This window comes from Osmerus mordax, chromosome 8 (genome assembly GCF_038355195.1).
Source record: "Osmerus mordax isolate fOsmMor3 chromosome 8, fOsmMor3.pri, whole genome shotgun sequence".
Lineage (NCBI taxonomy): Eukaryota > Metazoa > Chordata > Actinopteri > Osmeriformes > Osmeridae > Osmerus > Osmerus mordax.
In genome coordinates, this window is record NC_090057.1 from 7,623,150 (window position 1) to 7,695,238 (window position 72,089).

General features: G+C 48.8%; 1 protein-coding gene across 1 annotated transcript; it reads right to left on the reverse strand.

Annotated features, from left to right (window-relative positions):
- Positions 1-46,630: 46,630 nt before the first annotated feature.
- On the reverse strand, positions 46,631-52,453 carry mycn (MYCN proto-oncogene, bHLH transcription factor). Its single transcript, XM_067241568.1, has 3 exons — positions 52,360-52,453; positions 51,286-51,946; positions 46,631-48,721 (listed from the first exon to the last, which is right to left on the reverse strand). Exons 2-3 carry the CDS (start codon positions 51,935-51,937, stop codon positions 47,952-47,954), a joined length of 1,422 nt encoding a protein of 473 aa, XP_067097669.1. The 5' UTR covers positions 51,938-51,946; positions 52,360-52,453; the 3' UTR covers positions 46,631-47,951.
- Between the last annotated feature and the right edge of the window lie 19,636 nt (positions 52,454-72,089).

Here is a 72,089-nt window from a genome sequence, read left to right on the forward strand (position 1 = left end):
GTCCTGGGGAGGCCAGCCAGGGTGTTGTTGGGACTCCCCAGGGTGGGTCAAATTTTTAGGGATTGGTCTGTAAATTGGTTCAGAAATCCCTGATTACACATTGCTAATCTGGGTCTGAGTTCCTGCCTGGTGCAGATTAGCTGTCCCACCACTGACTGGGGGCGGGGGGGGGGGGGAGGTAAAGAACAGAAGAGGAAAGAAAAAGAGAGGAGAAGTGAGGGGCAGGCAGAGTATGGAGGGAGACAGAGAGAGAAAGATGTGGAAAGATGCATGCTATGTACCCTGTAATAATATTAAAGATCCTGTAAAGTGGAATTAAAATTGAGTTTTAAGTTCATCACACCACAGAAGAATGTGTTGTTAGCTACCCATCCAAATTCGAATGAAAAAAAAACACAGACAAGTATGTTAAATTAGGCTTTGAAATCGTGAGAAAATCAGCAGTCTTCTCTGCTTGAGACTGGGCGGGCGTGTCGCCTGAAGGACCTGAATCTCCGCCCCCTCGAATTTATTGAATTAGCACAACAGCAACATTAGCTAAATAAATTGCAGATATCAGAACAGACCTACCTGCAGTCTCTGAAGGTTTTATATATTAATTACTTTGTCTTTGCATCGTACCAGCTGAGTAACAGAATGCAACCGTCTGTGATCTGATGTAGATAGGTAGCTGTGAGGTAAATGGGTTGGTTTTTTGCCCCACCTATACAAAAACCTGACCTGAAAACGGAAGAGAAACTGTTCAACGTCTAATTCCACATTTCAGTGAGACAACGTTTTCGCGCCTTTGCACATGCTTTCAAAAACTTCACACGTATATAATGTACGTAGAAGCAAATCATGGAATTTTCTTTACGGATCTTAACACCTTTAGCAAACAAGGATGATCACAATTATGATCTTGTGAGGATGTCACTGCACCGATCAGCTCTGGAAGTGTCATGATAATGTAAACCAGAGTTGAATTCCAGAAAAACCGTGTGGATGTGTGCAGCCCGGTCTGGCCTAGGTCCAGCGGGTGGGATGGTCAGCCATTCTGCTGATGCTGACAGTAATCAATACCCTCCAGCCAGCTGACCCAGCAGAACAGGAGCCAGACAGGGAATCGATCGGACCTTTAATGAGATCAGAACTGATCACCACCGTCTCCAAGGTTAGAGGAGATGACACCAGGGAGTGATCCAACACCATCAGTCAGGGTTAGAGACGTGTGTTTATGTGGACAACAGTCAGGGTCAGAAAGGTACGTTTGTGTGCGTATGAATCAGGATTCAAGATAGGATGGTGTTGGTTCTAAAGAGTTTGTTCCTGTGTGAATGATGTGTACAGGATAATGTGAGAGAGAGAGAGAGAGAGAGAGAGAGAGAGAGAGAGAGAGAGAGAGAGAGAGAGAGAGAGAGAGAGAGAGAGAGAGAGAGAGAGAGAATGAGAAATATAGAGAAAGAGAAAGAGAGAGACATAAAGGGAGAGATAGAGAGCAACAGAATGACAGACTGAGAGACAGACAGGCCACACACACACACCACTGCCAGGACCAGTTGAAGCCATAGAATGTGGATGTTGCCCTCGTCAGTTAATGATGCGTTAAACACTAAAGTTACTGATGCTGGCGTTAACGCGTGATTGGTTAATCAATGGAAAAGAGGGTCCTCTCCTTGAAGAGTGGGCGTGGCGAGTGTGTGTGTGTGTGTGTGTGTGTGTGTGTGTGTGTGTGTGTGTGAATGGAATTGAGCCTTGACAGGGTCCAGGACCAACTGGCCTTGTGGCCGTCAGACAAGAGTGGCTGAATCACCCAGGGTTACGGCCAGAGGGGTCAGGGTCATGGGTCAGGGTCAAGGCCTTGTCCACCCCCTTCCCCCCTGTTCTTCAGACACTCATAAATCACAGCTTCTTTGCCCTTGTGCCACCATAGAGATCAGTTGTGCATGTGTCCCTGTATGTGTGTCCAAGTGTGTGTCCATGTGTGTGTGTGTGTGTCCCCGTGTGTGTGTGTGTTTGTATGCATTTGTCCGGATGTGTCTGTCTGATTGACTGTGCAGTTTGCTGCTATAGATAAAATGTCCCAAACTAATTCAACCTGCACCTGGGTGTGCGAGAGGGTGGCATGATTGTCAGAAGGGAGGGTGGCTCAGTGGTTACAACCCTTGCCTGCTGACGAAGAGGTGACAGATAAATAAATATTATTATACTTTTTTCTCATGATTACATTGTTGTGAATAGATGCATGCGTGTGTTTGTGTATATTCTTTTGTCGGCAGATTCTGTATTGAACTGGAGATTTCTTATCTGAAGCGGGGAGGGAGGTGCGGGGAAGGGGTGCGGGGGTGTGTGTGCATGCATGAACGGGAGTGTTATATTTCTTAGAAAAAACAAGACAGAGAAGAAATTAGAATCTCAATTCAATTCAATTCAATAGGAATTAGAATCTCTGGCTTCATCGCCGCCTCCTCTCTCTCTGTCCCCCCTCCCCCTCCCCCCCCCCCCCCCCCTCTCTCTCTCTCTCTCTCTCTCTCTCTCTGTCTCCCCTCCCCCTCTCTCTCTCTCTCTCTCTCTCTCTATCTATCTCGGTATATCAGAGCAGCAGAGTAAACCTCATCAAATCTAAGAATTCTAATGAACCCAGTAAGACAACACAGCAGGATAGCAGCTCAGCACCTGTTCAACTCTCCACTCAGGACTGCATACACTCTGGCTCTCTCTCCTTCTCTCTCTCTCTCTCTCTCTCTCTCTCTCTCTCCTCCCTTCCTCCCTTTAGCTTTATCTCTCCCTCATGAATATATCTTTCCCTCTCATTTATCCATCTCTTTTTCTGAACATGTACTCTCTCTGCCTTTGTCTCTCTTTCTCTCTTTCTCTCTTTCTCCTCTCTTCTCCTCTCTTCTCTCTTCTTTCTTCCTCTCTTCCTTCCTTCCTTCCTTCCTTCCTTCCTTCCTTCCTTCCTTCCTTCCTTCCTTCCTTCCTTCCTTCCTTCCTTCCTTCCTTCTTCCTTCCTTCCTTCCTTCCTTCCTTCCTCCCTCCCTCCCTCCCTCCCTCCCTCCCTCCCTCCCTCCCTCCACTCTTCCTTTTGTAAACAAGGCAGACTACCTTCATGATTATGTTTTTCAGATGAGCAACGAGTCATCTTCAAACTGATGCCCCGAGAGAAAAAATGATAATAAAGGGAGTGATGAAGAAAGGACTGGTGACTGTGGAGCGAGAAAACAGGAGGGGGGGGTCAGATGTGAGTCGGGCGGGTTTATTGGTGTCACAAGGGAGGAATCAATAAACAAAGGTGAAAAAAAAACGCCTCCTCGGTTTAAGGGCCCAATCACCAGGCAATGAAACCAGCTTCAAAGCTTCCGTCTAATCAGCGGTTTAAACGATAGGAGAGGCTCTACTACTGCAATCAACACCTCCCCTCTGCACTCTGTGGCCCCGGAAAGTGTTTGTGTGTGTGCTTTCATGTGTGTTTTGTAAGTGTGTGTGTCAGCAGAGATTTGTGTTTGTGTGTGTAGATGTGTAGATGTGTTAGTGTATGTGTGTGCAGGTGTTTTAGTGTGTGTGTTTGCAGTGTGTAGTTGCATGTTTTCTAACAGCTTGGAGCTGTCACACGTGTTACGGCTTGTGTATGTGTCTTCATATGTATGTATGTTTGTGTGTGGTATTAACGCAGCGCCCCAGCTAGCTAGAAAGTCAACAGTCCTGTCTCCACAGATCCTTCAGGACTCCTTAGGACCTGTGGACACAGTGTGTGTGTGTGTGTGTGTGTGTGGACACAGGACACTTCAAGCAAAGACTCCAGTCTGAAGAGTTTGCTCTGAGCACACAGAAGCCTGAGAATGTTGGTGCAACATTAAACTTGGCTAGAGGTATGGCCTTCACCTTAGTTTCTTGGAAATACACACACACACACACACCAACACACCTACAAATCACACTCACAGATACATCTTTGGTTTAGATTTCAGATTTCCCTATTCATACAAATCCCTCCCTCCCTTCATCCCCCCACAAACCCATGGTTGAGAATGCTCATTATGGCAGCATTAGTGACAGAGATGAGCAGGGCGATGTGTTCTCTGGTCCCTGGAGGAGATGTTACTATTGTTTGGGGAGGACACCAGACCTGACACCAGGGGTCAAAGGTCACACACACACCACTCCAAGCAATGTCACTCCGATTCACCGCCTACATAGGTCCCTGTCACTGGAGCTGGACACTGCTGTCAGTCACACACACACACACACATACACACACACACACATCACCGCCACTGAGACTAAGTCAATCGAGTGAATGGTAGTACATTCAGTCAATGGGACCCAAATCAAAATGAAGATTCTTCTCTGAAGATATAAGAGAGAGTTCTAAAGTAAGGGCATGTGAGAGAGAGACCAAGAGAGAGAGAGATAGAAAGACAGAAAAAAAGAGAGAGAGAGTTTCCTCTCCCACCCCTCACCCTATGACCTAGTTAAGACCCACTTAAGCAACTGCTGCCCACATTCCCACCACCCCAAATGGGTTCTTCACCTAATGATTAACACACAAATGGACTATGAGAGTATGTGTGTGTGTGCGTGTGATTCTGTGTGTGTGTGCGTTCTGCTATAGACATAATAGGCTAAGTCCCACTTAGAGTGCAGACTAAATTTAGCCACACAGATATCCACCACCTTCCAAGAGTCATTGAGTCAAAGTGTTGTGTGCTTGTCTGCATGTGTGTGTCAATGTGTGTGCGTGTGTGTCTGAATAATCTTGCATAACCAGAACCTGAACAAAGGTCACCTCCATAAAAATGTGACATTTCTTTTTCAACGGTAAGTGTTTGATCTATTCCGTTTGTGTGAGAGCAAAAGAAAGAGAGAGAGAGAGACAGAGAGAGAAAGAGACAGAGAGAAGGAGTGAACAGAAAGAGAGGAGGCGGCGATGAAGCCAGAGCACCGGAGCGAGGGAGGGCACGTGTGAAACAAGGAAAGACAAAGAGAAGAGAGAACGAGAAGAAGAGGGTGATGTTCCAGCCGTCTCCTGGCCTGGTCATCAAGCTCCTCCCATGGGGCTGAACCCAGGAGCTCCCTGTGTCCGGATCACCTCAGAGGAGCACAAAGGCAGGGGCCAGCCCTCTGCCTTCAGCTAGGCTCAGCACTAGGACCCTTCTCCTACAACCCTCTGGCTTCTCTATGAAGAAGAGAGGGATGGGGAGAGAAAAGAAAACAGGAGCGATGGAAAGATGAAAAGAGAAGTGAAAGTGCAGCTCAACAGTATCGGGTGTTTAAGTGTGTGTGGGTGTGTGTGTGGGGGTGTGTTGGTTTGTGTGGGTGTGTGTGTGTGTGGGTGTGTGTGTTTGTACGTGAAGGTCATAGGACTCTCATGTCTTCCCTCGAGTGGATATACTCACATCTGGCAGCAGGTGGGTTGTTTCCATGGTAGCAACACACGTGGATGATGGATCTGATCTGGTCTAATGAAGCCCAGAGGTCAGGCGTCAGAAATCAGGGGTGAAGGCCAAGGCCTGCCAGCCAGGATCAGCTGAGGGACATGCAGGGGTCAGGTGTCTCTGTCTCACTCTCTGTACCCCTCTCTCGTTCTCTACCTGAAACCCTCCCCTTCTCTCTCTCTTCTCTCTCTCTCTCTCTCTCTCTCTCTCTCTCTCTCTCTCTCTCTCCTCTCTCTCTCCTCTCTCTCTCTCTCTCTCTCTCTCTCTCTCTGCATCTCTTCTCCTGTCCTTACTACTCTTATCATGTGTGTTTGTGTCTGGTCATGGTGTATGTGTTTGAAACTAGTTATGGTGTGTGTGTGTGTTGGGTGTTGTCATGGTGTGTGTTGCTGTAGTTCCTTTAGGGACTTCCTACAGAAGGGTGGTCCGGGCAGCTTAGTGCTGGGAGAGCACCTAGACAGCTAAGGAGAGGTAGGGATTAACATAATCCACCCAAACCATCCCTCTGGAAGCCAGCCAGACACACACACATTTACATGCTCAGCAGGTTATACATACAAAGTTGACAGCCCATGCACACATACATCCCTGCACACAGGTACTCTCATCAGCATATACACACACACACACACACACACACACACATGCAACACACACGCCCTGCACACAAATCATCTCTTTAAAGATCCTACAAGACGTGCTCTGACATGATGATTGTGAGATCCTCCCTCCTCTTCAGAGGTGTGATGAATCATTCACTTTCCTCTGTAAGCAACTGAGCACCATGGACACACCCTGAACACAACTGAACAACCTTGAACACACCATGGACACAGCTGAACAACCTTGAACACACCATGGACACAGCTGAACAACCTTGAACACACCATGGACACAGCTGAACAACCTTGAACACACCATGGACACAGCTGAACACAACTGAACAACCTTGAACACACCATGGACACAGCTGAACAACCTTGAACACACCATGGACACAGCTGAACAACCTTGAACACACCATGGACACAGCTGAACACAACTGAACAACCTTGAACACACCATGGACACAGCTGAACAACCTTGAACACACCATGGACACAGCCTGAACAACCTTGAACACACCATGGACACAGCTGAACACAACTGAACAACCTTGAACACACCATGGACACAGCTGAACAACCTTGAACACACCATGGACACAGCTGAACACACCTGGGTAGTTAAACACCGCAGATGGCAGCTGAACACCACACACCACCACTTCCTTGAACACACCTGAGCCCAGCTGAACAGCATGCACACTCACACAAACACTTTTGATCCAACCAAAGGCTGTTACCCACCATGTAAATGATAACACATTGGGATTCATGCATGGAACCAGCCAGTATACAGGTATTTCCCTCTGTTCAAGATAAATCATTGAAGCCTGTGTGTGTGTCTGTGTATATATGGAGAGAGCAGGGATCAACTTGACATAGTTAGTTTTTATAGCTCTGGGACTGGGAATGAGCAACAGGAAATACGCCTTTTAGAACCCAATTATGGTGTGTGTGTGTGTGTGTGTGTGGAGAGAGAGAGAGAGGTACACATCTCTCTACATCAATGCCTGGTTCTGTTTGGGTGACTCAAAGCCCACAAGCCATGACACATCCTATATTTATATAAGTCATCTCTCCTTCCAGGATCTGAAGAAGCCTCTCCAGTAGCCACCGACACTAGGATTTTTCTTGGTCATGTGACTAATCTTTAGCTTTGATCCAACCCGGATGGTTTCTACAAGTGAAGTTGATCTGGTCTGGTCTGGTTCTGGCCTAGTTCTGGTCTAAGTTCTAGTTCTGGGCTAGAGTCTAGGCTGAGGTTCTGGGTCTGATCTGGTCTGGTTCTGGTCTGTGGTCCGTGGTCTGGTCTGGTCTGGTCTGTGGTCTGGTCTGGTTCTGTTCTGTGGCCCATGGTCTGTGGTCTGGTCACTTCTGGTCTGTGGCCTGGTGTCTTCTGGTCTGGTCTGGTCTGGTCTGTGGTCTGGTCTGGTTCTGTTCTGTGGCCCATGGTCCGTGGTCTGGTCTCTTCTGGTCTGGTCTGCTCTCACCAGTACACAGCACGGCAGGCCTCCACAGCTGGACACTAACGAGACACTCAGAAGTGACCTCTCCCGTCCCTCAAATTAGATTGAAATTGTGCCTGATTTTTACAGGCGTCCTAACGCAGTCCAGATCTCCATGTTTCACATTGCCCTGCGGTGTGTGTATGTATGTGTGTATGCATGCGTGTGTGTGTTTGTGGTGAGTGTGTGTAGGGGGGGGGTGGCGGTTTAGGTCAGCGCCGTGAGAACGTCTGGCTCCCTAACGACATTTGGAGTGGTGGATGAGAGGGGTCATGGGTAATAGTGACCTCACTGGCCCACACTTCACTTCCTCCCAATTAGAGCACTGGGCAGATCAAAGGAGCCAACCGCATCGCAGCGGGAGGGCCACCAAGGGTGGGGGGAGGGGCCAAAGGGGGGACATGGGCTGTGATTGGTGGAAGAGAGGAAATGGGAATTTCTATGTAATGGGGCAGGGTGAGGTTCGGGTATTTCCAGGGGCTGTTGGGGGGGTTGAACGTTTTTAATAAGTTATTGAGGTCAGTAGGGTGCTGGGTTGAATTGAACCCCAAAGTGTATAGGTATGGAGCCCATTCTCTCCCAGTTAAAAGGGTCATAAAGGAGAGAAAGGGTCTTGAAGGGAGAAAGGGAGAGAGAAAGAGGGAGGAAGATAGAGAGAGAAAGAGGGAGGAAGAGAGAGAGAGAAAGAGGGAGGGAGGAAGAGAGAGAAAGAGAAGTGGTAGCAAAGTAGGGATTAAGGAAAAGTTTAGGAAGAAGGAGTGAAAAAGAGAGAAAGACATGAATTACATGAAAGACTAAAGGAAATGGAAGTGAAAGATCCAGGATAGGGACAGAAAGGGAAGGAGACGGAGAAGGGATAGGGAGAGAGATGATTTCCTGGTCTGGATATTGTTGGACCACAGCTGTAGATGGGTCACCGGGTCACACAGGAAGTGATGCATTTAGCACTTCCTTTTCCTTACCAAGGCCTAGGTATGACACACACACACACATACACACAAACGTGCATCTCCTGTTAGGAAACATGGAATAGGCAGAATTTATAACCACAATAGCAAGCACAAAAGTGCATGATTGTCAGGGTGACTAATGAAAACCAGCCTTCAATTACACAGGAATATTCAGAGAAGGGAACACAGTTCCCTTCTCTGAATGTGAGATGTAGGTGTTGTGTTCTGCAGAACCATATGTCATGGTTTTAGAACACGGTACAACCCTGTGTTCCTACAAACCCGGGGTTCTAGAATGCGGTAGAATTCTGTGTTCCTTTGCAGCCATGGTAAGTTGCCCCCGTAAGCCTTGCAACCAATCAGATGGCCTTAATCAAGTCTGGACTGGGACTGAAAAACGGCTCGGGGACTTTGAAACGCAGACCGGCCCACGACCGTGTATTATTATTATTTTATTTTTTGCATTATGCCGCGGCAGTTTGACCGGCCGTTCGGGAAATCTCCCGACTCTCCTGACAGCCAGTCCGACCCTGGCCTGAACTATTTGAATTCAAGGTTCCACTCTGGGTTACTGTATGACAGTATCTCTTTATCTATCCCTTTTTCGCTCGCTGGCACTCCCTTTCTGTCTGAAGTATAACCAAACAATTGACATCTAATATTGTTGCAAAGCCAGCTAATGTATCCTTGGTCCTAGCGAATCAAAGCTTAAACCATTAAGCCATGTAAACACCTCTCTCTCGGTCGCTCTCTCTCCCTCACTCTCTGTCAATGTCTCTCTCTCTATCTCTCGTGTAAAGGGTTGGCAGGGAGGATAGGGAGACTCATAACTGGGAAGCCCCGTGTGGGGCTTGGCACAGGGTAAGCCAGTGGGAAGTTCATGGTGCTTTGATGGGGTCAGTGTTCCTGGCTTCCTGTAATTGCAGGGATAAGGCGGTGTCATCCCCATCACTCACCTGGACTTATCAGCAGGATATCTGGGAATGAGACGGCATTTCCAACCCCCTCCTCCTGCTCCACCTTCTGCTCCTCCTCCATCTGCTTCCATCTCTCTCCTCCCTTCCTCCTCCTAACTCCTCCCTCACTTCTTTCCCTCTGTGAGCTCAGACAGATGAACCAGGGGAGCAAAACAGAAGCTTCCAAAGCAAGATCTAAATCCATTTTTGGGTGAAGTTATTACCATGTAACCACTATGAACTGAATGTGTGTACACCTTATCCAACACACTGACAAATAAACACACTCATGCACACTGCACACACGCCCCTTGCTTCCCCTTGCAGTACCCCTCGGGGGTAACCAGCCCTGTGTGTGACCCGCTACCGGTCATTGTTGACATGTTCAGTGACCTATTCTGTCAACACACACACACACACACAGTCATCCTTCCATCATCTGCTTAATCTTTGATAGGGTCTGATATGACTCCTGCTGGGGGTCACCAACCCCCATCCTCCCCCGTCAACCCCACCACCCCTGGCCCCAGCATGGTTCTCCTTTTGGGCTCACGGACCCTGGAGGAAGACCCTTCTCCATGACCCCCCCCCCCGCCCATCCCAACCTACTGCCAGTGGGGGAGAGGTTCAGTAGGGCCCATGGCCTGTAAGATCTGACTCATTCAGACTGATTTTATCAGTGAGCTGAGGGGTTAGTCCAAGTAATGGACGAATTGGAAACATGGATGCAAATACAAATACCCACATCCTCTCTCGTACTTGTTACCTCTCTCTCTCTCTCTCTCTCTCTCTCTCTCTCTCTCTCTCTCTCTCTCTCTCTCTCTCTCTCTCTCTCACTCACTCTCTCTATCTCTCTCTTTCTCTCTTTCTCTCTCTCTCTCTCTCTCTCTCTCTCTCTCTCTCTCTCTCTCTCTCTCTCTCTCTCTCACTCACTCATACTCACACACACACACACACACACACAAACAAATATAAACACAAGTGGCCATCCACACCGTCTCATTATGGTAATTATTACTGGGCAGTAATAGTTATAGTTGCCCTCCCTCCCTCCCTCCCTCCCTCCCTCCCTCCCTCCCTCCCTCCCTCCCTCCCTCCCTCCCTCCCTCCCCTCCTCCCTCCCTCCCTCCCTCCCTCCCTCCCTCCCTCCCTCCCTCCCTCCCCCTTCAAATTACAACCCAGTAACTGAAGCTTCATTGTCTGAGCTGTGGCAGAATACCTCTGTCTGTGGTCCAACCCTAACACAGCATTTTAGGTTTTGACCCCTGACCTCTGCCCCCTCCTCTTCCCCCCTAATACTTCCTGTCGCCATTATCCGGGTGCAGGGGTTTCTCTGAGTAAAGGTCAGGGTTGAAAGGTCAGCTTGTCACTCAAACAGGCTCAAAATAGTCATTCTGTGATTTTAAGCACAGAAGAGCTGCAAGCTACTGTCAGGCCGCCAACATGACTTATGTCTCTTTGTCTGGGTGTGTGTGTGTGGGAGGGGGGGTGTGAGGGAATATATGTGCAAGGAGGTGAGGGTGGATGTGGAGTGTGTGTTGGTTTGTGCAGTGTGTATGTGTGTGTGTGTGTGTGTGTGGGGGGGGGGGTTGGATGTGCAAGTGTGTGTGTGTTTCTGTATGCGTGTTTGAGTGTCTCTCGGGTCAATACCATGCAACACAGACAGCATCTTTGGAGTAACCTAAAGGCCGAATTATAATTCTCCAACTCCGTTACGGACAGATGGACAGAGTTGGACGGATTGGTTGAATTTATAGTACTCCGAAGGCTGTGGGTGCTGAAACAATTCACCGCCAGAAGAGTAGGTGGCGCAACGGTTTTTTGTAAGTCGTCGTTGAGTGTTTATTTACCTAGGTTATCGAGAAGTCAGAGCAAATGTACAAATTAGCCGTTCCATCATAAAATACGCACATTTTCAGCATCTACACTGCCCATTTCTTGTCACATTTTAATTCAGATGCTGATTTACATGTACTGTTTAGCTGAAATATGAATTGTAAAAACTTACAGCAATGGCGGTCAAAGGATTCTGTTCGTCCTGTTTATCACGGCAACCCCGCCCCCGCCCCTGACGCAAGCGGTTCTTAATACGGATCAATCACAGCCAAGGGGTATCCGTAAAATGACGGACGGACAGACGGATAGTCAGGAAAATCAGGAGGTGCACGAAGAGCTCTCCGAGGGGCTTCCTGTGTCCGTCTCCGTAAAAACGGAGAAGTATAAATCGGCCTTAAGAGTCTCTTTACAGTAATAGTCATTTTACTTACATACCTTCATGCATAACACAACACAAATGCAACCTAACTGGTGAGTGAAGTTGTTTTAAAACGGCTTGCAGGTATCCAGTGTTAGTAGTTCTGAGGAGTGGCAGGAACTATTATAAAATCCTCAAGGGTACACAGTATAATGGGTGTTTCTGCTCACTGTTAGTGTGTTAGAAATGTCAACTGGTGTGTTATGAGGAGGTTGTTTGTTACCATGCTAATCATGCTATGTGAATTGTAGCTGCAGTGCTCATGCTACTGGAGCTGGTTTTCTAGCAGTGCTGTGTAAATCATGTGTTTGCTGTCACATTGAATAGACCTGCATCACACATCACATTCCATCCTCTGTCTCACCTGCCGAGTGTGGTGACAGGCTTGTTGTGAAATAGTGACACTAACACATAGGAGAAAAAAAAAAATATATCACTGTACATAGGTTGTGTTCTCTTCAGATCAGAGTGACCCAGATCCTTCTGCATCTATGCTCTACATCTGGCTCTGGGAGGTGATTTAAAACTCTGAGTGGAGAAAGAGATGGTTGCTTCATGAGAGTATGAAGAAAGCTCTGTAAAGTTCTCTGAGTCAGCAATTGGCAGGCTCAGTGTTCATTCTGTCTTTTAAGAGTTTTTGCAACTTGCCCAAGTGCTCACAAACAATGCACAGCCAGTTTTTTGTCATGACGCAGCATTCTCTACGTACTGTTGGTTGCTCTGTCGCTGTGTGTTGGTATATACTGGGTGGGCTTGATTGCTTGTTGACGTGTGCTTTTACCCAAAGCAACGCACAGTACGGTACTGCAAACCTTGATCTCCAGTCAAACGCTCTGACCACTGAGCTATCCCCTCCACTACTCCACTAGCTAGATGGTGTGTTTGTTAATGTGTGTACGAGTGTGTAGTTTGCAATCATTAAAATGTGGCACACACAGACACGCACACACACACGCACACCAGGTGGCCTGGCCTCGTAACCATCACGGCATCCTAACAGTGGATGAACACGTCTTGGGGAGCAGGAAAAACAAATCTACCAATTGATCTCAGGCTTCTAGAAGAATCCGCATCTCAGTTCTTCTGAGGGCTTCACCCTGGGAAGCGGACGGGGTACCAGCTCACTGAATATCTCCGGGGGAACAGAAGCTGTGGCCAACATGTACCGACAGCCTTTGAGATGATTAGAAATATCCTGTTAGAGGTAGAAATGATGATAAATCCTGTGTTGTGAGGCTGTCGTCCTCAGGGCTGGAGGAGATGAGAGGGCAGAGCGAGGCCTGCGTCTGCCACATAAAGACGCCCGCCCCTGACCCACCTCAGCAGGCCTGTGGTAGGAGGAGACGTGTCACGTGATTGATGGCCTCGTGCTCGAGAGGAGCTGTGAAGGCGATGGGCCACGGCTTGCCAACGCATGGGATGGTATGTGGGTGTGTGTGAGAAAAGAAGAGGTGGAGGAGGAGAAGAGGCGGGGAGAGGGAGGGACTGGGAGGGAGAATTAGAGGGAGAACGAGAGTGAGGGAAAGAGAGATAGGGAGAGAGTGAGGAGAGAGAGAGAGGGATAGAGGAGAGAGAGATCCTAGTTTTTGTGAGAGAAAGAAGGTGATAAAGGAGAGAGAGATAAAGATAGACAACAAGAGAGAGAAACTGTCTATATATGAGACTGTGAATGACTGTGGCAGTGTGATGAATGTGAGTACCTGTGTGAGAGGGTGAGGGTGTGTTTCTCTGTGAGAGGGTTAGAGAGCATTACTGTATTCCTGTGTGAGAACGTGAGCGTGTGTTCCTGTGTGAGGATGTTTACAGTCATTTGTCCTGCTGGCACACAGATCACTCCTCCTTTTATCTGCTGCTTTGTCTCCTGCTAAGAAGGAACTGAGGGGAGAGACAGAAGAATGATGGATGTCCTTCTCTCACAATGAGAGAGGGAGGGTAAGAATGAGGGAGGGAGGGAAGGAGGAGAGGAACGTAGGAATGGTTTGAGTAATTGTGCATATCTCATATCTCATACCTCTTGCATGTTCATGGCTCTATGTCTTACTTTTCCCACAGCAAGCGAGCAAAACAAAGAGAGAGACACAGAGAGAGAGAGAGAGAGAGAGAGAGAGAGAGGAGAGAGAGAGAGAGAGAGAGAGAGAGAGAGAGAGAGAGAGAGAGAGAGAGAGAGAGAGAGAGAGTGTGTGAACGTGTGTCCTGACAGTGCAGACGTTTAGATTTGAGAGTGTTATAATCCTTCCTAATCCGATTAGATTAGTGTGTAAACTCTGTCAGAATGGCGATGAGGGATATTCATCACTCATCACACAGTCATCACTCTTCTCTCTTCACTTTTTCTTTCTCCTTCACTTTTATCCTTATTTTTCCTTCTTTTCTTTTCACCACTTTATTTGTTATTTCTCTCTCTCTCTCTTTTCATCTCTCTGTCTGAAAGCATAACCCGGAGATTTTCTCTTCCAGGTTCACACACTGGATCACAGATGCTTCCGGATAACAATCTCTTCTGCAGCGGGCTTGGTGAAGGAAACTCAAATCTTTGAGGAAAGGATGAGAAAGGGATGAAGGCAGTAAACTGAAGGGGAAAGGGGAGAAGATGGATAAAGATGGGGGGGGGGGGTCAAAGGAGCTGTTGGTGGGGGGGGTTAAAGGGGATGTGTAGGATGTGTGTGTGTGGTGTGTGTGTGGGGGCGGGTCCAGGTTTTACAGGAGGGGGGGAGAGACTGGTTTGCATCCCAGGGGGAACCCAGGGGGAAGTGACCTGGAAGGACTTCCAGTCTAACCAGCAAACCACTCCAGCCACATCCCTGTCTGTTCTCCTAGTGTCTGTGTGTGTGTGTGTGTGTGTGTGTGTGTGTGTGTGTGTGTGTATGGCGTTGGATGAATGAGTGATCCCCTTTCAGTAGCCAGACATTAAGCATTCTTAGATGACCTATGGTGCAATCAGTGGTCCTCATGAACACTCAAACAGCAGGCTCTAATAAAACAGTCCCATACATTCACACTGCAGGGCCGTAAATCCTACAGCTGCCCCTCCCTTAGGAGCGCTAACGTGCAGGTGAGTCGTAAAGTTGTGTATTCAAAAGGCGAAGCAAACAATGTTGAGTTTGTGAGCAGCTTGCAGGAACAGTAGGAGGAAGGAGGCGCGCGGAGGGGGCCCGAGCAGAAGCCGTTGCGCAATCGGAGAAACTGGAAGTGTCTGAGTGATATTGGAGTGATCTGGCAGGACATTCTCTGCGCTTGGCTGTCAGAGCTGGCTGAGAAGCACGGTCCTGTTCCTCGAGCGGAGCCCAGCGAGAGGGAGAGCAGAGCGCAGCGGCACACAACAGAACACACACACACACACGCTTGCACGCAGACAGGCACACTTACATACTGCCCGAGGGGGCTGTGAGCAGGCTGGCATGCAAGAACACAACCGAGAGAATTACTGGTTGAATTTGTTTTTGTTAGATGACTTCACATGATAACAGTTAACCATTATTTTAGTCAAGCATGCCTGAATATTTGGACTCTTGTAACACCATTTCTTTTTCCATTCCCTGTATCTGATAATGTACCTGTATGTAATATTTAACATCTGATCTGATCTGTCTCAACATCACCTATGCAATGTGCTTCAAAAGTTCTGAGTATGACAGAACCTGTTTTACTGATATGAAGCTATATACTACTAATATTTTACATAACATGAGGCTGGGACTGGGGCTTCGGCTGAAGCTGAAAGCTGGGGCTGAATTTTAGGTCTGGGGCTAGGCCTGGGCCTGGGGCTGAGGTTGAGGTTCAGGCAGGGTCTGAGGTTCAGATTCAGCAGGGACTGAGGGTGAGGTTCAGGCAGGGACTGAGGGTGAGGTTCAGGCAGGGTCTGAGGTTGAGATTCGGGCAGGGACTAAGGGTGAGGTTCAGGCAGGGGCTAAGGCTGAGGTTCAGGCAGGGACTGAGGGTGAGGTTCAGGCAGGGACTGAGGGTGAGGTTCAGGCAGGGTCTGAGGTTGAGATTCGGGCAGGGACTAAGGTGAGGTTCAGGCAGGGGCTAAGGCTGAGGTTCAGCAGGGACTGAGGGTGAGGTTCAGGCAGGGACTGAGGGTGAGGTTCAGGCAGGGACTGAGGGCGAGGTTCAGGCAGGGACTGAGGGCGAGGTTCAGGCAGGGACTGAGGGTGAGGTTCAGGCAGGGACTGAGGGTGAGGTTCAGGCAGGGACTGAGGGTGAGGTTCAGGCAGGGACTGAGGGTGAGGTTCAGGCAGGGACTGAGGTGAGGTTCAGGCAGGGACTGAGGGTGAGGTTCAGGCAGGGACTGAGGGTGAGTTCAGGCAGGGACTGAGGGTGAGGTTCAGGCAGGGTCTGAGGTTGAGATTCAGGCAGGGACTGAGGGTGAGGTTCAGGCAGGGACTGAGGTGAGGTTCAGGCAGGACTGAGGGTGAGGTTCAGGCAGGGACTGAGGGTGAGGTTCAGGCAGGGACTGAGGGTGAGGTTCAGGCAGGGACTGAGGGTGAGGTTCAGGCAGGGACTGAGGGTGAGGTTCAGGCAGGGACTGAGGGTGAGGTTCAGGCAGGGACTGAGGGTGAGGTTCAGGCAGGGACTGAGGGTGAGGTTCAGGCAGGGACTGAGGGTGAGGTTCAGGCAGGGACTGAGGGTGAGGTTCAGGCAGGGACTGAGGGTGAGGTTCAGGCAGGGTCTGGGACACCAGAAGCCTCACTGGGAGCCATCGCATGGGAGAATGTCCCGACACAGCACTTTCCTTTTCCCTGTGTCAGACTGAGAGATCACGGAAGCTGACGAGGACAAACACACACATGCTCACACACTCTCACAGCCACACACAGACACACACACACACATGTGCACACACACCACAAATACACACAGAAAGGGAGTGGAATTCTGCTGACAAGTGTGCCTCTGAGAGTGGGGGGAGCTGTGAAAGCAGAAGTGGACCAGACACCCCCATGCCAGTCAGCGGCCCAGTGAAGCCTGACTGGATCTCTGCCAGGAGAAGGCCTGGAACTAGAATCCAGGGAGATGTCACCTAAACATGGAATCTAAATATATGATCATTGGTCATTTGTATAAAATCCTAGGTAAAAAAATTAATAACACTGTACATACGTTGTGTTCTCTTCAGATCAGAGTGATGCGTGGAAACGGTTCCTTCTGCTGTTGCTGTGGTGACATGAGGACTGAGCAGACTTCATTCTGCTGGGACTGCATGTCTAGAAAGTACATTTAAATTTTAGTAGGGGAGGGCATGTCAGTGTTTTTTTGGAAGTGTAAGCAAGAGAGAAAATGGGTCAGTCCAACACCTTCCCCCCCCCCCCCCCCCTCCCCCTCAGGGTGCAGGCAGGGGGGCTCAGGTGGAAGAGGGGATGAGGGATGGAGGAAGGGAGGGGGTGAGTGGTAGGTAAACTCTGGAACCCTGACCTAATTTTGAAATCACTGAGGTAATCGAGATTACTCCCAAATACTCTCAGCCCCCCCCCACCACCCCACACCACCATCCCCCACCTTCCATCATTTCTATCAACTTTTCCTTTTACTTCTCCTCTGACACACTGGTTGCCTGCCTATCTGCTCGTCTGTCTGCCTGTCTGTCTGTGTGCCTACCTGCCCAATCTTGTCCACATGTCTGCCTGTCTGTCTATCTGCCTTCCTGTCTGTCTGCATGCCTGTCTTTATGCCTGCCTTCTTCCTGGCTGAGTGTCTGGATGTCTCTGTCATATTCAGACTCCATCTGTCCTGTCCTCTCTCCCAATTTGTCTTTCAGTCTTTAACTGTCTCTATTTCTCTCATTCTCTTTCTATCTCTCTTTTTATGCGTGATCTATATCTCTTTCTCTACACATCTCTCTCTCTCTCTCTCTCTCTCTCTCTCTCTCTCTCTCTCTCTCTCTCTCTCTCTCTCTCTCTCTCTCTCTTTCTTCTTTGCAGAGGGACATGGTTGACTTGGCGCTCACTGGGAGGAAAAACTGCCAAGGCAACGTGAGGAGAGGTGCAGACAGAACGAGGGATGAAATAGTAATGAGAGGAGATAGGAGAGGAGTGGAGCAACTGAGAAACCCTTTCCCCTCCTTCGGCCCCCTGCTGAGATAATGTCCCGCTGTCTCTCCTCATCTCCTTCCTTCCATCCATCCCTCCCTCCTTCTCTCTCTCTCTTTTTAATCGGGCCTCCTTCCGTCCTTCACATAGCTGCGCTTCCTCCTCCTCCCCTGCTTTCAGACCACTTCTGCTTATTCACTCTTCCTTCTCCTGTTTCTGTCTGCACCAGCAGGGGAGGGATGGGGAGAGGGGGGAAAAGAGAGCGAGAGAGAGAGAGAGAGAGAACAGAGAGAGAAAGAGTGACAACGACAGACAGAGAGAGACAGCAACAGAGACAGGCAGACGGTGAGAAGAGAGAGTGAAAAGGGAGAACAGGTCGGGGGCCACCCTGTTGATTGAGATGTCCCCCCACACAGGCAGCCTCCTCTGGGCGGTAGCGCCTCCAGAGACCCCCCCCCCCCCCGCCTCCAGGGAGCTCCATCCTGAGTCAGGGTCTTTCTGGGAGGGCGTCGCGCAGGACTCTGAACTTGACATGCTGCTGGCCGAGGTCTAAAGGATTCTGGAAGGGAGGGGTGAGAGAGGGGTGAGGCGGTCGCGGGGGGCGAGGAGGGGGGGTTCCGCTCGGTGCCAGGGTTGCCCGGATACGGGCGCAGGGATGAGGCATGGCATTCTGTCCGTCTCTCTGTCTTTTTGTGGTGAATTGTGACAAACACTGGGATGCTGTGATGTGGGCCGCCCTGAGAGGCCGGGCCGCAGTAGGAGGCTCTCATCCCTGTGGATCTGCTGTCTTTACCGCCGCCCTTTGATGATGACACACACACACACAGACATATACACACACGTGCATGCGCAAGCACTCACGCACACCGACGCACACACGCAGACGATCACACATGCAAGTCCAAACGCAGTCACGCGCGTACGCATGCAGACAAACGCAGTCACACGCACACACCCTCACACACACTTGGAATACTAAGTAGGGTTCATTAGGTGACTGATTTTTTGGTTTCCATTATGATGGACGTAATCAGACTAGTTAGGTTGTTATCCTCAGTAGGAGTGTGTGTGTGTGTGTGGGGGGGGGGGGGGGGTGAGGGGGTGAGGGGGTGGGGGGGGGGGGGGGGGGCTGACAGAGGATAAGGCCTCCAGGGTGATTGTTGGGGGCTGGTTCACATTAGGGCACGTGGGAGGTGGGGGCAGGTGAGTGAGTGGAACAGCAGCTACCCAAAGCTTTCTGGAAGGGTGGGGATGTGGGTGGGGGACTGGAATAGCGGTTACACTGCCGTTCTGGAAACCATTTGCGCAACTTTGCTCTGAACTGTACCGAAGACTGACTCCCCCCCACCCCTCCAACATCTACTGATCAAACTTACCACCAGCACAGAACTCTGCTGTCCTCCACACTTGCATCTCTCTCTTTCCCTCTCTCTCTCTCTCTCTCTCTCTCTCTCTCTCTCTCTCTCTCTCTCTCTCTCTCTCTCTCTCTCTCTCTCTCTCTCTGTCTCTCTCTCTCTCTCTCTTTCCCTCTCTCTCTCTCTCTCTCTCTCTCTGTCTCTCTCTCTCTCTATCTCTATCTCTCTCTGTAAATCTACGTCTCTCTACCACTCCTTGTGAATCAACGTCCGCTGTTTGCAATCAGTGGTCTCCATAAACCCACAATTTCCAGTGGTGTCACAGACGGGGTAAGAATAGAGGGATGGAGAGATGGAGGGATGGAGGGATGAAGGGGAACAGGCGGCTGAATGGAAGAAATATCCTTAATCTATCAGAAGAGGAGGGAAAAGAAGAAAAATCAAGGAAGTGTTTTTTTTATCTTTAACTTTTTATCTTCTTTTCAGAATAGGGGAATGATTCAAGTGGAACTTTTAAAGAGGTGTTCCGTTTCCTAGGTGGAAACATTATACCTGTGCACCACTCCTCAATGACACATGGAGCAATGATAGGATCAAAGGAGACAGCCAATCACATTAAAACACATAATGGCCGCTTCGGTGCTCTATACATACCTGTCAAGAGGCTCCATTTTCACAGCACAATGAACTGGTGTGTGTGTGTGTATTTGCGTGTGTGTGTGTGTGTGTGTGTGTGTGTGTGTGTGTGTGTGTGTGTGGAGAGACAGGCTTTTAACATCAGGGCTGTAGGTCAGACTACATCAGACTACATCCGCCTCAGGGGGCCGTTAGATGTCTGTAAAGAGAGGATGAAGATAGAGAGATGGTGAGGGGAGAGAAAAAGAGAGAGGGTGAACATGACAGAGAGAGAGAGAGATGGAAAGAAAAAGAGGATCAGGAAGAGTAAAAACACCAATGGCACAGGAAGAAGAATGGAAAGAGGGCGAGAGAGAGAGAGATGGAGAGAGCGAGGACAAAACAAACAGAACACAGCAGGCTTGATGCAGCCCCCACTACACGCATGCACTCGCACACGCACACACACTTTGGAAACGCACAATCACAGACACACACGCTAAACACTCACACCCACATACACACACGACACGGGACAGAGGAACAGTGTGGTCTCTATATACATGTCAAGAACTGAAATGAAATGAACTAACTTCACATATGTGACCAATTTGCTTCCATGGAAGAGAGCAGCTCTCTCTCTCTCTCTCTTTCTCCTCTCTCTCTCTCTCTCTCTCTCTCTCTCTCTCTCTCTCTCTCTCTCCCTCTCCCTCTCCCTCTCACCTCTCCCTCCCTCCCTCCCTCCCTCCCTCCCTCCCTCCCTCCCTCCCTCCCTCCCTCCCTCCCTCCCTCCCTCCCTCCCTCCCTCCCTCCCTCTCTCTCTCTCCCTCTCTCTCTCTTTCCCTCTCTCTCTCTCTCTCTCTCTCTCTCTCTCTCTCTCTCTCTCTCTCTCTCTCTCTCTCTCTCTCTCTCTCTCTCTAGCTATCTATCTCTATCTGACTTTCTATCTTTTTTGGCCTCTCTTTCCTTCTCTCTCCCTCTCTGACATTGATTTACACAATGAAGACAAAATGTCAGCTTGGAAAGGTGTATGTGTGTTTCTCTGAGTGTGGTTTTGCATATTTCTAAATGTATTTGTGTGTGTGTGTGTGTGTGTGTGTGAGGGGGTGTCAGCATTCTCATGGCCTCATAGTTCAACACAAACTCCCTTGCCTGGCTTGGGATGCAGTTATCCAGCCAGGGAGCACACACACACACACACACACATCACTCTTTCAGTCCGAGTAGTAGGACTGTAAAGAGATGCTCCACCTCACTAAGTGTTGCTATTTAATGAGCCACTGATGGGACTCTCACACTATAAATGATAGAGTAGTCATGTCTTTGTCTGGGTTGTACCTATCAATACTGCTGCCTCCTCAGACTGGGACCACACGCTGCAGCAGCCTGGAACTAGGAGCTCAATCTGGAAATAAAAGGATATGGCACTTAAACATCCATAAATGACATAGCAACATTTATTTTGTGCGTATATGTTTGTGTATATGTGTAAGAGTGTGTGTGTGTGTAGATGATGGAGTTACATAACATCCCATTTGCATATCAAGACAAATAGCTGACATTTTTCACTGGGCCTGAAGCGAAACCAATCAAATCCCTCTCAAGAACAGGGATGGGGGTACAGGATGGAGGGAGGAGCAGAGCAGAGGAGGGAGAAGGCTGGAGGGGAGGGAAGGAGAGAGAGGGTTGAGGAAAACAACTTTTAGATTCATCTTGAAGAATAACAATTAGACACCATCTCTCTATCCACTAGCAGAACTCCACTTTCCTTTCTTCACAAGTCTGTTAGTCTGAACCTTTCCTGGGCTGTCCAACTACCACCCCTACCTAGCTGTGCACACTCTACCACCCCTAGTAGGATGCAAATAATGACGTGCAGTACAGTTATTGTAGGATGGGTACATTTACATTTAGTCATTTAGCAGACTCTCTTATCCAGAGCGACTTACAGTAAGTACAGAGACATTCTGCCCGAGGCAAGTAGGGTGAAGTGCCTTGCCCAAGGACACAACGTCATTTTCACAGCCGGGAATCGAACCAGCAACCTTCGGATTTCTAGAACAATTTCCTAACCGCTCAGCCACCTGACTCCCTAGGTACCGGTCCTCTACCCACCCCACCCTGCAATAACTGCCCTGCATATCATTATTTGTGGGGACCCTACTGACCACCCCCCCCCCCCCCTCACTGACCCCTTGACAAAGGATGAAAGTGTCCCATCGATGGTGAGGAGGACGGGGGTGGAGGGGGGGGTGTAGACAGGAATGGGGGGAGTGTTGAAAACATAGGGAGGGGGGGGGGCGAAGAAGGATTGTGTGTGTGTGTGTGGGGGGGGGGATTGTGGTGAAGAGCCCTGAGTTTTCCTCCAGGGTGGTTGGAATACCCAGCAGGCCTTTCTTCGCACTAATAGGCGTGACCTTTGACCCTGGACACAAAGAGCATCACTTCAGACTGCAGAGAACCCTCAGTGTGGGAGAGCAGGGGGGGGTGGAGGGCTCCCAGGCATACACTGAGAGAGCCAGACCACTGACTTGAGGCTTGGGGGGGGGGGTGCTTGGAGTGAGGAAAATAAAGATGATGTGGGAGTGGGGGTGGGGAGGTGGGGTAGTTTTCGGTATTTTTCTTAGGCAGAGAGGGCTTGTAGGAATGGTTCAAAGGCCTGTTCTCTCAGGGTAAGAGTCTGTCTTTCATTCACGGGATGGTTGGAGGCGGAAATAGGGATTACTTAGGTTTTTAGAAACGTAGTTTAATTGCTTGTTGCTTGTGAGTTACTGAGTGTGTGCGTGTGTAGATTACCTACGTTGCATAAAGTGACACAAACGTGGGATGTAAGCTGACAGATTCACTATCAAACTGTTCTTTACAGCATTTGTTCCTTTGTGCATTAATTTCAGCATGTGTGTGTGTGCGTGTGTGTAGATATGTTCATGTGTGTGTGTGTGTGTGCGTGTGTGTAGATATGTTCATGTGTGTGCGTGCGTGTGTGTGTGTTGATATGTTCATGTGTGTGCGCGTTTGAGTCTGTCTGTCATTCTGTCTAATTGATGAACTTGTGAACCTTACTGTCCCTGGTTTCCATGAAAGGTTACATAAGAGGCTGGTCAGATTTAGAGGCGGGGACCCAATTTGTGGGCGGGGACCCAGAGTAGAGGCTTGTATCCCGATTAGAGGCTAAAATCCAGTTTGGAGGCTGAGACTTAATGTGGAGGCTGGAACCAGGCTCAGGGGAGCTGTAGGATGAATGTAACGTTTAGAAGGAAAGTCTGTAGGGGGGCAGGGGTTTGTAATGGGCTTGGGGTACAGTACAGGCATGCTGCATGGAGGGAGGCGGGGTGCTGATGGGCGGAGGGGGTGGGGAATAAGGGGTGAGGGGAGGGTGGGGGGAGGGTTGGGGGATGGTACAGGGGCTCCCTCTGAGTCCTTGTTTCAGCTTGGATGATCAGAGGGGAGAGAGGGGGCCTTGATCTACCTGCAGGGGGCTTTTTGGGGGGCCAGGACTGTGTGTGTGTGTGGGTGTGTGTGTGTGTGTGTGTGTGTGGAAAAGGGGTCTACTTTAGTTCTGGTTTTTACATCCTCAATCCTCCCCCCCATCTTTAACCATCACTATGTGACAGGTCCCAAACAAAGACTCCAACCCCTTCACACACACACGCACGCACGTACCGCTAGCAAATACACACACACACACCATGGCTGCTCCACCAGAAAGGGATGGAGGAGTGGAAAGAGAGGAAGAAAGAGGAGGGGTGACTCACAGGGGAAAAAGGGTGAATTTCAAAAGAAAACAAGGCTTTTAACCTAGCCAGGGCGGGTAAATGGTTTTTCTGCAGCTTAAATTGCTTTTGTTGACAGTGGCTTGGGGGCTCGCGGCAGCGCTAGTTCTCAACAAAGCCTATGAGTAGTATTTCACACACACACACACATACGCACCTAATGACACTGAAGAAGTGTTAGTGCCCAGTCCCTCTGTCGTGGGGACGAGGCTCTGAGGGAGCCGACATGTCCTCAGGAAACAGACTGAAACAACTGTGAAGATAGACCTACCTGGAACACCAGGCTCTTTACGCTCTAACGCAGCCCTGGGTCACACCATGAGAGACTATTGACATACTTGGATCACGCTTGATTTATTGATTGTCACTGACCCAGTGTGGTTAGGAAGCTGTAGCCTTTCTGGGAGAAATGACACTCTGAACAGATGTGTGCTGAAGGGTAGCATTATTGATTGAGTGCGACCAGGTGTTATTGTCTGTGTGTCTGTGTGTGTCTTTGTGTGTGGGTGTGTGTGAGAAAGAGATACACTGTGTATGTTTGACAGACAGTGTGTGTGTGTGTGTTGTATGTAAGAGACAGTGTGTGCATGTAAGTATGTGTATATTCATGAGTGTAAGACACAGGGCTTCATTTAACCTGAAGATCTGTTCACTCTCACTTTCAAATAAACAGCCGACAGTTGAAAACTTTTACATCACTTTCATTCAGCTTACATGACGTTTGATAAATCGAATCTTTACAAACTCCCTCTATCTCTCTCTTTCCCTGCCCTCCCTCCATCCCTCTGTCCTCCCTCCCTCCTTCCAAACATGGCCTGGGAGAGTGTTATGTCAAGTACCTCCCATCATGCTTTGTGCCTGTGTAGTGAAGTGAGTGAAGCAAGCGATGATTCCTCATTCTTACCTCCCCTCTCCCCCCATCCCAGCACCCCCCTCCACCCCGCGGTCCGCCCCTCACTCACCAGCTCTCTTTTCCCTTCTCTTTATTTCTCTCTTACTCTGTATTTCCCTCCGACTCGCTCATTCTCTCTCTCTCTCTCTCTCTCTCTCTCTCTCTCTCTTTCTCTCTCATTTTTCTCTATCTGTCACTCTCTCTCCACTCTCACTTGCTTTTCTCTCTCTTTCCTTTTCTCTCTTTCTCACCATTTGGGAACTGCACTAATCCGTATTGAGCAAGACCCCCTTGTTCAGCATCTATTCTCTTTTCCTTCCCACCTTAACCTAGTCCATTTATTCTTTCTGTCTCTCTTTCTTTCTTTGTTTCTCTCTCTCTCTCTCTCTCTCTGTCTTTCTCTCTCTTTCTCTTTCCTCATCTTGAAAGTGTTTGACCTTCTCTCCATCCCATCCTCAGTCCCCGTCTCGGCCCAACATCTATCAACCACTGTCTTCGTCCGCATCCTATCTCTCTTTCTCTCCCCACCCTTTCTCTCCCCGCTCTTTCTCTCTGGGATAAGAAATGGAGCTACCTACGACCCCCGCCCCCTCTCCCCCGCTCCCTCCCAGCTTCCGACTGGGCCAGGCTGCTTAATCTTTCGGAGGCGTTCAGAGTGGAACCGGCCCCTGATGCACAGAGACAAAGAAGGGGCTCCCTAATTCTCCCCCTCTCCCCCCCCCCCCCCCCCCGTCTCCCCTGTTCTCCATCCACAGGGCCTCGGAACCAGCGGAAGGCTTTGAAGAAGGGACACCCCCCCCCCACACACACACACACACACACATCCCAGGCCTGTCAGGGTGGCCTTACCCCTCACCCCACACCCCCTTTTCTTGGTGAGGGTCTTTATGGGTTCCCCATGGTACCCCACTTTACACCCCTCTCTCGTTCCCTCTCCTCCTCCTCCGTTCCTCCTTCCCTCCACACATCCCCGAGTCATGAAAGAATGACCTGCTGAAGAATGTTTTTCCCCCGTCCTCCTTCCCCTCGTTGAGCGTGTGATGGGTGACAGGCTGAGGTTTTGTTGCTTATATCAATGGTGCCACTTGATGACAATTTGGCGGGCGAGACGGCCATTTTTAATCGGACGTTAATTTATTGCCGACCGCTTTGCTGTCTTGACTTTGGGTAAAGGGGAGAGTGGGCTGTTGTGTTTGTCTTTGTTCCTTGTTTTGTTGGGGAGTGTGGCTAATGTTAATAGCGTGTTGCTAGAGCCCCTCTTTTTACCAAGCCTGTCGTGGCCTCAGCTCTCACAACACTCTGAGACGCATTCATTTAACTCTCACTAACAGCACCCTGACCAACCACAGGAAGTCACGTGATCTTAATCAGACTGATGAACTCTGAACAGGCACCGGTACACACAAACCGCACTGCCTGTCCCATCTCATACTGTGTGTGTGGATCAATACTGGATCAATAACTCCTCACTGCTCTGAAAAAAAAAAGTTTTTCGTTTGAATATAAATGTTTCAACATTGTGTTGGTTTAAATGGTTTGGTCAGAGTACTTCGAGCAGGCTTAACCATACTAACCATGCGGCAGCACACCCAGCATTCTACTGGGACAGAGTAATAAAACGTTATCCTTTTCCAGAACAAATGCAGGTCCTGCCTTTCTACCTCCCTCCTCCCTCTCTCTCTTCCTCCCTTCTCCACTTTCGCTCTCCCTCTCCTCCACCTTCTCTTCTCCCCCTCCTCCCTCTCCTCTTCATCCAGCTCCTCCACCCTTTCCTCCTCCTTTCTCCTCCTTCTCTCCTCCTCCCTCTTCAGCCGTGGCCTGTCTCTCAGGCCGACCTGATCGCCTTCTGAGTGACAGGCTTTGACGATGGCTGTTCTCCAAGTACAGCTCACATCCGCGTTTCAAATGTGAAGCAGGTGGGGCTTTGGTTGTCGCTATTAAAGGCTGAACAATGATGATGTCATGGTAGACTTGCTTGGGGTTGATGTTCTGACTGGCTAAGGTGAGGACACACAGAGAACGAAAACCTTATGTCTGGTGATAAAAAAGTTTGTTTTGGTTAACCCTCTGTCCTCCTGTTCCTCCTCTTCCTTTCTCTAACATCTTTCTACCTCTTCCTCCTCTTCCCTCTCTCTCCTCCCTCTTTTCTTACCCTCTGTTCCAACTCAACCTCTCTTCCTGGGTTTCCTTGTTGTTGCTGGGGATTTTAAAGTATGCCCAGACATCTAGCACATCCCCCATGTAGAGAGAGAAGCCCCTGTGTGGGCGTGTTTGTGAGTAGTGTGTGTGTGTGTGTGAGAGAGAGAGAGAGACAGAGAGAGAGAGAGAGACAGAGAGAGAGAGAGAGAGAGAGAGAGAGAGAGAGAGAGAGAGAGAGAGAGAGAGAGAGAGAGAGTATGTGTGTGTGGGTGGATACCTGAGGTGGGTGTACAGTGAGTCCACAGCTGGAAAAAGGATCCTACTTCAAACAGAAATCAGAGAGGTATCACTATACACCACCCACTCACAGTGACAACACACCAGTAGGACGGGGTGGCTATGTGTGTGTATGTTTGTGTGCGCGTGCATGGAATGGACATTGCAAACTAAATAGAGATGTAGACATTGCTCAGACAGTTATATCTTATTTATGGTTAGCATTACTATGCATACCGGCACAGCACACACCCCACATGTGAAGGAACACACATATGCACGCGACACTCACACAACACACGCACACACACATACACACGGACATACTCTCACACAAATACACACACTTCTGTCTATAGTACCAAAGCCAGCCAGTAAAACTGTCCCCCCACACACACACACACTGATGGATAGCTATCAGTGTGAGAAAGGCTATAATGGCATTGAGTGTTTGGATGCTGCACCCCCCCACCCCCACACACCTCCGGCCCACCAGATCATGAATGGGGTACTCCCCTCCTCCTGTGCCTCCCCTGCACCCCCCCACCCCCGACACTGCATGACTACATGGTATGGTTACATATAGCCCTAATTGTTACGTTATTGCCACCAGCCTTGTGGAAATGAGCTGACAGCACAGAGAGGCCTTCACACTCTAATGGAGAACCTAAGGGAGGGCCATGGCTTGTTTATCTGCTTTGTACGAGAGAGGAAAATCAGCATATCATCATACTCGAATGAGAAGCGCTCCTGGCTAGAAGGTTAATCAGTGGGTCTGCTTTGTGGTTCATCTCCCTTTCATTCAGGATTTTGTATTTTCAGGTTTTGTTGTGACCTCTACTCTCTCTGCTACTGTGCCTCAGTGTAAACTATTCCCTGGGATCCATAGAGTGCTACACCATTCTAGTCTACTCTATTATTCTCTACTCTACTACAGTATACTGTAGTATATATACAGTACATACTATACTTTAGTGTTTGTTTGTTTGTTTGTGTGGGAGGGAGGGAAGGTTGTATGATGGATGATAATCAGTGTGTTGTTATCCAACAACAACAGTTAGCTTGCTGCTTGTCCTGTGTGACTGAAGGAAATGGGCTAAAGGACAATGTTTGTAATACTGTCATACTGACCCTCAAGACAGCCTTCCTCTAACAGCTGCATCCGGGATATTGCATAACTGTTGTGTTCATGTGTGTGTGTGTGTGTGTGTGTGTGTGTGTGTGTGTGTGTGTGTGTGTGTGTGTGTGTGTGTGTGTGTGTGTGTGAATGTGTGCATGTGCGCGTGTGTGAAAGTGTGTGTGTAAAAGAGTAATATGTGTGTGTGTGTTTGAGCCTATGTGCAAATGCCATCCCTCATTCATGTTTTCTGCTCATTCGTTCCAGCCTGCTTCCCCGGACAAGCAGAGCTGTGGACGCTCTCCCCTGCTGATACGTGACGAGCAATTTAAACCTGTTATGTACGTGAAGACCAGGCTGAGCCACCAGCTCATCGGCATCATTTACATGGAGGACGCGGGGGGCTTGAAAAAAAGAGGGAAAGAGAGGGAGAAATAGAAGGGGAGAGAGATATGGAGCGCTCTGACCAGTGAAACATACATTCTCCATATCAGTCCCAACCCTGGACTGAGGAGTCAGAGAGGAGATGATTCGTCAGAGGATCCAGATTGTCCCAGGGTCATTTGGATTGGGTCCCTCTGCATGGGTCCCCTGCCCACCCTTCTCCCCCCCTGCCCCTGCTCCCTGCTCCCTGCCCCCACCCCCCACCCCGACCCCCTGGCCTCCTTCCTTTAGGTGTGCCCCGTGGGGGGCAGGCCGGCACCTCTGGAGCCCCCAACCCACGTTCATGCGTCCGTTCAGATCCGTCAGCGAGTAGAGGGGGTGGGGGTGTCGGGCATCGCGGTCCGGGTGCTGGGCTTCGCCCCACAATGCATTCTTGGGCCCATTGTGCAACGGACCACCACCATTTAGGGGGTTTAAAGGCTCGTTTGCACAATTCCTTTTGTCAGCGACCCTCAGTGCAGAAAAGCAGGAGAGGAGGGGTAGAAAGACAGGGAGGGGTAGGCTTGGGGGGTGCTCGATGAGAAGAGGGGAGAAAGAGATGGGAAGTGAAAGGAGAAAATAGGAAGAGCTGTGTAGAAAGAGGGTGAAAAAGTGGGGTCTGGTGTTTTTTTTGTTTGATGTGCTTTTTTAATGACATGGAGTGGCGCTGTAGTGGAGCAGGGGCCTTGGCGTCCTGCGACACTCCAAATCCCTGCATTCAGAGCCCGGGTCACACCTTGCCTGTGTGGGAGATTCCCCGAGGCAGCCATCACACAGCGTTCTCATGGCTCCTGCACACATGTCATCATGGGAACACAGATACCCGCTCACACCAGTCACATGCTCTCATGGAGTACAACATGGAGTAGTGCTAATCATAACAAGACATTACACACTCTCCTTCTCCTCTTCCTCCCTCCCCCCCACCTCCCCTCCTCCTCCAGTCTGAATAAAAACACATTGTTATCAGAGAGGAATATTTTCCTTTTTCTCTGCGTTCCTTCTAGCATGTGCTTGGTCATGGCCTCTATCTGAGCCCTGGGCTGAGAATGTGTCAGACATGTTTTCTCTATGATAACCGTGTGTCTCTATATGTTTGTATGTGTGTGTGTGTTCATGCTGGGTGTGTGCACGTGTGGGCAAGTAATCTAAGTTGCATAACACAGCCCAGCACAGCCGGGGTGCATGTTGATGACATCATTACAGACTGCTGTAAGAGGAGATCAACAGAACGGCCAACAGGATCACTGAGGTCATTAAGGAAACTGATATTGAAATGACTTGGTGCGGTAGTGCATGTACACACACACACACACACACAACAATCATTTAAAGAACAACCCACGGTGTTTCCTTTGGGACTCTGATTTATACACTGTAAAGAACAGGAGTGTGAGAGCACTCATGATCTAGTGAGTTTTTACAGCTGTGTTTGAGTGCGTGTGTGTCTGTCTGTCAGAGTTTGTGTTTTAAAAGACCAAAGCTCCCCTTGTTTTCAGTATTGAACATTTCTTTCCCACGAGCATTGTGACACTAGTAAATCCCAGAGCTATTCCTCCCAGCTGGACCTTAACAAGGGCCTCACACACCTGATTTATTGATTGATTAGTAATTGGTTGATTGATCAACCAGCTGATCGCATGACTGAGCAATCTAGGATGTCAAAGGGAGGTCATGGACTCTCACTGTGATTTTTGTGTGTGTCTGTGTGTGTATGTGTTACTCTGCGTGTGACTGCATGTGTGCTTGTCTTTGCGTAGACATGCATGCAAGTTTGTGTTAGGACATATGTGCATTTGTGTGTGTGTGTGTGTGTGTGTGTGTGTGTGTGTGTGTGCCGGGAGCTGATTGCATATGAAAGGCCAGCTCCCAGGAGGTAGGATGGTAACAGGCTAATCTGATAGTGTGGGAGATACTTAAGAGCTCTTCCCCTGCTTTACAACACATTGTTATCATCCAGATGAGATTTACAACCCTGAGAGAGAGAGAGATAGAGAGAGATAGAGAGAGAGCATTACTTCCAATTGTGTCTCCACCAGAAGAAAGCCAGCACAAGACAATGGCCCCTGACCACTGCTATCTGGATCTATTGTTGCCTGCTATCTGGATCTATTGTTGCTCATACAGTCTGATGGAGGTAATATCAGCTGGAAACACTCCACTCTCGGTTTCCACAGTCGTGTGAATCGTTCCAGTGTTGTTGTGTAATGATGACTCTTCTTCTTTCAGAGATGCTGTATTGTTAAGCCTCTCAGAGGTCTTGTTGGACGATGTGGAGGGGTCATGACCTCTGCTGGCCTGGGTCAAAGTTGAAGTGGCATGTGGGGTAGCCAATGATGGGGAAGGACAGGGTTGCCATGTCAGGAGCCAATGAGGAGGATTTGAATGTAATCAGCATTCTTTAAAAAAAACTTGAAACTTGAAAAGTTGAGTTCTCCTACTAAAGCTGTTCTCTCTGGATTATTAAAGACAGGAAAGTATTTGGATGGTACTTGGATGGATGAACAATATAGTTACAACAAATAACTGTAGAAATAAGTCATTAGATACTACCTCTACATAAATCATTCAGATAAATAAAGCACAGAACTTTCTTTGATGTCTCTATTCACAGTTGTGGTAGGAATGTTTGTCAAGTCAACATTGGCAGACTTCTGTAGGCTTACACCTTGTAGACCTGTTGTGGGGAAGGGGGGGGGGGTCCTCTGTTGGGCAGAAGGGGTCAGGCTATGAGATTCTCTGGATCTAGACTCACACAAAGACGAGGTTCAAGTGTCAATGCACACACAAACACACTCACACACAGTCACAAGTACAGACACACTTTCATGGGTGGATGAGTTGTGGTGGTAGGCTGTAGTTCCTCATCTCAGCAACATTGTAGCAGTGACCTTCGACCTTCTGTCTCAGCGCAACCCTGGAAAACCCCCGACTTCTGCTGTTCCTCATTCTCTTCCTCTCGCCCTCCTCCTCTTGTCCTCCATTCCTCCTCTTCTCCTCGCTCTTTATCTCCATCTCTCTTTTTTCTTTCTTTCCATTTCAGTTTCTGTCACCCCCTCTCTTCTTCTCACCCACTCTCTCTTCTTTTTCCTCTCTCTCTCTCTCTCTCTCTCTCTCTCTCTCTCTCTCTCTCTCTCTCTCTCTCTCTCTCTCTCTCTCTCTCTCTCTCTCTCCACCCCCCCCCCCTCGCTCCTGTGTTGGGTTGTTTCATGGAGCAGCTACCACAGGAAGTCATTGACTTCCTAATTATCTGCACATCAAACAGGGGTCGTCACGGAGACACAGACCATAAATCCAGCCCACTCCTAGCGCGCTGCCATGGCCGCCCCAAACAGCTGTCTCTGATTGGGTGGTGTGCTTCAAAACTGCTAACATGTGGGACTTCCTTCTCCCCTCCACACACTGCCTACTGTCTGAGGTCACATAACATACCAGCACTCAGCCCCGAGGAAGAGGGGATGAGGTTACAGAAAGAGTAAAGGGAGAGATGAAGAGAGAAGGATAGACAGATAAATATAAATATAGAGAGAGGATGAGAGGGACAGAAAAAGAGCAACAGGGCCTGATGATACAGGAAGTGTTGAGTGTTTGTTTTTTGACGACTGCTCTGAAGTGGTCCAAGATGGCCGACCTCGTCACAGGGCCCTGGGTTCGACAGGAGCGCCGCGGAACCGCACCGAAGAAGAAAGGATAGGAGGAGGGCAGGAGAGGAGGGGTAAAGAAAGAGAGTGACAGGCTGTGATAATAAAAGAACCACAGAGTGGCTTTATGATGGATCTCCGGGTGAAAACTGATGACTTGTCAAATCCGCCAGCTCCAGCTGTTGCACGCGTGTATTTGTGCGTGTGTGTGTATTTCTGTTGTGTGTGTACTGCCATTGACACACAGCTGGAACGGTGCACCATCCATCATTCGTGTTAGGCACAGACCAATACTCCCTCCCCTGCCTCTAAACAGACAGATAGAGCCAGCAGCTCTCTACATGCACTTCAACATAATGAGCTCCACCCAGCATGGGGTGTCAGACAGGGGCTCAGGACTCAACAGGGCCGGAGACTCCTCACTACCTACCACTAACATGCTAATGATACACTTAGAAAGTGAAAGAGGCTCTGCTATTGTCTCTAATTCTCTCTCTCCTCCCCCTGTGTGTGTGTGTGTGTGACGGGGAGTCAGCTTTCCTAAAGTTTACTACGATCAGCAGGAAACACAAATAGCCCAATCAAAGAGATTGAGGGTTTTGGAAGTGGGGTGTGTGTGTGGAATGGGGAGGGTTGAGAGGGGCTATTTTATGAACACCGTGGTCGTAAGGACGGCATTGTGACTGGTGATGGTGGAGGATATGGGCCAGTCGTGGCGGACCCCTTTGATGTTGAGGGTTCATGCCGACAAGCAAGTCCCGTTAAAGAGCATGATGCTCTATTAAAAGATATATGGTCTGAGACAACCATGGCATTTGGATACATTAGCAGATTGGATTTTAAAAGGGGTGACGTTTAAGAGGAGGCTAGTAAATACTACTGAAGGCTAATGCCAGTCAGTGTGTGGGTAATGAATCAGGCCATGATTGGAAGGGACATTGTTGTGGGTTTTTAATAGTGTTTTAGAGGAAGCTGTTAAAGAGACTGTTGGGACCATCATTAGATGGAGCAGAGCGCTGTGTCTGCATACTGTCATTATAGCACGAGTGCCGTAGCACACACATCTCTCATGTCTAGCCTTCAATCCCACCCACTCTCTCACTCTCTCCATTCTCGCTTTTTCTCTCTCGCACTTCTCAATCTCTCTCTCTCTCTCTGTATATCAGTCTTTCACTCTTTTTTACTCAGATCCCTTTACCTCCCTCTCTCTCTCTCTGTCTCTCTCTGTCTCTCTCTGTCTCTCTCTGTCTCTCTCTGTCTCTCTCTGTCTCTCTCTCTCTTCTCTCTCTCTCTTCTCTCTCTCTCCTCTCTCTCTCTCTCTCTCTCTCTCTCTCTCTCTCTCTCTCTCCTCTCTCTCTCTCTCTCTCTCTCTCTCTCCCCTAAGCATGGAGATGACAGTGGATGCCCGCAGTCAATATCAAATGTATTTGTTCCTCAAGTTTAAAGTATAAGTGCAATTGATGTCAAGGTGTGTGCCAGGATGCTGAATCCATAGAAAATCACCAGGCTGCTGAGCGACAAAGGGCTTGTCTCTCTGTGTCTCTCCCCTGGGGTGACAGACTTCATGAAGAGAGAGGAGCAGGGGGGGGGGGGTCCTGGGAGATACACCTCATGGAGGGGGACAGGATTTTAGAAAGTTATGGAATCAGGAAATCCCCACAGTGGGCTGGGGGTGTGGGTCTAATCTGCCCTGCTTTACACCCTTCCCCCCCAGGTTTAAAAGTGGCCTCGCTCGATGCGCCTTAGTCAGCACATGCTGGGGTTTGCTTGGGGGAGGAGGGGGGGTACAGACAATAGGTCCATTCTGCCACAAAGGGGGGCATTTAGACTGCCACATACCCCGGTGACTCCGGACCGGGTGAGGGAGGCGGGGGGGGTTCACTGGGAGGGAGTGGGGGAGGGACATCAATGGAAAGAGCTGGCTATACAGACAGGAGTCAGCATGGCTGGAAGCTAAGCTTACCTATAGCTGAGGTCAAGGTTGGGGGGGGGGGGGGGTAGCCTTTGACATACAGAGGCTTGACTGTGGTGGCCGAGGCCTGGTATGTTGGTGATGGTGGGGGGCAGGGGGGCAGGCGGGTGGGGGCAGAGGGGGGGGGCGGGGGAGCTCAGGCGCAGCACACTGACACAGCAGTCCTGGCTTCACTCTACAGCTGGTGTAGCAGGCATTACACCAGGCTCTGAGGTCCAGCCGAGGCTGCCGTGTGGGCGCATAGCCACATCTAAAACACCGTGTTGATATGTTGTCCTACTGCGTCAAACACACCAGCAAACAGGTCGATTGTCCTCCAGCTGCATGATATCCAATGTCCTTCTACCACCTGGACAATCTCAGGAGTCCTCCCTAGGACAGGTACACAGGTCCTCTGCTCCTCCCCCCGCATTCCTGTCTCACCTGGGACAGGTACACACTGCTGGTCCTCTACCCCCCTCCCCCCAGTCTCACCTGGGACAGGTACACACTGCTGGTCCTCTACCCTCCTCCCCCCCAGTCTCACCTGGGACAGGTACACACTGCTGGTCCTCTACCCCCCTCCCCTCCAGTCTCACCTGGGACAGGTACACACTGCTGGTCCTCTACCCCCCTCCCCCCAGTCTCACCTGGGACAGGTACACACTGCTGGTCCTCTACCCTCCTCCCCCCCAGTCTCACCTGGGACAGGTACACACTGCTGGTCCTCTACCCCCCTCCCCCCCAGTCTCACCTGGGACAGGTACACCACTGCTGGTCCTCTACCCCCTCCCCCCCAGTCTCACCTGGGACAGGTACACACTGCTGGTCCTCATACCCCCCTCCCCCCCAGTCTCACCTGGGACAGGTACACACTGCTGGTCCTCTACCCCCTCCCCCCCAGTCTCACCTGGGGACAGGTACACACTGCTGGTCCTCTACCCCCCTCCCCTCCAGTCTCACCTGGGACAGGTACACACTGCTGGTCCTCTACCCCCCTCCCCCTCCAGTCTCACCTGGGACAGGTACACACTGCTGGTCCTCTACCCCCCTCCCCCCCAGTCTCACCTGGGACAGGTACACACTGCTGGTCCTCTACCCCCCTCCCCTCCAGTCTCACCTGGGACAGGTACACACTGCTGGTCCTCTACCCCCCTCCCCTCCAGTCTCACCTGGGACAGGTACACACTGCTGGTCCTCTACCCCCCTCCCCTCCAGTCTCACCTGGGACAGGTACACACTGCTGGTCCTCTACCCCCCCTCCCCTCCAGTCTCACCTGGGACAGGTACACAGGTCCTCAACTCTCCTGGACTGCTCAGGAGGCTCCAAGCCACAGCTCTCGAAATCAAAGGCTGACACCCTACACCCGATGACTGAGATGGATCTTAATCTCTACTTTGTGCGCGTGGGGGTGTGTGTGTGTGTGCGCGCGGCGCGCATGTGTGCGGGTGTGCGCGGGGGGTGCGCGCGAGCAGAACAGAAAGCGGGTCGGAGTGGTCCTAACAGAGAGAAGATGATCCCCTCCCAGTTCAGAGGGGTACAAAGCCACAGAGGGAGCTGCAGGCGTGCTCCGCGGCCTCACAATGCGCCCCGGGAGATCGTTAAGTGATTGTGTTACCAGAGGAACAGGTGAACACCGTCTCCATCTCCAGCGCCCCATTTTCTGCCCTCCCTCATTATGATTTACGAGCTATTCTTCTGCACCAAACCGAGGGCTGTTTCTTTTGATGGGGCAGCTCCTTGCCACCATTGTACCTGCCCGGCCCTTTGAAGTTCTAAGTCTTAAATGATGATGGGATGGGTAGAGTGCTTAGTTGGCCGGGCTTTTTCAACTCTCTTTAACATGCCGCTACGAGGGAGGGTTCTGGTTTACGGACAGGTGTCCCTTTATGGAGGGGAGTGTGCTTCTCTGTGCTTTGTGGATATCGAGTTCCAGCACACCTCCTCGTCACCTGCTGATTGAATAGTGTGAACCTGAGCAGTAGGACCAGATTTAACAGGACTGTACAGTAGGTCTGAGTTACAGGAGAGAGGGGACACGGACGCCAGATGCTGGTTTTTATTGTTCAACACATCCATGACTCTTGCCATGCTGTTGGTCACAACAAGGCATTGACGAATAGATCAAATATGAGCCAAGGTACCAAGATCACATTTCAATATGAACAACATCACGTCAGCTAAATCCAGACATGTGAAACCAGTTGACTCACTGCTCGTTTGGGATGTGTTTTGATGTGTCATGACAGCCATCTCAATGAGGGCCAATCATAGTGCAGGATCATGATGCAGGATCTTTATTAAGGATATGTGCCTAACAGAAGAGTATGAATGGATGAACAGACAGATGAATAAAATCGCAGAAAGATGGATGGAAAAACGGATAGATGAATGGAGGATCCAAAAGATGAAGGGACGAGTAGAGGTTGACAGATGAACAGATGAATGAATTCAAGAGCAGAGAGATAAGTTAGCAGGGAGATGAATGAGTGAGCAAAGGAAGAATGGATGAGTATAGAGATGGATGGATGATTAGAGAGATGGATGGAGGAACAGAGAGATCATTGGATGAGCAGAGAGATGACTAAATGAGCAGGGAACACTCTAGGCAATTCCAGAGTCTGGTGTCATCATGTGGAAACCAATCAGATCAGCTGTGATCACTTCATTACTCCTGTCTAAACAGACCTTCTGTTAGTTTCCCTCTGTGTGTGTGTGTGTGTATGTGTGTGTGTGGTGCGTGTGATGTGTGCCAGGGGGATCATGCGTGCGAGCGTCTCTGCACGCCAGTGTGGCGTACATACAAAATGCATATAAATGTGTGTCTGCGAGACAACAACAGTGAATAAACCTGTGTGCGTGTGCATGGCTGCTCTGTGTGCGTGTGTGTGTGTGTGACTTCACCAGCGTGCATCACTGACTCCTACACTCCGGAGTGAGCGTTAGCCTAGCTAGCTGCCGGCCTCACCATCTGGTTTGAGCTCTGGGACGGGAGTGGGGGTGGGGTGGGGGGTGATTAAGGGGTAAAGCAGAGTAAATACACCCCCCCTTCACCATCCACTCCAGTAACTCCACCCCCCCCCCCCTCCAAGTCCCAGCTAGAATACAGAGGGTGGGACAGAACACACAGCTGTCCTCAATCATTATCAGTGATGGATGAACCTAACCCAGGCCCAACATTCACTCAGTCGGTGAGTGTGTGTGTTGGGTGTGTGATTGGGTGGGTGAAAAAGGCTGCCCGTGTGCATGTATGTGCTTGTGTGTACCAGCCCATTGAGAAACACTGAATAATAAATTAATCCTGTCTTGCCATGAATTCCCAAGCTGGGCTTGTTTGGAGAGCGTGTGTATGGTAGAGAGATTTCACCTTGTTGGCATTGGACTCCTGTAGCGTTTCTGTCAAGATGACCTCCAGTTGGTTCTGCAGTGGTGTTTCACTGCCATGTTCTGCCCTACCCAGTACTATCCTCACCTGTCAACATGATGAAAGATACCAAACACAGCACTGAACAGTCACACACACACACAAACCAGTCAGTCACACTGGCTAGTTCTGAGCTGCATGTTTTTGTGTAACAAGAGGCCATTTTGAATGCCTAAAACAACTTTCTCTATGAAAACCACAGCATTTCCAACATGTTTGAATCCATGTCGTTGGAGGGTGTTGGAGACTGCCAAGGTTATATGGAGAGGGTTTGTGTGTGTGTTGGGAAATGTGCTTTTGTGTGATGTGTGCATGCGTGTGTCCAGTGAATGCAGAGTGTGCTGGCTGGTCTAGACAGTGAGCAGTGTGCCAGTGGATCGCATCTGAAAGGTCTGCCCAAATCTAATCAAATCACACCCAGTCCACCAATCACAGAGCTCAACGCTACAGCTGAGCTAGCATTGCATGGCATAGCTGTCTATGGATCAAAGCCTAACCCAACATCCATCCACTTTCATTTAAATAAGGCTTTCACCTATGAATATCACTACCCTCCACAAGACCAAAATAATTACCACCACCCCTAACCTCTCTCTCCCGCAATGTAGATTTCCAGTAATTAACCTTGTGTTCAATCTAGAGAAGCTTGCTGATGGATGTCCGAAACGCCAGCCCAATCCTCCGGCTGGGCTCCTGTGATTGGATTAACCAGCGATGACTCAGACAATGGCATAGTCTGACTCAACAGCTGTCAAAACCACAAGAGAAGCAGAAATGCCTGATTAAATATGATAATTTATTTATCTTCTGAGAGTAAGGGATTATGGGTGTGGGGAGGGGCCAGGACCCAGGTTAGTCAATCGTCTAATTTCCATTATTAATTGATGACCCTTGTATTGTCTGGGGCCTCTCCTTTCTGTCGGTGAAGACTCCCAGGACCAGAGAAGTTCATGGTGTGCATGGTGTGTTTGGGTGGAGAGTGTTTGTAGTGTTTGTAGTGTTGGTGTGTTGGGTTGAAGAGTGTGTGTATATTGTGATATTACCATGCTGCATAGGGAGGGGTGTTGATGGGAGCGGGCTGATTTGCATGGAGCTGAGTTGGTGATTAGATTTCGAGGATGGAGGTTCTGTCAGAATGCAAGTGATCCATCACAATGATCTGACAAGCTGGTAGACATGTCTAGAATGGACTGGGTTTTGCCCTCAGTCACACACACACAGATATCCACATGCATCTGGACACACAAACACACATAAACAAAGGGCACACATGCACACACATGCACATGCATGTTTACACACATTCAGTACGTACACATGTGCACACACACACATAGTCACAAACTGACATACACATTTAACACAGAAGCACAGCCTTACACACCATCATACACACAGCACCAGAAGAGCACATAGGCAGCCATCTCCAGACACCATACACTGTACCACATGTATGCTGATCCATCTGCCACATCAAACACATGAATAACTCATAACGACAGTCCCATTCAATTACATACATCAGTAATCTACTGTTGGAACGTCTATTGAAGGGTACAGCTATGTCAGGCCACCCGCTATCCCCTTGTCCCTCCAACTCTCCAGCTCTCCTCCCTCCCTCTGTCCCGCCATCCCAGTTCCATTGGAAGTGATAATGATGGGGGGGGATATTGAAAGACGAGTATCCTGCCGTTTCTTCCCGCTCTCCATCTCTCCGATTCATTAACCCGATTTCAGCTGATCTCTGTCCCACATGTGTCAACACTGAGACCCCCCCCCCCACCCCAGCCTCCACCCCCCCCCCCCCCCCCCACCCCAGACCCCCCCCCCCCCCCAGCCTTACCCCTTCAACGACAGATAACGGTTGAGGGAGAGGTCAAAAACCAAAATGTTTTTGTAACCTGCTGTGCAATGCCCTCTCCACACACACACACACACACACTGTACACACACACACACAGACACATGCATTCTTGTTCATTGATCTTTTCCAACGCCATGTTCAGAGCACGTTGGAGAGATATGCCGCGCCTTCTGACCCACATTGCCGCAGGGCAAGACAGGTCCCAGGGGATTTGTAGTGTACACAGTCACCTCTGCATTCCCAAGCCATCTGACTCAATCCATGAATGAAGGAGAAAAAGGAGTTGCTGAAACTAACAGAGAGCAGGGGAGGGGAGGGGAGGGGAGGGGAGGGGAGGGGAGGGGGAGGGGAGGGGAGGGGAGGGGAGGGGAGGGGGAGGGAGGGGGAGGGGAGGGGAGGGGAGGGGGAGGGGAGGGGAGGGGAGGGAGAGGAGAGGAGGAAAGAGGAGAGAAGAGAAGAGGAGAGGAGAGGAGAGGAGAGGAGGAGAGAGGAGAGGAGAGGAGAGGAGAGGAGGGGAGAGGAGGGGAGGGGAGGGGAGGGGAGGGGAGGGGAGGGGAGGGGAGGGGAGGGGAGGGGAGAGGAGAGGAGAGGAGAGGAGAGGAGAGGAGAGGGAGGAGAGGAGAGGAGAGGAGAGGAGAGGAGAGGAGAGGAGAGGAGAGGAGAGGAAATGAGAGGGAAAGGGTAAAGGACGGATGAATGACCAGAGACGAGAGAAGTAGAACTGAATTTCATTGTCTTTTGAAATGACCAGTCAGTTCCGGGTACCATGTCCATTCCCAACTTAAAGAGCCAGTTCAACCAATCGAGCCCCCTGCCTCCTCCCTAGTACGTCACCCATGCCCCAGCCCATACTGGAGGCTAGGGTCAGGGTCCTCTGACCCTGGGGGAGGTCTCCACAACCTCCCATCCACACAACCATCCGCGACCATCCGCAACCCTCGACACACAATAACTGCTATTTCACAGCTAAAGCACCAGAGAAGAGTGAGAGGGATGAGAGAGAGTGGCTTGAAAGCAAGAGCGCAGGTGAGAGGAAAAGAGAGACAAAGAGTGATCAGAAAGATGAGAAAGAGAGAAGGAACCATTTCCCTTCCCCAACTCCTTTTTCAAACTCGTAGTGGGTGAGGTGATTATCTTGTGGAGATTACTGAGTGTGAGTGTGTGTGTGTGTGTGTGTGTGTGGGGGGGGGGGGGGGTCAAATATACCAGGTTTGATAAATACATTAGCAGAATATGGGCCTCATCCAAACATAAACTTTTGGACCTGCTACTCGCTGGTAATATAAACTAGCAGACTCTCTAAAGCTTACCTCTGGCCTGAGGTGTTCCTCCCAACCAGATAGCAATTAGTCTCAATCAGAGGCCCACTTACAATGGAGTGTGTGTGTGTGTGTGTGTGTGTGTGGTTGTGTGTGTGTAGAGAGAGGTCTGTGTTGTAGTTCTGTAGGTTGGTTTTTAAAAACGAGGACAGTTTTTTCAGGTCTGTTAGTTTCAGTTCCCATGCTGGTTCATGTCAGAGGCAGTGGTCAAGGTTTGGTTTAGTCTCATGTGCTTCACTGGCAGACTGTGTTTATTAGAGCAGAGGAACCATTAGTTATCTCCTGCCTCTGGAGGTTTGGTCATGAATCAGTCCCACTACATATGTACAAACACAGAAGCATCCAAGTGATTACTCAAAATAAACATTCACACAATGGGATAAGTATACACACACATGCATCCCCCCCCCCCACACACACACACATGTGCACATACACACAAAGCTTTCTCAGAGTAGGGTTCATACCCATACACATACATACTTTCCCTGCCCTGGCAGTGTGACTTATAGCTGTGTGTCTGGGGTACATATGGTCACCACATTAAAGGGACCTGTCATGGGTTGGAAACGAAGGGTCCAAACCTCTATGGACTCTCTCCACACTGACCACGGGACAGAACATTTATCACACTGTTAAGATACAGTCACACCATGAATCACAATGTCAAAGATAAACTTCTATAGTGGCCCGGGAGCATCCCTTGCATCCTATCACACACCCCATTACCAGCATCATCTCAGGACTGGGCACTGTGAGGCTGGGCGTCACCCTGCCCCCGCCTCTCTTATGCGCAAATCTGGACTTGCTGGACGGAGTCTCTACTTGATGGTTATCACGTCATAGTGTAACTTATTGTCGCATTGCTAGTCATATGTTGATAAGTAAGGGTCAAGATGTGGTCTGATTGGTTGTTCTTGTGTATAAAGGGAATTATGAAGCAGTGTTCTGACAGCATTGTTGATTTTATTTGTTTGACATGTTTTAAATATCTGTTCCGTTTAACCTTCCTTTGACCATTCATGCTCTGATTTAACCCATACAGTCAAATAACTGTAATTACATTGGTATTGGCATTATTTTTTCAATGTTAATACATTGTTCAGTTTCCCCTCTTCCTTTAAACCTAGGGGAATAGTTTTGGTTGTTTGGCTGAAAATGAAGCCCCCCACAATACAGTGTCTCTCTCCAAGCCTGCTCCTGCAGAGATACACACTACCCTTCCTAGGTTTCCACTCCAACCCCAGCCGGGACTAACCTGATTCATCTTATCAACCAGCTCATTATTAAAACAAGGTGTGGGAGATAAGGAATGACAAAAATACAGGAAGTAAGCCATGTACCATCGTTTCAGTCATATATAAGTAAGTAATTTGTTGATTATTAATTTTAAAAAGTTGCAGTAGATAAGGAGTTTTTGAAACACAACCTTCCAGAATGTTGTCTCTCCACCACAATCTCTAAATCCTGATTCGAACAATTAACTGGCTGAAAGGGTTAATCAGGGTAGTTAAAACTGAGGTTGGCAGGAAGTTGACTACCTACGGGACAGAAGACACTGGTGCAAACCCAGTTCTAACCTTACAGAGCTGAAGGTGTGTGGCGTCAGCAGACAGGGGCGAGGACACGTCATAACCCGCAGAGGCCCAGAGAAGGAGAGAGAGACATGCTGAGCAGAGACACTTAACACAGCAGGCTAGCAGCCGTTAGCCTCACCGCTCAACAATAGCATCAAAGAGCTGTCCAGCTTACATAAGAGGACAGGGCTCACGCGATCAACGGGCTCACAACGGGCTCACAACAATGGCACAACCAAAACCAATATGTACAAGTTACGTACCAGAGCACATATTTGAATGGGTGGATGAGTGGATGGATGACAAAGCAAACAAAGGGTTTCTTTTCAGTTGGGATGTACTGTGCTGGTTGATACTTGTCTGGCTGACAGCGGACAGAACAGCAGAAAAACTTTTTGGATTTCTGCACTTTATTGTGTCCTGTGTCATGTTAAGAAAAACGATGGGACATTTTAAAGAGAGCCCCCCCCCCACCCCCCACACACAAACGCACACCCCACCAACCCATCCCACACATACAGATACAAATGTCACTTCACTTTGAAGTTTAGAATTCCCCATATATTTTTACATGTACAGTATATATACTGTATAGATACAGTATATTTGCATAGGGTCTATTCAAAAATACACAGAATATATGTCTGTCTTTATCTCTTGCTTTCTCTCTATTTCAAAAGGGTGGGTCTCTCTCTCTCTCTCTCTCTCTCTCTCTCTCAGCAAGGCCTATATTCTGAAAACATGCTCTTGAATGGCTATTCAAGAATTTTTTCAATGAAACCTCATTACCTCTCTCTGTGTGTGTGTGTGTGACTGCATGTGCAGGAGAAAGAGTGTGTGTGTGAGAGAGAGAATGAGAGAGAGAGAGAGAGAGAGAGAGAGAGGAGAGAAAGAGAGATGGAGAGAGAGAGAGAGAGAGAGAGAGAGAGAGAGAGAGAGAGAGAGAGAGAGAGAGAGAGAGAGAGAGAGGGGTATTTGGGGGCCGTTCTACAGTACCATCTGTATGGTAATCGTCTTTGGACTTTGGTAAACTTTGATCTAACACACAGGCCTCTCTCCCTCTCCCACCACCTCCCCCCTCCTCTCTCCCTCCCTTTCTCTCCATCTCTTTCTCGCCTCCGTTTCTCTGTCTCCTCTGTAAACTCAGTAATTACAGTAGCTTCATGTGTCTTTGTGTGTGTACATTACCCTACACCACCCTTCACACACACACACACCATCCACCCCTGTCCCCCCCTCCAGCACCTGCGGCTGCGCAGACTCCGGACCCACGACAGATGGCGGGCCCCCCTGGCATTAATGGCAGCGCCTGGGCACACACACAAACACAGACACACAAACACACACAGACCTGTGAGGGCTGGCTGGGCACGGCTTTGTCTGGGCAGAGGATGGCCAATGGCTCCTGGATTAACACAACAACAACAAATAATGAACAGTGAAGATGCATAGATATATACACACAGACTTACATACACATTAGATGCAAATTAGACTTCACAAATGTCATGCACATACACAGATACATGTAAAACATACACAAAAAGACACACAAACATATAGCCACATACAAACATACAAACACATACGCACACACACATGTAGCTACATACAAACATACACACACATGCTCACCCCCACCAGTTCCCTGTGCTATTGTTGTGACCATATGGAGAGGTTAACTCACTGAATACTGATTTGGTGTTCAACAGGACAATAGTGTTGTCATGGTGGAGCTTGTAATGACGGAAACGCACACACCCTCTTTTTCTCTGTTTCTTCTCTGTTTCTCTCTCTCTCCTCTCATTGTCTTTTCTCTCTCACTCTCCTTTTTTCGACACACAGTCTTTCTCTCTTGTGTCTTTCTCTCTGTGGCTCTATCTCTCTCTCCCTCACACACATAAACATCCACACACCGATTTATTTTCACACACACACACACACATTGACTTTGACACTGGTTGTTGGGTCTGTGGTGGGTGTAAGTCCTTTAGTGTGAGTGTGCTAGGCTAGTGTTCTAATGTGTGGTAATGAGGTCTGAGCCTGGCCATATGTCTGCCCTGCACAGGCAAGGCTGGCTCCAGAGACAGCTCTCCACTAAAACAATTAGCCTCATTTCACACAGACAGGCTTACAGTAGCATGTGTGTGAGTGGACAGTGTCTGTGTGTTTGCAGAGGGGGGAGAGGGCAGGGGTGTTTGTGTGTACAGCTGACTGGCACTCCAGAAAGTGTGGTTGTGTGTGTGGTGGGTGGGTGTGTATCTGGGAGCTTGTGTCATTATGTCCTGCTGACAGGTGTCTGAGAAGTGTTGCCTATGTATGAGAGGCCGTATAGTATGAGATACTATACTTGGTCTCACATACACGCCATGACCTCACATATATACCATTATACTCTCACATATATACCATTATACTCTCACATATATACCATTATACTCTCACATATATACCATTATACTCTCACATATATACCATTATACTCTTGCACATAAACTACTTGGTCTCACATATACACCATTATACTCTCACATATACACCATTATACTCTTGCACTTAAACTGGCATACTCTCTTACACACACAAAAATACCCTCTTATATATGCACCATCTTACTAAAGTATGACAATATATGTAAGAGACAAATAGTATGTGTGAAACAGAATGTTAGTATATGTACGAGAATAACAGGATGTGTAAGAGAGAATACTTGTCTATGTGAGAGAGAATACTTGTCTTTGTGAAAGAGAATACTTGTCTATATGAGAGAGAATACTTGTCTATGTGAGAGAGAATACTTGTCTATATGAGAGAGAATACTTGTCTATGTGAGAGAGTTTGATTGAAACGGAAGGCAGTTTGATTGAAAAGGAAGTAGTACTGAATTCTCAGTTCCTGATTGGCTTACACATGAAGAAGGATTTGGGGTAGATGTAGCTAACGCCCACCTTCCCTATCAAGACGAGACTGAGTGACATGACAAGATGGATTCATTAATAACATTTTGCATACTCCAAATCCTGCGCCACATTGTCAGAAATGTTGTATCAACTATGAGAGGCCTATACGGCCTCTCATAGTTGCCTGGTGTTTCAGATGTTGGTTGATAAACAGTCTTTGTGTGCTCGTTCTAAAGACTCCAGACAGTACTCCAGTCCTCCGGTCCAGTTGAAAGTCTTTGTGTTTCTCCTGTGTGTTACAGTATATGCTGGTATTGTCTATCACATTGTTTTGCGGCTTTAACCAAGCAGGATAAAGCATTAGGCAGATGGTGTGGACTACTCCCTTGAGGAGTCACACACACACACACACACACACACACAAACACACACACACCGGACCCCTGTTATGTAATCCAACAGACAGAACGCCCCCCTCTAAGAAGCTCAGTCTCAAGATGGCTGAAGTCACTACAAAGTCTCTGCCCCCCCCCACCCACCCCCGCACCACAACAATACACACACAACTACAGAACAAATCTCACAACAACACACACACACCAAAATAACATGCACACATGAAACCAAAATACAGACTCCAATGCCAAAACTATGTGCAAATACTGTAGACCACAAGACACACACCACACAAACGCACACTATAAGAATGTACTGTCCATTCTATGCTGGCCAACACAACATGACCCACATAGGAAAGACAAGAAACAGACCACACAGACAAACGTTTAGGCAGAGAAGACACCCACACACTCTGTCAGTCCACCATGCTTTGATGACCCTCCCTTCCCTGGGAATATATTTTTGTTGCACTTTCTGAGAATCTACGACACTGGTCTCCCACATAACCCTAACTCCTCAACCACACACTCAACCACACATACAGATTTTTTACCTAACCCTTACTCTTGTAACCATACTCCTCTTCAGGGGCCTTGTTAGGGGAGCAAACAGGGGAGAATCCGGGGGAGAGAGAGAGAAAAGGAGGGGGGGGGGTAAGCAGAGAGGGATGGGAGAGGAGAGAAAGGGAAGAGGCGAGAGGTGGGGTAGGAGAGAACAGAGAAAAGAAGAGGGAGACAGAGCAGGAGGAGAGGATAGAAAGGGAGGGGGGAGGTGAGCCATGTGGCTGATGTTGGTAAACAGTAACCAGCCATGCCTGGGCATTGAGGCGGACTCACACACACACACACAGACACACGCACTCCCGCCGGACAAAAAATAGAAGAAAACGCATTCAATGCTCTGAGTCGGCCAGTCAGCAGCTGCTCCAGTTTCCATAGCAACGAGGGAACAATGCAGGAAGAGCAGTGAGTGTGTGTGGGTGTGTGTTCCTGTCCACTTGAAGTGTGTGTGCGTAGGTGTGTGTGGGAGGGTGTGGGAGGGATGGGGGGGTTCGCTGCAGGACACTCTTTTATTCCTTTGTGAAGAAGAGTATATCAGGATGAGAAAATAACAGAGAAAGACATGGAGTAAAGGAAAAGAGAAACACAAATCACAGAAAGAGAGCGGGGAAACACAGGAGAGACAAACAGAGAAAGAGAGTGAAGGAGTGTTTATTACTGTTGAAGTTGAATGAGTCAGAACCACACAGAGAGATATTTTTCAAGGTCTATTTATTTTTCAAAATGAGGTATTTCAAAGTGCTATGAGTTGAAGCACTAGATGTACAGTTTAAGAATGAAAAAAACAACAATCTTATATCAGTTTACCCAGTTCTCTGCACCCGATAGTTACAAGTATATAAACAAGAAAGAAATAAAGCCGGAAAGAAAGAAAAGAGTGAGGCAGGGGTACGGGGTGATAAAAACACATTTCTGTACAAAATAATTATTTCATATTGAGAAAGGAAAATGTCAAGGTGACGTGATATCTAGTGAGAACTCATTTTCATACGAAAATATAGGTGTACATTTTAGTATGTATCAGGGTCACACTAAAGCATTAAGGGGTGGATTAGTAATATGGTTCAATACAAAGAAGAGAAATAAGGAAAATAAACAACAATAACAACAACAACAAAACAATATATTGTTATATACAAAGTTTGGTGACCCTCTGAAAAGGTGGCCTTACAGTACGTTCAAATGTATAGAAAGTTCCAGTCTAATTATTGGCAGCTTCTTGACGTATAAAAACCAGACCAAAAAAACTCTACAAAACAAGGCAGATTGAGTATTTGTATCTGTACAGTATCGTTATTTACAAAAGTGTCGGCTAGCAAGGTGCACAGTTATTCATCCACTGACTGTTTCAGCACCAGTGAGAACAAGATAGAGGAGAGCTGGAGGAGCGGAGGAGGAGTGAGGAGAGGGGATCGAAGAGGAGGAAAGAAAAGTGGGGAGAAGAGAGGAAGGGGAGGCGAAGGGAGTCTACAAGTCGTTGTGACATCGTATTTGGAACCTGGAGGTCAGAGGTGGATGTGTGTCTTCAGTTTACAGTGGTGAAGGCAAAGCGTGCTGAGTCTCTATGTGAGCTTTGACCCACAGCCCCCTACTTGTTGGGGGTCACCTGGTTTGGGGCTAGCGTCACAGTGAGTACAAAAAAATACAAGGTATAAAAACAACAATGAGAGAGAAGGATGACTGGAGTCCCCTCCTCCCTCCCACTCCACCTGGTGCTCTTGTCCTCGGCGTGACTGGATTGATAAAGTAAACCCTCAACATTCTCAACGTCAACAAATGTGCAAAAAAAGTGGCGGCAGTGAAAGTCCGAGTGTCAACAACCCCCTCGGTCTCTGAGACTCAACCATATATATGCGCGTGTGTGGTGTGTGTGTGCGTGTGTGTGTGTGTGTGTGGTGTGTGTGCATGTACGTGTGGATCCGAGCGTGTATATACTGGACAGGACTGCGTGTGCATCTACAGAGAATGCGAAGAGGGCTCATGGGGGTGCGTGTGTGTGTATAAGATGCCCCAGGTTAGCGAGTCCTGGCCTGATCGAGCCGCCTCATCAGCTGGTGTCTCCGGGCTGCCAGCTTGTCTCTCTCCTGCTGCAGGCGCTCGCCCTCGGCCTCCAGGGAGACCAGGTACTCGGCCGCCTTCTTCAGGATCAGCACCTTGGCCGCCTTGTCGTTGTGGGCCAGCTCGGGCACGTGGTCGCGCAGCGTGAGGAAGCTGGAGCGCAGGTCGTTGCGTCGCTGGCGCTCCAGGATGTTGTGGTTGCGTCGCCGCTCGCTGTCCTCCGAGTCGGAGCCGCCGCCCCCCCGCGGGCTGCTGTCCCCGCAGGCGCTGCGCTTGGAGCGCGAAGACGAGGACGTCGTCGCGGAGACTGAGCCGCAGGCGCCCGTGGAGAGTGAGGATGAGGAGGAGGATGAGGAGGAAGAGGAGATGGTTCTGGCGGAGGGTCGCGGGCCGTCGCCACGGTGTTTCTTGGAGGGCGGGGCGGGGTCGTCGTCGGAGGCGTAGGGGGAGGGGGCAGCATAGTTGTGCTGCTGCTGGTGGACTGAGCTCCTCTTCAGGATCAGCTCCTGGGGCGCCCGGCTAGCCAATCGGCTCACAGCACCGGACCCCGAGGAACCTCCCACCTTGGGCCGCACCGAGATGGTGACGGTGCCGGTCGCCATGGGTGACATACCGTTGCGTCTTTTCTCCACGGTGACCACGTCAATCTCCTCCTCGTCCTCGTCGTCCTCGTCGTCCTCGTCATCCTCGTCGTCATCTTCGTCCTCGTCATCGTCTCCTTCCTCCTCTGAGAAAGAGAAACACAGCGTGAGTGACGATGAATGACTAAGACACCAGCTATTTCGACTTAATCTGTGGTGCTAACAGATGACAGGTGTGTGTGTGTGTGTGTGTACCTGTCTGTGTGTGTATGGGAGAGTGAGTGCAGGAGTATTGCTCAGCGAGACTTGTTTGCACAAAGAGTAATGCTCAGTGTCAGTCAGTTATGCACTAATTCACACTGAGGCCCTGTTTAACTGTGCTCTTTCCCTCTCTCTCTCCTTCTCTCTCTCTCCTTCTCACTATCTTTCTCTTTAACCTTTAGAGGGAGACTTCAGTGTCTGGCAAGCTGTCTATCTGAGCTGGTCTGGTCATTTCTCCATATCTCACTGAACTTCTAAATTCATTCAGCTTCCACTCAACACTCATCTACAGCTCAATGCTCTCATCGTAAAACCTATATTACAGCCCAAACTTATCATAAATCGTTCTCTTTGAAGATGAGAGGAGGTGGAAGCTAAGTCCTGAGTGTGAGAAAGAAGGGGAAGACAGGGGGGAGAATGTGTGTGTGTGTGTGTGTGTGTGTGAGAGGCCCAGTTAAAATGCCTTTGCGATAATGGCTATCATTATCAACTAAGCCCCATGCAGTACAGTGTGGCATTTTACAGTTTACTCGAACCCACATCAGACGCTTCACATACACACACACGCACACACTCACACCTACACACACACACACACTCTGGCTGGCACAGCTATCAAAACAGCACGACGGCAGAGGGCTCAGCTGGGTGTTAGGGGGCGTGGCCCGTCTCACCACATGTGAGTCTGAGAGGGGGCTGTTTGGTATGTGAGCCCCCACAGCCCTGAGCAGAAGGCTGGGTGGGTACACAGTCTAGCTGGTAGGCTGTCAAGAAAATGGGGATCAGTAGAGCAGACTTGGCCGAGAAGTTGCCTTCTTTGTTTCCTGATGCAGCAGAATGAGTAGCGAGAGAGAAACCCATGTCCTTTAGTTGTAATGAATAATGTGATTATATTGTTAAAGGCATAAACTCGCAGTCATAGCCTATCTTATCAGTGTTTTCCGTCTGAACTGTTGATTCTGTGGTAATCCCATTATCTTCAATATAGTGCCAAAAAAGAGGAGGGGTGTGGGTAGAATTTGGAACACTAGGGTAATGTGTATTCTAAAACCTTCTACCGTTTTCTATTTTTTTAAGTCTGCGGCGCCTCTTTGATGGAGAAATGAAGAGCGCGCAGTTAAAAGACACACAAAGAGTTAGAAAGAGAGAGAGAAACAGAGAGATAGAGAGAGACGCGACTTAACGCTGCAAGCGGCGGAAGAGCCCTGCAACCGTATTATCCGCAGGCTGGCGGGGCGGCAGGCGATCGGATCACCCTTTAAGCCGAGGCGCTGGAGCGGCGCCAGGAAGACAGCTGTCGAGAGGGAGCGCTTGTTCAAAGCTGTCACCCCTTAAAAGAAACAGGGCCCTCCTCTAGCTTCTTTCTTTAGGCCGCGGTCCAGTCAGGGGGCGGTTTGGCAAGCCTAGTCTAGTTTTCTCTGCCAAGTTGGAGGTCTTTCTACTACCGTTTAGCAGCCGGCCCACAACAAAGACCGTTGGTGTTCTGACTCACGTGAGTTTTGTTTCACGGACGATGCATGCTTAAAACGAACGGAAGTTGAACAGTTAAACGGATTCCAATTGTTCTAATTTGTGGCAAGCTCCCTATACAAAGATACAGAGTCCTTATATTTCCATGTAGTCCTTTGTTATAGCACCACTTGCCTACACAATGTTAGGCTATGTTATGCTCAGACCCCGCAACAAAGGACAGGATTAGTGAAATATGTCAGCAGCATTGTAACACCCACGGCGCTCAACATATTTCTCTAATCCGTGCGTGATCATAACTTGCACCAAGCCGTGAAACAGGCACTTTATAATGTAATCACTTCTACTTAGCACGCTCTAGCCTGGCGTTGCTGCCTGCACGGTGGCGAGGAGGATACACATCACAACACGGACAGCGAGACCGGTGTGTGGAACTGGGCTACTAGTGTCTTTTAGTAGGGTAAGGCTGCGATGCCAACTGGGTCTTAGTTCGTAATGTACACACAGTCCCACGTTTACTGCCATCTGCCGGATGAAGCCCCGGTCTATTACATAAAACTCGTTCACTGTGTCACCACTCACGGCTATAGTGTGTGTGTGTGTGTGTGTGTGTGTGTGTGTGTGTGTGTGTGTGTGTGTGTGTGTGTGTGTGTGTGTGTGTGCGTGTCTGGAATGTAACGAGGTAATCGGATTCAGGGTTAGTCATAGGGGCCTATGAACTCTACTTCCAATCAGCAAGCTACTACTTCAACTCCAGCTAATTATTGGCTAATAATAACATCACTAATAATAAGCACATTTATTTAATGTTATTATAGGCTATACGTTGTCTTGTATACGTTGTTACTATAGGCTACATTTCATCAGCAGCCAGCCCACCCTAGCGAATCGGTGCGTTTTTCAGGCTGTTGTGTATCAGCTGTTATAGAGAGCTCAACAACAAAGGCGCTTTTACGCATCTTCACCATAAGTCACTCACCAGAGTCGCTCGGAGTCTCCTCGGCGCTGCAGCGGGAGGAGGACGGGACGGTCCCGGCTGGACCTGTGCTGCTGCTACCGTTTCTTTTGTTGACAGGGAAGGGAAAGACTATGGTAGGGTCCACACACTCCGACTCGGCACGGCTCAACTCCGGTGCCTTAACGATTACGTTTTTGCTAACTCCGCCGGCACAAGCGGTCGCGGAGGAGATGGCTTTGCCTAGCTTTTCGGTAACGACGCGCTCGAGCTTCTCCCGGGCTGAGAATCCGCTCCACATACAGTCATGGATGATGATGGAATTGGGGTTACTATCCAAAGCGGAGCCGAACAGGTCTCCGTCTGACGTCCCCCAGACATCGTCCTCGGGCAGAAAAAGGAGCTCAGAAGCCCAGTCCAGAGGGTCGCCTAATCCAAAACCCACAAGACCGGAATCCCCGGACGCGTTGGCCAACTCTCCCGGTAGCGCTGCTCGACTGGGAGAAAGGGGCGGCGTGGGCAGCAACTCGAATTTCTTCCAGATGTCCTCTCCCGGTGGCGCGGCGTCAGGACCGCCGTGGTAGAAGTCGTCCTCGTCCGGGTAGAAGCAGGGTTGTAAGGAGTCGAACTCCAAGTCGGAATTTTTACTTATTGTCGCCGGCATTGTATCCCACATTTGAAAAGCCTTCAGAAGGGACAAAAATACTTTAGTCACAAGATTCTTTCAATTAAATGTAATTTCACCTGAATTAAGTAGCCTAACCCGATGACGGTCAAATCTAAGACCAAATCGAGCATCTTCACACAGTTCTAAGTAACCGACACCTAATTCACAAAAAATCCCAAAAGGGAGTGAAGACTGTGACCCCAACTAGGTCCCAGTCACCTTTCCATCTTAGAGGATAGTGATGTTGGAGCTTCAGAGTACAATAGCGCATTATAGTAGCCTAGCAGTCTTTAACGTCTTTAACGCTTGCAAGATCAGTGACAATCCTTACATGTTTAAGTAAACACACAGGACCTACAACAAAAAGACAGCACTGAGAGAGAACACAAAGGAAGTGCTTCCTATCCCCTCTGAAATAGGAAGAGGCTCACCTTGCCCTGAGTCGTGGTATGTTTTCACTCTTGCAGTCAGTAGTAGACTCAAGATTTTGAGCGCACATCTACTCGTGTGTAACGCAGACAGTTCTCTGACACACTTTGTATCAGGCGGTGCTGTGTTATACACTCAAATCTCTGTGTTGGAGTCCAGACTCCGCCCACACAGGGCGGGGCTGTCGGGGTTGGTGCGGCGGGGCGCGCGGCAGACGGGCAGGCAGGATGGCTATGTGAGCTCGAGACTGGCTCCAATGACTCCCAAGCGAATACAAAATCATGTGCCACTGCATTTATGCATTTTATGATTTGTTTTCTCTATACGTACTAAATATATATATATATATATATATATACATTTATGGTGGGCATATTATCAACGAGTAGCCTAAATGTAGTCTTGTTTTCTTTAATTATATAATGAATCATTATATTATTCAAATAAAAACGCGTTGTAATTTCCCCCCACGAAAGTGTACTCTTGTGCTTGTAACAGAGTCGACTGATGCATTACCCAACCCTTAAACACTAGACCAACTCCTACCATTGTCTGAGGGGCATTGAGGTAACGGCATACCAAGATCAAAGAGTCAGACGCCTTGCGCCCCCCAGTGGACTAGGTGAGTACTCAACAGTACTAGACGCGCATCTGTCCAACTAACTTAGATCGAGGGTTACATCAACAAACTGTTCGTTGTTTTCTAGAAGCTGAATTTGACCGTACTCTGATACTTTTTTTACACGCAGGAATTCGCTTGTTTAAAAAACAGTCAAATCTACAGCCTTTTGTATTGGCTACCATGCTCTCTGCCTACCCAACAGTCTCTGCAAACAAACTCAAGCGCGATGAGTCTGTTGCGTAACCACAGGCGGTGACTAGCCTTGAGTCATCCCCATTCCCTTTTCTAATGACAGGTTTGTAGGAAATCTCATCTGTAATTATGCTTTCGCATTGGCAAGGGCACAGAGGTAGACCTTGACATTGAGCTTCTTCAAGGGAACAGCTTTCAAACAAACGCCCAATGACATCTTTCTCGTTGAACAATAATGTGCCTATGAGAAACGAGAATGCAGAGCAGCTGCTTCTCTACCCCAAAGGGGTCAAGCATATATGTTTGTGTGTGTGTGTGTTCTCTATGTATACATGTACTGTAAATATAGGCTACAGTATTTGAATAATATACATGAAAAGCTTTTTGATTTTGAATTAATGCGACGGAAGAGATATATTGGTATTTATATTGGTATTCAGTGAACAAGAAACCAGTCTAGTAGGGAGGTCTGGGGGAGTAAGGGAGGTCTGGGGGAGGCGGGGAGGTCTGGGGGAGTAAGGGAGGTCTGGGGGAGGCAGGGAGGTCTGGGGGAGTAAGGGAGGTCTGGGGGAGGCAGGGAGGTCTGGGGGAGGCGGGGAGGTCTGGGGGAGTAAGGGAGGTCTGGGGGAGGCAGGGAGGTCTGGGGGAGTAAGGGAGGTCTGGGGGAGGCAGGGAGGTCTGGGGGAGTAAGGGAGGTCTGGGGGAGTAAGGGAGGTCTGGGGGAGGCAGGGAGGTCTGGGGGAGTAAGGGAGGTCTGGGGGAGTAAGGGAGGTCTGGGGGAGGCAGGGAGGTCTGGGGGAGTAAGGGAGGTCTGGGGGAGTAAGGGAGGTCTGGGGGAGGCAGGGAGGTCTGGGGGAGTAAGGGAGGTCTGGGGGAGTAAGGGAGGTCTGGGGGAGGCAGGGAGGTCTGGAGGAGGCAGGAAGGCCTCAGGGTATAGGTTGGTGGTGGTGAGTGGGTGTGAGAGAGCTGTCTGGGAGGTTGTGAGTCTTGGGAAGGGAAGGAGGTCCCTGGGACCAGGATGTGACTCTGGGGGGCAGGGGATGGAGACAGGCCCGAGTCGGGACTCTCCCCTGTGGGTCTCAACTGGTCCAGCTGGACGGAACCATGGACCGCCCCTGACCCTGCTGCAGAAACAACTTCCACTCTGAGAGCAGAGAGGACATGGAGAGGGGGAGTGAGAACTGAGAGAGGGAGAGAGAGAGAGAGAGAGAGAGAGAGAGAGAGGGGGAGAGGAAGAAAGAGGAATGAAAGCAGAGTAAGGAAGAGAGAGAGAGAGACAGAGAGGGACATCATGAGAGATGTCCCAAATGAGAGGGAGGAGTGGAAGAGGGGAGTCGTGTGGTGTATCTGCCGCATACAGACAGAGAGAGAGAGAGGGCAGAAGGCAGGGAGGATAGGAGAGAGACTGACTCCTGGCCCTGTGCTATTCGGATCTGGAGAGGGTGTGTGTCCTGGCTTCAGGCTACCAGAGGTTGGGCATCTGTGAAGTGTTTAGCTTCTACACCACATCAACTTTACACGCATAATCAAACCTCAAGTACAGACTGCACTTTATGTTAGTCTGTGAGGATGACAGGTTTGTACATGGAAAAGCCTTGGATTTAAAAAACATGTTTTGGAGATGTTGTACATTTATTTAAACTCAGGACACACTTTCCTGTCCTAGCGTTGTACATCCATGGATAGAGAAGCTTAGCCTGTGTGGGCCACCATACATTCCTGAACATGGAGCTTTAGACAGAGGTTGCTGTGGCTTTGTCGTGGTTCAGTGACATGCAGGCTTAGATCCATGCACACACACACACACATACACACTCTCACACACACACACTTACATACACACACACACACACACACACACAGAGGGATGTCAGAGGTGAGAGTCTACTGGCATCTGTGTCTGTTGTTTTAACAACAATAGAGTAAGAAAAGGGGGGTGCAGGGGGTCATGGATGGTTAAGCAATTGGGCCAGTTTGTATAAAGGATTCCTAAGTGTAGTTCAGGGTGTGGTGTATGACAACAGTCCTCCATCCGCAGGGATGACGAGGAGACGGTGGCCCAGATGATGACGCTCACATCTCCACAGCAATAATATGACAGGAAGTGATGTCGTTGTTTTTTAATGTGCTGGTAAACCAACAGGCAACTGGGAGAGCTAAAATAAATAAATACATCTTTTTCCTGCCATCATTTCCTCACCGTACCACACAGACACTTGGTTTAGTTGCACTCACATCTAGTGTTTGATTGCGTCAGGGCTGGAAGGTTGTTGGTGGATGGGAGGGTGGGTAAGACTAAAAGATAACACCAACACCCGCCCACACACACACACGCACACACACACGCACACACACTGCCTGCTGTAAATGCAATCAGCCTGAAACTATTTAGGAATGAACCCTTAATCTGCACATGTTCTTGTTGTTCGATTTCACATATGTGTGGAAAATATATATATGGAGCATGGACACAAAGATATAGAGGATGTTTTTTCTTGACTTTGCTAACCATCTGCATTAATGAGCTCAACATCATGTACACCTGATAAATAGGTGACAACATTGAGCTCAGGAAATGTTTGTACCTGAAATGTCATCATCTCCTTAACAGAATCTGCCAACTGGAGAGGATGACCAACAATGACAATAATCACATCCCACAATCCAGGGCAGACAGGGCTTTAATTTCATGTGTGGCCTCTTGGGTAGTGTAGTTTTATGGCTCAGTCTGGGAAAGTCATTAGAGACTCTTTCTTCATTCATCTGGACTGTCAGATTCCACTGAGTAATCTGTCATAAGACCCATGTTCCCGGAAGGTATGGTGGCCCACACAGTTCAAGTTATACCCTGTCCAAGAATGTCCAGTGCTAGCAAAACCATCTCCTTTCCAAACAAACCAAGTGCCAGTGTGTGTTCCTAATTTCCTCCATTAGATTTTCAAACCACGGAAACCTCTTCAGCAGCCCCCTCCCCCTCCCCTCACCCAGTAACCCTTCCCTCACCCCTTCCAACATGTCCACTTTGCCAGTTTCAAATTCTAAATTTGATTGCTAAATTTTGATTCATGCCAAAGGTAATTTAAAATTGCTGCCAAATGACTTATAGCCCACACAAAAAGCAACTGCAAGTTGCAACAAATCTCAAAGGAATCTGAACATGAATTTGAGCATAATACAGTGTTCTAGTCCCATATCTCAAACAAACATATCCCAGCCTTCCTCAATTCTGTCTCTCCTCTGTAGGAAGAATATGTTGATGAATATCGTGTAAACTCCCAAAACATTTTGTTTTCCCATCTGTATTATTTTGGGACAACATTTTCCCATCACTTTTCTATTTTGGGAGTTACAGTAAGTCGGCTGAGAAACCAAACTGGCCTCTGTTCTGTCTACACGGCCAATTTCAAACCTACACGCCTAATTACGAGACGGGAGAGAGAGAGAGAAACAGAGAGAGAGACAGAGAAAGAGATCAAATGTGTCATCATGAAATCTATGCTATGTGGTTCTTGTCTTGTCCAGTCTCGTCTCACTTTATTTACATGGATCCATGTGCTGGATGTGCCTGCAGGCCTCCCTCCCTTCTCATCCTACATACGATGAATCACGCTGGAAAGAGTAAAGCTTCCTGATATCCACTCGAATGGAATTGCTTTCATCCACTTGAATGCATTTGCCAAATGATATTGGTTCTCACAGATGTACTCTGTGGTCTCCCTCCCTGCACAGGTAAATGCTTGTCTGCCGCGTGAGAAATGGGCTAGTGTTGGCAGTTGCCACGGAGATGAAAAGTAGGAGCGTTCTCAATGCAGAGTTGTTTGGATGATATAAACTTTTGACATTTGGGTAGATACAGTTTAAGTACGTAAGTTCAAGTTTTGGAACGTACGATGGCTGAGCGGTTAGGGAGTTGGGCTATTAATCAGAAGGTTGTTGGTTTGATTCCTGGCCTTTGAAAAAGGACGTTGTGTCCTTGGGAAAGGCACTTCACCCTACTTGCCTCGGCGAGAATGTCCCTGTACTTACTGTAAGTCGCTCTGGATAAGAGCGTCTGCTAAATGACTACATGTAAGTAAACAGCTAAGTACCCCATTTAGTTTATAGCTTCGCAGCCCACCTCTGACATCAATGGATTGATGATTTTTGGAGCCATTCAAACTTAGTGCTGCTGTCAGTGTAGCCCAGTGTAGCCTAGCATCATGACAGGCAGGCATAGGGGCATGTTGATGTTAACTCCAAAGAGGTTAGCCAGATGCATTAGCCCAAGCTAACATAACAGCTGTATTTCCAGGTGAGGAATGTTCTGAGGCGTTTCACAGTGAACGATGGCCAGGTATCTACTGTATACCTATGAGGGCTCTTTCTCTTACATGAAAACTGATATCCAGTTCAGGATGGCTGACTTACAATAGAATCTCAGTGGTGATTTCCAGGTATGATAACTGGATGTATGTCTGTTACTGAAGATTCTAAAATGTCTGTATAGCTTGGTTTGACATTGAAGTTAAAGAGATAGATAAACAGTTAGATAAAGTTAAAAGTGAAGTGGATAATAACATAAATAATAATAATTTGAGTGTTACCAATCAATGTAAATCATATATATATATAAATGTTTTGCATTGGTTTCTGTATTGATTTCTGTTTATTTATTCAGTGGATTGATTGCTGTGAGTCTTCTCAGGTCCTCATACCAGCGTCTCATTGTGAGGTAATTGTGAGCTGTTCCTGTTGCATGGATCACATTACTGGTTATTGATCAGGAATGACCAAGGATCAATGCCCATGGCCCTGAAGGTGAACATCATTAGAAGTCCTGACGATCAACTGGTAATCAATATCTGTGATTGATTAGCATCAAGGCACCAGCCATCTGATCCAGTTTCCAGACCGTCCGGTAAGCCTTCTGTCAACGTGACTCCATGGTCAGTTTCATCACCGTCGCCTGAATGGCGTGTCACAGTGAAATATGTCCCCTTTAAACTTCTTCTGGCTCACCCTGGGAGAAACATTTAACCCGACTGTTTAAACTGTTGTGCATAAATTCTACATTGGGCAGACAGGTTTACTGCCCTATTGTTGCTGTTTTTACAGAATGGAGGCTTTGGTGAGTTTGTGGGGTCGTGAATCAGAGAGAGCCTGGCCTGTCTGCTTGTTGGCTTGATGGGGCTGGGGGGTGGAGGGGGCGGGGGGGGCAGCTTGGGGGTCACTCTCACACACGCTGCTTCCACCACCTCTTAAACACACTCTGCCCTAATGAACACATGCTGAAATGATCACCTCTCGGTTGGCATGTGCAAGTGGTTCATGCGTTTGGCGTGTTGGTGTGTCTGTGTGTGTGTTCCTGTGTGTGTCTGCAGTTTTCTTACGTGTTTGTGTGCATTCTGTGTGTTTCCTCGTCGCTGACATTTCTTTTTTTGTCATCATTTCTTTCCGTCTCTGCTGCTGGCCTGAGCCACTGTGAAAGTAAAGAGTGCTTGACTGGTTCCACATGAGTGTTTCTCTGTTGATGGTGTAACTACCGGTGACCCCCCCCTGATGGCCAGGCTGGCTGTTAGCTTTGATAAGAAGGCTGATAAAACCACGCTTTCTCTATTGATAACAGTTCCGGAGAGCTCGTTTGATGAAAAATGTCCTTTGTTGGGAGATAAGAGTGTGTGGAGGGAGGAGAGGGCAAGAGAGGAGGGCGAGAGAGGAGGGGGAGAGGCGGTGAGAAGAAAGAGAGATAGGGCTATAAGTGACTTGTCCTTTGTGACACTGGTACAGCCTGGGATGAGGACTCTGTGGAGTTGTACTTTCCAAGCAGTCAAAGTTGTTTTGTGTATGATTATTATGCACACCCGCATGCACGTGCAGGAACAGGTATTACAGAACTCTTGTCGCTCTCTCTTTCTAACCCTGAGACTTTTAACACAGATATTCTCTCTCAAACCAGTACACACATACAAACACACACACACACACACAAACGCACACACAAACACACGTGTTACCCTTGCCCCCTTGTGAACCCTAGGTAGCTCTCATGGAGGTCAATGAGCTTTTTAGTTGCCCTCCCCCCCATCTCCCTCCCTCTCTGCTCCCTCTATCTTTATGTTTCAGTGTTTGTTTTGATCCTCGGGGGTCATTAGCTGGACTAAATGTTTACCGGCTCACAAAGGGAGATGGTTAATATGTTTCAACACATCCATTACTCAGCTCTTGTCACTGCTGTAAAGAGCATGAAAGAAGAACTGGCATTTCAGGACCTACAAGTATTTCAACACCTCTGGCAAGAAAAGGCTTTAGTGTAGGTGAGTGTGTGTTTGCATGCATGGGAGTCTGTGTGTGTGTGCATGCGTGGGAGTTTATTTGAGAGTGTGCGTGTGTGTGTGAGTGTCTGTGTGTGTCTGGGTCAGGCTAAAGAGTTGGTACACCCCAAACATTCCACATCTAGGGTTGGGTTCCCAGCCTCTGGGTCAATATATTAGTTGTGACATCATCAGATGGACACGAGAAAAAGATGCGGAGGAAAGAAATGGAACGTTGGACTTCCTGCAAACATGCGCTGTCATGCTCCTATCTGATCTAAAAGACTTACGAGAAAGAGGGGGGAGAGAGAGGAAGAGAGCAAGTGAGAGAAAGTAAGGAATTTAGCCACACAGTGAAAACATTTTCCACAAAATAATAACAGTTTGAGTTGGAGGAGGTGTGAAAGAGGAAGTTGACCCAGTAAATCAACAGGGGATGCTGGGAGCTGACAGGAAGTTGAGCTGTTGGCACCATGTGAATGCTATCTCTACTGATAGGCTGAACCCTGGCCTAAACAGGAAGTTGGTGGTCGGGGAAAATGGCTGCCGTTGTGGCGTGAGCTCTCAGTGGTCAGAGAATCCATTTGTCTGTGTGATGAGTGATCCCTTCCTCCTGCCTTTCTGTATGGCTGTGTGTGTGTGTGTGTGTGTGTGTGTGTGTGTGTGTGCATGGTCATTCGTTGTGTGGATATCTGGTTAGCAGTTATACTGTGTGGGATTTGGTGGTATTTTAAGTAGTCTGTAAAGATCTTTTCTGAGTCAATTGTGTGAGTGTGCATTTATTAATTGTGTAGATATCTGGTTAGCAGCCATAAGTATGTGTGTAAGTATTTTGTAAACACAGAAACCCATGCCAGAGAGTATTTGTGACTAAGTGAACGACTGTTTATAACACCTAAGTGTTAAATAGCTGGACGCCCCCCTCCCCCGCCTTAGCTAATGAGATGTGAATGACTGGAGAAGGGGGATGAGGGGGGGGGGGGGGCACATCTCTTGATCTCTCAGCGGGATGCCATCCCACCTTTGAAGTCCTGATCTGAGGGTCTCAGGGTTGTCATGGTGATGCCCTGTGAAGCATACCCTAGACCCCCCCCAGCCCCCCCCCCCCGGTGTGATTGTTGTATTGACAGGCATGCGGCAGCCTTCTCCCCCTCCCCCCTTTCTCTCCTCCTCCACCCATCCTCCCCTCTCTCAGCATCTCTCATTGGCTCTGAGGGGTGAAGGGCCACACTGACACGGCTCCAACACACCCTATTTTACCATCACAGCCCTTTTTACAAACAGCATCACAAAGGGCTGAACACCTCCCCTCAGATGCCCTGAGCCTACCTGGACCCTCAGATGCCCTGAGCCTACCTGGACCCTCAGATGCCCTGAGCCTACCTGGACCCTCAGATGCCCTGAGCCTACCTGGACCCTCAGATGCCCTGAGCCTACCTGGACCCTCAGATGCCCTGAGCCTACCTGGACCCTCAGATGCCCTGAGCCTACCTGGACCCTCAGATGCCCTGAGCCTACCTGGACCCTCAGATGCCCTGAGCCTACCTGGACCCTCAGAACAAGGAAAACCTCTGACAAGGGAAAACATACAAGTTCAGAAGAGCACAGTCTAGCATCTGCTAAATGACTAAATGTAAATGTAAATGGAGTGTAACCAGTAGGAGCAGATTATAAACAATCCAGATATAATTAATATATGCATATTATGCAGTCTGTGTGTGTGTGTCTGCATATATGTGTGCATCTGCATATGTGTGTGTGCGTCTGCATATCTGTGTGTATGTGTGTGCGTGTGTGTGTGTGCGTGTGTGTGTCTGCATATGAGTGTGTATGTTTGTGTACGTGCAGATGTAGCAGTGTAGCTGCAGTGATAGAGTTCACCTCCACAGTGGAAAGAAAACCTGCCAGACATGACACACAGCTCCATCTGTCCAGACTTGGCCAGACATGTGTGTGTGTGTGTGTGTGCGGTGATGACGTACACACCAGGACTTACTGATGGTTCCCGTTTATCATGTAAGCATGCTCACACACACATGTACACGTACACTAAAATGCAGAAGCACACTCACTTGTCAATATTGTTATTGATTATTGAAGGAATTCCATTGAGGGCTTTCGTGGTTGGGTTCCTGACTGACACTACAGGCAGAAGACCTGTGACCTGTCTGCCGGCAGGTTAGTAAAACCTACCAGCTCCCTTCTGTCCACTCCACTCTCTCTATATATATATATACAGTATATACAGAAAGAGAGAGAGAGAGAGTACAATACTTTCTTGGTCCACTAATGGGATACTTCCATCAATATACAGTGTCTGTGTGCCTCCTCAGTGTGTGGCTCCCATATTAGTTCCTAAAGAGTGCAGGGCCAGTAATCTCACAGTAATCACGGGGCTAAATTTAACTGTGTGTGTGGGGGATATCAAGCTTAAATCACAGGCCTGTTTATCATTCTCTGTTGTGTATGCGACTGGATCAAACGGAATGGCGATCTGATAAACACATGGGCTCTGTGTGTGTGTGTTTGTGTGTATGGCTGTGTGTGTGTGTGTGACCCTCAACAAGTGTTTGATAAAAAAGAGGGATTGAAGAAGGAATTTGGGTGTATCATAGATTCTGTGTGTGTGTAGATTCTGTGTGTGTGTGTTTTTATGTGAAAGAGAGGTAAAGCGAATGGAGGAGTGTGTGTGTGTGTGGAGTGCGTACAGTGGGAGTCGTGACTCGTGCAGCGACGGGATAAGGAAACAGTTACCTTGGGGACCGATTGTGCTTGAGTGGAATGGGGTGGGGAGGGGGGGCGAGAGGAGAGCGTAGTGAAGCAGGAAGACAGATCGCCTGTGGCAACCAGGACTTCCTGTAAAAGTCAGGCTTGAGAGTAGGAGCATGACTCAGGGGGAAATGGTCTGTAATCTCAATAATCAGCGTGATTACACTCTGCTAGACCCAGCCCCGGCCGCGGCCTACCACCCAGCTCCAGCATTAGCTCCAGCGCCAGCCATGTAACAGAGACCCGGCGGTGTGTTGCATTCAAATAGCTCCCCCTGGAAAACATAACAGCATAGAATGCATCCATAGCAAATACAGCAACATTTCTGTGGCTTTCATTAAATGTTAGATTCCCGTTTAAAAACAACGGGCTGGCCAGATGAGGAGTGATACTGCTCTCCAGTTCTCTTCTGTCTAGTATATCTTTCATGTCCATAGCTGCTGTCCTTTTCTCTATTGTAGATAGAGAAAGAAAGGGTGCCAGAAAGGAGGGAGTGGCATAAAAGAAAATAAGGGGTGAAAGTGAATAATGTCGTGAGAGGCAGAGATTTAGAGACAAAGAGAGAGAAGGAAAGAAAGAGAGAATGACCGAGTAAGAGAGAGAGGGACGAGGGATATAGAGAGTTGGGGTCAGGCAGGAGGTTTATCAGTGACTCTGCATTCTCCCAGTATAGATCCTTTGTGTATAAACAGCCTGTCAATTATGGCCTTGACTCTTCCTGTTTACCTGTCCCAGTGACCTCCTTTTTAAGAGTGCCGAATGAGTCCTCTGCTCTGCTCTAAACACACACATGCACACACTTGCACACACACACACACAGCAGCACATAGAGATGTACACACACTCACTAACGGGGAGACAGAACGTTGTGGGGAGGCATTCTATGATTATTTTAGTTCTGGTGAAAACAAAACAGTGTGTGAACTTTTAGGGTCTTTACTAATGTGGATTTGCAAACAGACAAACTGAGCTGTGTGCGTCTGTATACAAGTGACGGTGTGTCCATGTTTGTGTGTGACCTCACATTTGGGATCATGTAAGGCACTGCAGAACGCAGAGAGAACATGCAGAACGTAGAGAGAACGTAGCCAGCTTGGGGCCTCAGTCTCTCAAAAGCCCTTTGTAGGATCACAGAGGGACTTCCAGAACATCTCAACAGTTGACCCATTGAGTTTGAGGGGAGCCTCTGGTGTTTGCTCTGTGCTGTACAGAGAGCTAGATGGCTATCTCCAACTTCAGTCTGGATCCTGACCAGCATGGACGGGGTCTTTTGGTGGTCTTGGTGCATGCATGTGCGTGTGTGTCTGAATATGCGTGTGTGTGTGTCCATGTTTGTGAGTGCATCCATGTTTGTGTCTGTGTACTGTACATTTGACTGAATATGTGTGTGCATATGTTTCTCTCTATGTGAGTGAGTGTGTGTGTGTGTGTGTGTGTGTGTGTGTGTGTGTGTGTGTACGTGTGTGTGTGTGACCGGGCCTGTGACCGAGGCCTGAACCTGGACATAATGGCGTTTCTGTTCCTGCCATCCCTCACTGTAATGATACTGTAAACCAAGGCTGCAGCCCTGAGCCCCTGTCCCTCACTGCTGCCCCTGCCCCTGCCTCTGGACCTGGACACACCAGCCCAGTGTTGGCCTGTCTGTCAACATGATGGGTGACAGGAGGAGAGAGGCAATTTAAACTTAATGTATTTTAATTAGCAGCAAACGGAAAAGGGGGGCCTTCCTCCCTCCCAGTCCTTCTTCCAGTGTGTGGGTGTGTGGGGGGAGAGGGGAGGGGGGAGGGGGGAGGGTCTTACCCCACCACTGCCAAAGAGGTTGTGGGGTGAAATCAGCAGTGCCTTGTAGCTACTATTAGTAAATGAGCAGTAATGTGGCCTGATCATCTGTGCTAGACAGGACGTTTGATTTTGATTGGTTCCTCTCCCTAGCTGTGTCCGAGTGCACACAGGAAGTGCTTGTTTGTTCCGGGCTGTGCTGTTTCCTGTCCATCCGGGTGTGTGGGAGTGAGTCTGTGTGTGTTTGAGATAGAGTGTATTTGTGTGTGTGACACTGTGTCCGTGTAGGAATGTTGTGTATTTGTGGAAGTGTGTGTGTTTCCAGTGTGGTAATCAGGCCTGTAGTGTTACTCCAGAGCTTCAAAGTGCCGTCCAACAGCAGGATGGAAGCGGATTGCAGCCAAGAATGACATCACTACATGCCCCAAGAAGGGACTTCCTCCCCACACAGGAAGTGAAGGCGCAGCTGAGAGGGAAAGGGCTTTTCCTCTCCTCTCCCCTGCTTTTTTCCCGACCTCCTTCGTGTTTTGTCTCAGAAGTGAGATAAAGTATTTTCCTCTCTCTCTCTCTCTCTCTCTCTCTCTCTCTCTCTCTCTCTCTCTCTCTCTCTCTCTCTCTCTCTCTCTCTCTCTCTTTCTCTCAAAGGAAGTGTAAGCTGCTGCGTTAGTGAAATGCAGATACAACCACACACACACACGCACACATACACACCCACTCAAATACACATGCAAACACGCCCACACACAGTCCCATTCCAACACACACACACAGTAGAGGCCCCTATAGGACTTGGGAATCCCCCTATAAAGAGATCATCCATCATGACTGGACAGGAGAGGGGACAGAGAGAGGCTGTGTCGCTTGACTCAGAGAACCACAGAACATGGCCCTTTTCTGGCCCCGGAAATCCTTCCGTTCTGTTCTCCAGAACCTTCCACAGCAGAGACAGCTGAACTGCAGCAGTGTAGGACACATTGGTTCTTTACACCTAGGCCTATGCCTCCAAGTCTGCATGTTTGTGTGTTCATATTAGTGTTTAGCTGTCGCAAACCTTCACCTTTCACTTTTATTTGGAACTGCAGCTTCCCTTACAAAGTATGTGCTGCTGCATGTAGTAGGCATACCATTCAAGCTGTTGTCTAATTGGTTGATACCACTTCAGCTGCATAGGGGTCAAAAGTGCATAGGTGGGTCAAAATAGTCAGAAAAGCATGATTGTTCACACACTGCAAAGTTCTACCGGATGTTGATGGTATTATCTTGAATTTGGGTGTCCTTTAACTATGTATTGGGGCATACTGCATCTTTTTGTGGCTCCCTAAATAGTGTTGTTGTATGGGTGTTGGGATGCAGCCCCTGTCACCCTGAAAGATGTGTGTGTGTGTGTGTGTGTGTGTGTGTGTGTGTGTGTATCCGTGAGACACACAGAGCGAGAGCGAGAGAGAGACAATTGCCAGCACAATATCACTGGTCGGTCACATAAAGCATTGAGTTTCAGGCCTCGGTTCCAGGCCTGAGCGGGCCAAGCGGGTGGAGCGACAGTGAGGGGGCTTCTCCCCAAGATGACGCAGAGGAAGGACATGTTCAGTTTTATTTGGTTTGAATCTTGTTTCTTTTGATGAGTCTCCATCTGTCTCAGCCCTCCTGAATTGTCTCATCTGGCTCTCTGTGGTTGTCATAGTGTGTGTGTGCGTGCGTGTGTGTGTGTGTCAGTACATGTCCTGGGGGGTGGCCAGGCTCATGGGGCTCATGTGACTGATTAGAGAAGGGGAGGGCCTCGACAGAGACAGGGTCTGTCTGTCCTAACCCTACCCCTACCCAGGAACCCCTCCACTCCCCCCCTCACCCCTCCAGAATGGGAGATCATGATGGACTGGTCTGCCCTCACCCTATATCCACACACTTCCAGTCTGTAGACAGGTTCCAAGGTTGTACTAGTTAGCGACTGAGTGAATGAGTGAGTCAGTGAGTGGAAGTGTGTAATAAGTGTCGGTGAATGAATGAATTAAATGTTGAAAAAGTGACATCTGTCATGTGGGTTGTGGGGATAAGGCATCAGGGCCCAGACTTGAATCTGTGTTCGAGACACACTGGATGTTGGGAGGGTCAGCGGGCAGAGTGGGTCCCCTGGTCCTGGGGGGAGGACGGGGGTGGGGGGCTGGAGGAGCAGCCAGGGGGTCTGATGGCCCAGGGACATGGTGCTGGAGGTCACCGGGTCCAAATGGGCCAGCTGGAGAACCAGTGGGACCCAGAGCATAATGAACAGCATTCATTTATTACAGGAATCTCACAACTGATGCTTATCTAAAGGATACATTGTTCAAGTACACCATACAGGATGTGGAGCACTGTTGACCGTGTGTTTGTGTATGTATAAGTTAGAGTGTGTATGAGGGGGGTGGGGGCTGTGTCTGTTAGTGTATGTGTCTGTGTCGGATCTCTGACAAAGGAACAATCTTCCCTGTTGCATTTCAAGGCTGTGTCTCTGTGTGTGTGTGTGTGTGTGACAGTGAGGGGATCACACTGTCATAATGTTTAAAGGAGTTTGACCTAAAGCTTTCCTGTGTCTGTGTTCACTGAGGGGGAGTTTCTGTGTCTCAGCCAGCGCTGGGAGAGAGGGAGGGTAAACAGAGTTCCACCACACCCTGCATGGACCCTCTTACCCTCTGTCTGCCATGCTGTTTAAAGAGCGCTGTGTGATCAACACTTAACCCGTAGCTTGTCTTTATCCCTACGCCCAGAAGTAATAGCCCACTGTCCCATTAGAAACAATTTAGTAATAGTGTATATGGATGCGTTGGTGCTTTTATATTGTGTGTGTGAGAAAGAGAGACAGAGACACGAAGAGAGAGAGTTGTACATGTGTGGATGTTTGAATCTCGGGAGGTTTCTGGCCGTATGGTTGTTTGGATAGCAGATGTGTCCATGTTTGGCAGATTGAGGATAATAAAGCAGGTTTTGAAAGCACGTCCGTGGCGTGTGGGGTGGGCTGTGTTAATGTGTGACCCAGCCGACCATATCTACAAATCTGTTATATTTACCCCAGTGGGATCCTCTGGGCTCATGAATGCCAGACCAGTGGTGTTTGGGATGGGGGCAGGGGGGTCACTGACCTGGATGCACAGAGAGGAGCCCTGTAGCTGGGCTCGGGCCTTGGAGGACGACCCCTAGGTGCTGGAGGAGGTGGTGGTGGTGGTGGAGGCCAGCTGTTGTGAGTTAGTACTGTCATCCCTGTGCAGAGAGCCTTCAAACAAGGTACTGGGATTACTTTTCCTTCTAATATTACACAGCTGACCAGCTGACCTCTCCAGATCCCTCAGCAGACATGCAGGAGATGGGCGGGGCTTCACCATGGCAGACACTTGACAGGACCTCAGAGAACCCTCCTGCTGTTCAATCAATAGAGACGATCAATAACCCAACAACGGTCCCGCAACGTGCTGATGTGGTTCTTTTACAACAAGGAGTATGTGTTTATGATTTCAAACACCAAGGTTGACCATACGTAGCTTCTCTTCAGACACAGCAGAACCCATCTCCCCCCCCCACACACACACACACACACGTAGCAAAGTGTCAGCACCCGCTTTCAGTCTTCATCTCCACTGTCTCATCATCATGGTCGTCTTTCTCATGGGAACCATGCCACTTCTCAGTGAGCGTGCAGGGTCTCCTCTCAGCACCGCACACTCTGGGGTCACCTCCCTGGGGCAGCTTCAGGGGTCACAGGTCACAGGATCACAGGCTCCACAATGGCCAGGACTGTTGATTGTTGATGCTGGGCTTGAAGCGTTGAGAGGAGAAGGAGGAGGGGTGAGGAGGAGTGGATTAAAGGAGTAGGGCAGGGAGGGGGTTGGTGGATTGTGCGTATATATATATGTGTGTGTGTGTTTGTGGGGGAAGGGGTGTGGGGGGGTTGAAGTGGACCCAGACTTCCTATTCGCCAGACCACCATAGCAGAGGAAGCCTGGCGGACTGGACTGCCCTCCGAGCCTGTGTTGATGGGATCTCGGCTCTTTGACGAGGGAAATTCAATTTCCTCCCTTTGCACTGGGTCAGGGTGGGCTCTGATTTTATAGCTTGGCCTAGGAGTGAGGCTGAGACACCAACATGGTCGCAATGACGCCATGCTGAGGAACATTCACCTGGAGCTCAATCAGTCAGTTGGTCTTGAAGTCAACCAGTCAGTCATTTCCAAAGCATTACCTTTATATTGTATAAAACATTACACAGACACACACAAGACAGACAAAGGGAGAAAAAAAACTAATTCTACCACACGCACGCACACACATTCACGCCCAAACACACACAGACAGACAACGAAAACAAACACTAACACACTCTACTGCACACACACCTGCATTCTTAAATGGCCTGCCAGGAATGTCAATTACCTTTGTGGTGTCATTTGTGTTGTTGTTGACTGTTTGTTTAGGTCGGCGGGGGAGCCAGATTTGGATCTCTGAGGTGGTAGAGAGAAGATGGGGGGAAAACCATCAGTCTCTCTCTCTCTCTCTCTCTCTCTCTCTCTCTTTCTCTCTCTCTCTCTCTCTCTCTCTCTCTCTCTCTCTCTCTCTCTCTCTCTCTCTCTCATAGACACACACACACTGCATTCCTACGTCGGTGTGGCTGGGTTTTGTCCCTCCCAAATGTGAATTGTTCCTGCTCTCGTGGTAAAGATCTAGTTTCCCAGAGATCCCTGGTAAAGAGGTACCTGGAGGCCCCTGGTTTGGCCTGTGAAGTAGAGGGATACGGAGATAGCACAGAACGAGTGGAGCTGAAAACGTGAGGGTGTCATCTTTATGCTAGCAGTAACAGTAAAGATTAAAGAGTAGAGATAGGGCTGGAGACAGAAGGAGAGAGGACAGAGGGGGGAGGGAGAGAGAGTTGAAGAGAGACACAGAGAGTGGGGGCTGAAAGGTCATCTCTGCTCTGGTATGCTGTGCTGTTTGGATTCGACCACTTGTCCTCCTCTTCATTGGCTTCCTGAATACACACACACACTCTCTCACGCTCACACACATTCAAACACACTCAAACACGCATACATGAGTGCACCTAAATCCTAAATGTACACACATCCAGGTACACACAAACAGGCACACAGCCCCCCCCCCCCCGAAATCCCGAAACAGGTCTGGATATGCATTGGCACCCCACTATCCAACCGTGTAGAAAGTAACAAAAAAGACCAGCCAGAGAGGTGTTAAATAGACTAGATCAGACACATACAGAGGTGGTATATAGACTAGATCAGACACATACAGAGGTGGTATATAGACTAGATCAGACACATACAGAGGTGGTATATAGACTAGATCAGACACATACAGAGGTGGTATATAGACTAGATCAGACACATACAGAGGTGGTATATAGACTAGATCAGACACATACAGAGGTGGTATATAGACTAGATCAGACACATACAGAGGTGGTATATAGACTAGATCAGACACATACAGAGGTGGTATATAGACTAGATCAGACACATACAGAGGTGGTATATAGACTAGATCAGACACATACAGAGGTGGTATATAGACTAGATCAGACACACAGAGCGTTTCAATAACAGACTCCACTCATGGAGCTCAGGCGATCTGAGAGGAACCAGAGTGATTCTCAAGTGGGCATCTGATTGGACATCGGGGTTAAGCTGATAAGATGAGTGAAGGAGATTCCAGGGATGTTGGTCTATAGTGCTGTGGCCCACTGTCTCAGGTCACCAAGCCTCCACAGTGTCTGTTGGTTTTATTATACATGTGACTGTGCATCTGTGTGTCAATCCAGTGTATGTGTGTGTGATGATGGTGATGGTGTGTGTGAGAGAGAGAGAAAAGTGTCTGTCATTGGTGTGTGTCTCTACGTGTGTGTGTGTGCTGTGTGAGTGTGTGTCTGTGGATAGTTGTGTGAGTGTGTGTCTAGCTTATCTTTACCTTATTCGCCTAGTTTATTTGAGTATGTTTCACTAGTCTCTTTAATATAGCTGTGTCATTACGTGACTTCCTGTTGCAGAATACCCCCCCCCCCCCCCCTTCAACTCCCCACCTCAGCGGCTCAAGAGGCAACAGCACTCAGGGTTCATGGGTCAGGGGTCAGGGGTCAAATGCTGAGGGTCGTAACGATGTCCAGACTTAGATCCACTAACCAGAGATTCTGTGTGCGTGTCGAATGTAGTGTGTGTGTAGTGTGTGTGCAGAGGTATTTAAACGGTTGAAAGGAAACTGTCCATCAGTATTAAATCTGAAACCAATTTGACTGTGTCTCTACATTTACATCCTCTGATTTCCCTTCTGGCCTCTCATCAATACTACCCCCCCCCCCCTCCACCAGACACACAGCAGGGAAGACAGGCAGCCCACTCTGTCTCGCATTCATTCCTACTTTCATTTGTCCACTCAGTTCTTCATTTACACATTCGTTTATGCATTTATTCATTCACTATTGATTACATGTGGATCCAGCTGTCATCAGTTCCCAAACAGATGATCAGTGTGGCCCTGTGTGTGTGTGTGTGTGCGCGCGCGTGTCAGCACATTATGTGTATGCTCTGAAAGTGTGTGTGTGCCTGTCAACACGCGGACGTGTATAGTCTCAGTGTGTGTCCGTGTGTTTGTGTCTACACATGTATGTTAAGGTCTTAGCATGTTGTGTGTGGGCATGTTTGTTGTGTGCAAGTATGTTTGTGTCTACATAAGCAGGACCTAGTGTGTCGGTGGTGTGTGTGTGTGTGTATGTGGTGTGTGTGTGTTGTGTAGAGCTGGGACACCCAGGGAAGGTTTGTGAGTGTTAGCAGACTCTGCAGCTCTAATCTGCTCCACTCTGTCCTATGCTCACCTGTCAATGAGCCAATAACAGATCATCACATGACTGATAACCAAGTAAGTCATGTGACCCCTGCTATAAGTCCTGCTGTGAGGCTTCATCCATACATCTGCTTACAGGCCACTCCTTACACTGTAGAGACATCCATTCATCTGTATCTCACAAAGTTTATAAGTCAACATTTATATAGTCCACTTTAAGGCTTAGCTGTGACACATTTAAATATCTGTTTACAGTGTGTGAACGGTGTCATTGTGGTGTGTGTTTTGGTTTACTATGGAGGCTCTGTGTTTATGCTAGCTAGTTAGCTTCATCACCTCGCCCATGTTTAGCAGAGTTTCATGACTCAACACTTCCATCAGTGTGTCAGCCTCCATTCTCCGTAAACAAGACACTCATTAACATACATGAAAAGGCAATCATTATCACACACGCTCACACACACATACATTGAACCACACAGACATGCAAACACACATTCAAACACACACAAACACTCCTCCCTGCATCAGTTCCCAGCACCAGAGCTGGAATCCCAGTGTGTAATCTCTGCTCTCTACAGGGATGATGATAGACCTCTCTCTCTCTCCAGTCCTCCATTAGAAGGGATCCTGACTCGCCCCACTCTCTTATTATAGCCTCCAGAAGATGCCACACACACACACACAATTTGGGAGAAGACCCCTTTGTTTTCACCAGGCCCATTCCCTCTGATCATGTGTGCATGCATGGTTCTCCCAAACAGACGTGATGCACAAACCACCATGACGGAGTACAACCATGGAAAGCAGACAGGCCCAACCACTATCTCTGCCAAGCTCAACTGACCCAGAAGCTCCTATTATTAGCACCCTGCACTCCCAAACCGACACTCTGCTCTCATCTGGCTGCCAGAGAAAGGAGCAGACAGCTCATGTTTGTCCAGCACCCTGAACAGTTTGTAAATCAGAGTCTGGCTTTGGTTTGTTGCTTTTTTTCTGTATGAGGACCAGTGTGTGTCTGTGTGTGTGTGTGTGTGTGTGTGTGTGTGTGTTTGTTTGTGTGTTTAAGGCAAGAGTCTTGAGTATGAATAGGTTCATGGATCAGAGTGCCATGTGTTTAAATACCCATTGATGTTTAACAGCAATCTATCAGCCAAACACCACTGATCAATACACATGTTTAATGCTAATCATGTTAAATGCTAATCTTGGGCTACGCCCCTATTGATCCCTCATGTCCTGGAAACTGTACCAGGTGGAGCAAGTCT

Bases quoted from the DNA above. Each gene is read 5' to 3' on its own strand.
- mycn (XM_067241568.1), bottom strand. From the start codon at position 51,937: ATGTGGGATACAATGCCGGCGACAATAAGTAAAAATTCCGACTTGGAG. The intron at 48,722-51,285 runs GTGAGTGACTTA...TCTCTTTCTCAG, and splicing joins GGAGACTCCGAGCGACTCTG to AGGAGGAAGGAGACGATGAC.